The 71,311-nt window shown below is 52.4% G+C and overlaps 2 protein-coding genes and 1 pseudogene across 2 annotated transcripts; all 3 read right to left on the bottom strand.

Moving 5' to 3' along the window:
• Positions 1–39,943: 39,943 nt before the first annotated feature.
• On the bottom strand, positions 39,944–44,897 carry LOC136519473 (putative receptor protein kinase ZmPK1; annotated as a pseudogene).
• A 602-nt stretch (positions 44,898–45,499) lies between these two features.
• LOC136520268 (uncharacterized) lies at positions 45,500–46,118 on the bottom strand. The gene has a single exon (XM_066513719.1). The coding sequence runs from the start codon at positions 46,059–46,061 to the stop codon at positions 45,516–45,518; it is 546 nt and encodes a 181-aa protein (XP_066369816.1). The 5' UTR covers positions 46,062–46,118; the 3' UTR covers positions 45,500–45,515.
• Positions 46,119–66,513: 20,395 nt separating this feature from the next.
• On the bottom strand, positions 66,514–67,116 carry LOC136524257 (uncharacterized). Its single transcript, XM_066517694.1, has one exon. The coding sequence runs from the start codon at positions 67,114–67,116 to the stop codon at positions 66,514–66,516; it is 603 nt and encodes a 200-aa protein (XP_066373791.1).
• Between the last annotated feature and the right edge of the window lie 4,195 nt (positions 67,117–71,311).

The following is a 71,311-nucleotide window of genomic DNA, read 5'->3' as shown; positions in this document are numbered from 1 at the left end:
TCATTTGGAGTTCTTGGGCCGACAAGTAGGTATACCAAGCGTAGTATTGACACCCTTCATAGGTGCGCACATCCTATTTAGTGTCAGCTACTGCGGTCGGCTAGTAGAAGCCTTGTCGGAACGCGTTTCCGACCAGGGTCCTAGGTGTGGCATGGTGCCCATAGACCCTAACGTGGATATCACTCAACAACTACTTCCCTTATTCAATGGGGACGTAGCGCTATAGGATCCCGGTGTGGCTTCGCCTGTAGAGCTCGTCCTCAATAATGACAAAGGACTTAGTGCGACGCGCGTGCCGCCAAGCCTCTATTTTGTTCGTTGGTAGTGCCTCACGGAGGAGGTAGTTGAGGTAAGGCATCCTTAAGTCAACCAGAGGGTCAGGCTCTGTCGTTGGATCCTCATCAAGCTCCATGACTTCAGGGTCGGATGGAGCCGCCGGCTGGTTAGCCCCTAAGCCCAAGGCAGGCGGCCCATCACCGATCTATTCTGGCTCCTCATAGCGGACTGAGGGCTTGTACTAATCACTGGCAAAGATGCCCGTCGACACTGGCTCTCAGCCGGATGCTGTTTTTGCCACCATGTTGGCCGCCTCATTGAGACTCCTTGGGATGTGATTGAGCTCGAGACCATCGAACTTGTCCTCTAGCTGGCGGACTTCTCGGTAATACACAGCCATCTTGGTGTTGTGGCAGCTTGTTTGCTTGATGACTTGGTCGATGACTAGCTGGGAGTCGCCCCGGACATCAAGCTATCGGATACCCAACTCGATGGCAATGCATAGGCCATTGATGAGTGCCTCATACTTAGCCATATTATTGGAGGAGGGGAAATGGATGCGAACCATGTACCTCATGCGTACCCTAAGGGGTGAAACAAAGACCAACACTGTGTTGGCGTCTTTCTTCATCAGTGATCCATCGAAGTACATTGTCCAGTACTCTTGGTCGATGACTGCTAGTAGCATTTGGATCTCGGTCCACTGTGCAACAAAATCAGCCAGCACTTGGGACTTGATGGCCATCCGAGGGGCATATGAAATGCCTTGACTCATCAGCTTTAGTGCCCACTTCACGATTCTTCCTATGGCATCTCGATTTTGGATGACCTCACCGAGAGGGAAGGACGTCACGACCGTCACTGGATGTGACTCGAAGTAGTGATGTAACTTCCTCTTAGCGATAAGGATGGCGTACAAGAGTTTTTGAATTTGGGGGTAGTCTCGGAATCAGACAAGGCCTCGCTAATGAAGTACACGGGACGCTGCACTTTGAGGGCATGTCCCTCTTCTTCTCGCTCTTCCAAAGAGTAAGCATTTCTGGAGACCAGCTTCTAACAGCTATAACTCTCAAACCATTTAGCCTATTGCCATAAAAATTTGACACAAGCAATATAAGTAAGTTATCAACAACTTTGTTTTTGACAAGATTCACAACAAACATCATTTTACCCAGCAGGTTACTTAACAACAGAAACTGTCCAAACAGTCATTAAAATTGAATTATAGAGCAATTAATATTTCACTGCATACAAGCAATCAAATTTGGGCACAACTAATGGTACCAATAGTTCATAGGCATCATACACACTCTAGAAACATGATGATCAAGCCCAAATAAATTATTTAAATACCTTTATTAATTTATTTGGACACTAAGGTGAAATAAGGAAAATATATCAAAATGCACAATAAATTCTTAGAAAATTACAGTAGCCTAAATATGACTCCAAAAGTCTACTGTACAAATTTCAAGCCATTTGGATAAGTATATCCATCTCTACAAAAATAACAAGTTTCATAGGCTTATTTTAGCAAAAATAGTTTAGCCTAGTGAAAAATGTCAAACAATAGATTTCATATTTTTCTTACATTCATCCTAGCACCATAACACTGTGTAAAAATTTGCATGATAAATAGTTATGTATTTTTACCCTATTTATTTTCACTAGAAACTAGCAATTATTTAAGATTAAATAGGAAGACCATATTCCAAGTATGATTACTATAGGTTTAGTATTTTTCTTAGCTAGATCATGTCAACACAACATCAGCAAAATTAGAATCATAATTTTATCACTTTCCTAGCTCAAGTTATGCATTTTACAAGATTGAAAACAATTTAAAAACACATATCTAGCTCAATTTAATTCTCTAATAAAAACATTCCAAACAGTAGGTTTCATATTTTTATAAAATAGTACACTTCATGATGAATCCAATAAAATTTGGTTCACTCAATTTGGACACTCCTAGCTCTAGATATGAAATTTTGAAATATGTATTCAAATATGTGAAAACAAATAAGAAAATCAAAGACACACTCAGATTGACAGATGGGGCCCGTAGTCAATGGGACCCGCTTGTCAGCGAAACCAAAATAGAGGATGGAGGTTGACCGGTGATAGCTCATCGACGGCGAGGTCTCCGACGACAATGTTACCTCCATCGTGTTCCTCACATCAACCCACACCCAGGGGTACCCTAGGTTGGGTCAACGGCTCACTGGAGCAAGCTCACCGACAAGCATGGTGGATGGCGGTGGTCGCGCGGTGGCACGTTGGCCATCTCTAGACATGGCAAGCTCTGGCAAGGATGGTTCTACCTCTATGGTGACCTTAGCTCTAGAGCAAGATCTAGCCACGGTGAAGCAGTGGGGAAGCCCGACCGCGTGCATGGCGGCACGGCGGCGCCCTGTGCACGACGGCGGCGCTTGCTGTCCCGGCGAACTGGCAGCAAGAGGTGGGTCTCCATCTTTGTGGTAGGAGCTAAGAGTTCATGCTATGCAAAAACACCTTCGAGCGGGGGATGGCAAGACCTAGGGGCTGCTTGCCACAGCGAGCTCGAGCTTGTGGCCATGGCGGACACGGCAGAAGTGGCGGTGCATTCCCACGTGGCAGCGGCGGTAGCGGTTAAACCGACTTTGGCATTAGCATCTAGATCCTAAGGTGACAAGCAACCAAGGGTAAGGGAGGTTAGAGGAGCACTGGTTGTGGCTGGCCACAGCGAGCTTAAACTCGATGGCGCACCACGACCACGGCAATGGCGGCGACGGCGCAATGTGGCCTTACCCTTGCTCAAGTTGTGAAGCTAGCGGGTCAAGGAGATATAGGAGGTGGTGGCGAAGCTATGGGTGAGGTGGATTGGGCGATAGTGCTATGTGCATGGTGAGCGAGCATGGTGGAGGCAAGTGGTGATGGCGATGGCGGCGTTGCTGCTTGCTCTGCATGTACGAGCAAAAGAGAAGGCGAGTGAGGGCAAGAGAGCGAGAAATGAAGGGAGCAGCGACGTTGCCTCACTCTTCACTTCACTTTGGCCTGACCAGCTAGGCCAATGCTAGCATATGGTAGCCATGCTTCATGCGTGGCTTGTGGCTGATCGGCCAGTGACGCGGGCGGCGAAGGCCGGTTTAGGCTTGCAATTGGTGACTGACAGCGCAAGTTCAAGCCACTGGTATTCCAAATCCGTGGTGAGTTAGCAAAAACTCCATTACTAAGAATTGTAGAGCTACACAAGATCTACAACTTTGCTTTAGAAAGTTTCCTCTAATTTGCCATGGTTTTCAAAATGCAAAGCTTCAAAGTATGGTACATCGAAACTAAAAATTAGTTCATGACTTAGCAAAATTTTCTAAGTTGAAAACAACATTTTGTTGATTCTTGTGAGCCCTATTTGACTATGTTAGGCATTGAATTAGCTGTTGGCCCAAAAATAAAAGTTGTTACTCTAGTCAAGTACTACAACTTTGCTTAAGGGTGCACTATCATGCAAACACTCTATGCTATAGTTCAACTTTGGTCAAAGTAGGATGATGAAAATTAGAGTTTCTAGAATAACTATGAATTGGGGGCTATTTTGGTCCAAGTCATGAATACCAAACTTATTCCATGTACCATCCTAAATATGTCTAAGGTGTTTTTGTGACCTCACAACCATTTCATGCATTGGCCACACACAATGGCAAGTATATATGTATATATATACATCACATGTGATAAAGATAAAGTGAATGAGATGAAACTTCTTATGCTCATGCTCATGAATGCTTGGATGATGCTTGTGATCATGAAATGCAAGTGCCCAATGCATGCTTAACACTAGGGTGTTATAGATCGCTTGGGGTCGATGCTTCTTCGACGACCTCCTCCCTGATGGTCGCAAGCTGTTTGGAGGCGACAATTGTTGCGGCGTGTTCGCAACACTCGACCTCGCACTCCTAGGCGTGCTTAAAGGAGGGGCCGATGGTGATGACCCCGCATGGACCTAGCATCTTTAGCTTCAAATAGGTGTAGTTGGGGACAGCAATGAACTTCACGTAGCATGGACATCCTAGGATGGCGTGGTAGGTCCCGTGGAACCCGACCACCTCGAAGGTAAGGGTCTTCATCCTATAATTGGTCATATTCCCAAAGGTTATGGGTAGATCGATCTGCTCAAGTGGCACGACCTGTTTTCCAGGCATAATGCCATGGAAAGGCACCCCGGTCGGCTAGATGCACGATAGGTCAATGCCCATGGCATCAAGCATTTCAGCATACATGATGTTGAGGCGCTGCCTCCATCCATCAGCACCATAAGTGGGTATCTTCTCAGTTGCGAGACGCTTTCTGGGTGGTCGGTCCGATCAAAGGCTATGGTGGACTCCAACCATTCGAGGAAGGAAGGCTCGGCCGGCTCAGCCATATAGACCTCGAAGCGCGTAAGCTTCTGCCGGTGCTTAGAGTTGTTGGTTGCTGACCCTCCGAAGATCATGAGGCAGCCATCTAGCATCAAAAATCTGTTGTCCTTCCCCTCGACGTCGTCTATGGCTAGCTTGGGCTCCTTCCTATGCTCTCCCTTGTTGGAGCCTCTGGACAAGAATTGCTTCATGAGGATGCAGTCCTTGTATAGGTGCGTGACGGGGAAATCATGGTTCGGGCATGGCCCTTTGAGCAGCTTCTCAAAGTGGTCCGGGGTACCCTCGGTGGGCTTCTGACCCCCTTGCGGTCGGTAGTGGCCACAAGCAAGCTCTCACGCCACTGCTTGTTCTTCTTCTTGTTGGGGTGGTTGAAGGTGCCTTCGCCGGTGTCCTCGTCTCGCTTTGCCTTGCCCTTGGGGCAGTCGAAAATCACCCCAATCACCTCCTCACCTGAGGCATGGCTAATGGCGATGTCGAGGAGCTCCTTGGTGGTTCATGGGCCCTTATGTCCTAGCTTGTAAACCAGGGACTCGTAGGTGGTCCTAAATAGAAAAGCTCCTATGACGTCGGCATCGGCGATGTCGGGCAGCTCGTTGCACTACCGGGAGAAGCACCGAATGTACCCATGAAGAGTTTTCCTAGACTTCTATCAGCAATTTTTGAGATCCTATGGGTTCCCAGAATGCATGTATTTGCCCTAGAAGTTTCCCACGAAGATCTCTTTTAGGTCCGCCCAACTTTGGATTCAGTTGGGCGGAAGGTGTTCCAACCACGTTTATGCCGAATTAGCCAAGAATAATGGAAGGTCGTGGATAATAAAATTGTCACTATCTGCTCCACTGGTTTGGCAAGCAAGCCGATAATCCTCGAGCCATAGTCTGGGGTTTGTTTCCTTAGAGTATTTTGGGATGTTGGACAGTGGTCGGTATCACGGTGGGAAGACAGCATTGAGGATGTCAGCCAAAGGCCTGAGGTCCTGCCAAGTCAGGGCTCGAGCTTCAGTCCTTGTCGCTATCGTAGCGTCCGCCATGACGAGGGTGGTAGCCGTGGCTAGCCTCCTCCCTCTTATCACTACGGGCATGCCTACGGGCATCTAGGGTGTTATGCGCATCATGGTGGAGGCCAAGACGCTCATGCACCGAGGCCACAGCGCGTGGCCTGCCGCCTCGCTACGCCTAGTGGACTGACATGTCCTTGTTGGGTCACTCTGAGGGCATGCACTGGCTAGCGTCGAGCTCGCATCGTTGGGACAGTGAGCTCTCAGCCTGCTGTGCTGCCACGCGCTCGAGTAGCATGTGAATCTCGCGATGGGCACGACGATCCTTGGGTGTCACGGGCTTCAGAAGCCCTCGGAGTAAGGCCACTATGGTAGCGATGATCTGGCTTGCCTGGGTGAAGTGTGGGAGGGCTTCGTCCTCCTCGATGATCCTTCGGTTCATGTCATGGGCTATGGCATGCGCATGCCCACTGTCTCTGTGGCGCTTGATCTCTAGCTCGAGCTTCGCACGTTCCTACTCGAGCTAGAGTCATGCTTCTTCAAGCGCTTGGTGTCGTGCCCTCAGCTGCTCTACCCACTGGTGAGGTGGGCCCCTACATCCCCCCTTGACCTCGTCGTCGAGGTCATCTATTGGGGTAGCCCCTCCCTCGTAGATGCTTTCAATGTATCCCTCAGGGGTACCTACCATAAAACATTCTCACAAGGGGTGATGGCTCCCCCTACTAGAGTCAGAGTTGGAGGGTGACTCTGATTCTCCCACGAGAAGGTCATGGAAAGATTCCACGATGTATTCGGTCATCCCCATGAACTCATCATTCATAGAGGATGGGGTCATGCGCTGCACCACAAGGTGGCCAACGGTCTCTTAGCGTTGCGTAGACCGAACGAGAGCGTTGTTGGAGTGCTCTGGATGAGGTATTCTGGGGAGAGAGGCTCTCCTCCAGCAAGCTACGTCATGACATTGGTGAAGGAAAAGGTGAGGTGACGTAGGTCCTCCTAGGACGGTCAGGGTCCTAGGAAGGCACCGAGCTGGCACTCTAGCCTTCGGTAATCAAAGCTGAGGAGCTAGTCACTCCTAGGGGCGTAGGCCTCTGGTGCGTGCAGCTATAGCTCCTCAAGCGTCTCGGCGATCATGTCGAGGCCAGTGGAGTGGAGAGGCTGGACGGTGGTGAGAACCTACGCCAACTCTCCCTCCATCATAACGATGAAGTCTAGGTTCTCAAAGCGCACGTGCACGCCCAGGACCTAGCTGACGCCATGACTAGCCATCCGAGGCCTGAAGTGGACGTCAAGACACGTAAAATGCCACTACTTGGCATGCCAACTGTCGGTGTTTTTGGACCACCAATGAGTAAATTTGTATTTGCATGTCTGGCTTGGATGGTGTGCTTGGAGGACACAAGGGTTTATATTGGTTGAGGCGGAACATCTCTATGTCTAGTTTGCTACTACTTGTATTACCGGCACTTGGTTTGTAGTAGGGGTTACAAACAGGCGAGAGAGGGAGAGGATGCCAAGTCTCTGGTGGAAGGAGTGAACGGGTGCTGAGAGCTTGCTTGCTACTCAGCCATGTGCTCGTGTCATGCTCTTGTGTCCCGATCCCCCTTCTTATGGGGCACCCTGCTTTGCCTTTTATAGGCGAAGGGAAAGCACGGGTTATAGAGGAGGAAAAGGAGAAGAATGAGAGAGAAGAAGGCTTCTATGGTTGCCGTGTCCTTCTTCTCCTTCATGCAGGTCCCACCGATCATATAGATGTCAACAGGGACGGCTCCATGTCGTGGCCCTATTCATCACTAGTGCCATACGCAGGCGTCATCTACCGGTCATGGCGTTCCACTCCATCCCGATGGACGTCGTGGTGAACTGACGCGTCTGTTAGCGTCCGTACGAGGATTAGGCATAACAACACTAGCATGCCTGACACTATTCTTGATATGAATCCCTAGGTATGGCTTGTCATGGCCATGGGTTACATCGAGGCATAATAGCCTCTTCCCTGGCGTCAGAGTTTTGACCCAGGCCCATACGCTTGGACCTGGAGCGGTTGGTGGCGGTATGGGTCCCCGTTGGAGGAGACGGAACCCACATCCTCAAGGTCAGGCAAGACAGAGCCCGTGGCCTTGGGTGAGACGGAACCCGCGTCCTTAGGGTCAGGCGAGATGGAGCATGTACCCAATGGGTCAGGCGAGACAGAGCCTATGGCCTCAAGGTCAGCCGAGACAGAGCCCGCAGCCTTAGGGTCGGGCGAGAACTTTTCATACGTCTTGAGCCATCTAGGGAAGTCAGCATGGGCGCTAACTTCCTTGCTTTGGGTATCCCTAATATCAATACCCGACAAGGTGGTTTTTTAAAACATACACCTTTTAAATGTACTATTACATGTAGCTATGATGTCACTTTGTTAGAAATGATATATAACACAAGAAATCCCTGATTGCATTGTAGAAAAAATAAGAAGTTTATTACCCGGTAGCATCTTGTTAGAAATGAAAAGAAAATATAACATACTATTGCTACATGATTGGGCATTGTTGTGAAACAAGTGCCTTTTTGAATAGACACCTCTTCAAGATGCCTCTTTAAATAGACACCTCTTTGAAAGCTCTAGTTTGATTTTGGTGAATTGATGAAACTCTAAGTGCTAACCTAGTTTATTAAAGTGATTATGAGATAGGTGGCACATTTCAAGTGGTGAAGCAAATGAAGATCATGATGTGATGGTGGTGTGGACATGATGATCAAGTGCTTGGACTTAGAAAAGAAGAAAGAGAAAAATAAAAAGCTCAAGGTAGATGATATCCATAGGAGCTTTTAGGTTTGGTGATCGAGATACTTAGTGAGTGTTATCATATTTAGGATCAATAGTCATACTATTAAAAGGGGTGAAACTCATATCGAAATGCAGTTATCAACGTGCCACTAGATGCTCTAACTCATTGCATATGCATTTAGATCTAGTGGAGAGCTAACACCCTTGAAAATATTTGTGAAAATATGCTAGCACACGTGCACAAGGTGATACACTTGGTGGTTGGCACATTTGATCAAGGATGGTGAAGTTGTGGCAAAGTTTGTGAAGTCAAGGAGGTCACCGATGTGACCGGACATAGGACTAGACTCTAGACCTACGCGTCTGGTCAATAGTATAGTGAAGGGCGTGGTGTCGGTCTCTGACCGAACGCTGGCGCAAGAAGTGACCGGACTCGACTACGGTGCGTCCAGTCTCCTATGACGTATGCATATGCAAGCACTGAGAAGAGGAAGTGAGGACCGGACTCAGCATCGCGTCCGATCAAGCTCGATCAGACGCATTTGGTCACAAATTTACGTCTCTAGACCCTTACTGGAAGTGATCGGATGCCACATTGTTGGCGCATCTGGTCAAGGCAGTGGTGCGTCAGGTCGCTGACTTAGCTACATGGGTGAGCACGCGATTGGGCGTGGTGTGAGCGCGTCAGGTCATGTCCTCGGTGCGTCCGATCATCATTTGATCATTGGCACGGGCGAGGCGACCATTGGAGATCTTTGGCTCATATTTGATGATGGGGATACGTGGCACGAATCGGTGGACCAGACGCTAGGTGTCATGCATCCAGTCAGACCTGACCAATGTGTCTGGTCAGCGTGAGGCAGACTGCCTCTTGAGCCTAATAGCTCTATTCATGGGGGCTCTCTATTTAAGTCCCATGGCTGGCTCAAACTCACTCTCTTGGCCATTTGCATTGACATAGCAACCTTGTGAGCTTAACCAAAGCCCTCCCATTCATCTCCATCATTGATTCATCATCTTTGTGAGATTAGAAGAGAATCCAAGTGCATTGCTTGATGTGATTGCATCTAGAGGCACTTGGAGTTCGTGTTTCACTATGGGATTCGCTTTGCTACTCTTTGTGGTTGTCGCCACCTAGTCGGCTTGGTGCAGCGAGGATCGTCGAAAGGAGGTTAGGTGACTGTCTCTGGCTCCAATCATGCTGATTGTGAGGGGTTCTTGACCTTTCCTGGTGGAGAGCTAAAATGTACTCTAGTGGATTGCTCATGGCCTGTGTGATCCTCATCTTGTGTTGGTTGTGCAGCACTCGGTTGCGGGTTTGGAGTGTGAACCTCCAAGTGAGTGAATCACCACAACGAGGACTAGCTTATCGACAAGCAAGTGAACCTCGGTAAAAAATCTTGTGTCACTATGTCCAAAGTTTTCTTGGTATTCATTGATTGATTGTGATTGATTGCCTCCATCATATTGTGATTGGCTCTATCCTTGACACGGTAGTATAATCATCGCATCCCCTACCTTGCATTTATATTTCTAGTGTTGCTTCGCTCTTTAGTGTAATTAGTTTTAAGAGCTATCTTATGTCGGGTCTAGTGGTTAGTGAGGCTCTTCAGTTATCCTTTGAGAGTTCACTAACTTAGTGTAGTGACTTAGCAAATTGTGTGCTTAGTGATCATAGTCACTAGAAATTGTAGTAGGTGGCTTGCTCTTTTAGTAGGCTAGCACAACACTCGCTTCGCCGTTTAATTGTCTAACATATTTATTAAGTGTTGTTGTAGAATTTTTAATAGGCTATTCACCCCCCTCTAGCCATTAGGACCTTTCAAGTGGTATCAGAGCCATGGTCACTATGATTTGAGGCTTAACAACCTTTGGTGTCAAAATGGCTCAAATCAACAACACCAAGAAGCCACCCCAATTTGATGGCACAAATTATCTATATTGGAAGTCTAAGATGACCACACACATCAAGTCAATCAATAGAAAGCTGTGGAAGGTGGTAAAGACCAAAATTGAGATAGCCGATCCAGAGAATCCTGCCACGGCCGAAGAAGTGCTTCTGCAAAACAATGGCATTGCTCTTAGTGCCATTCATGATGCTATTGATGAGAGAACATTTTAGCAAATTAAGAACATTGAGATGGCTCATGAGGCTTGAAAGAAGTTGGAAGAATCATTTGAGGGCACCAAGACAATAAAGGGTGCAAAGGCATACATTCTCAAGAAGTTTGCTAGCTTCAAGATGAAGGAAGATGAGAGTGTGTCGGACATGTTCCATCAGATGGAGATGCTTGTTAATGATCTCAAAGCACTTGGTGAGAAAGTGGAGGACAAGGACTTCTCTCATAAGTTCTTAAGATGCTTACCCGCAAGATTTGGCATGTTGGTCACCTTGCTAGTGAGGACCAGTTTGGACACAATGACACCAAACCAAATCTTAGGAGATATCATGACCGATGATGCATATAGGGATGATGATGAGAAGGAAGAAAAAGAGAAGAAAGATGAGAAGAAGGATGATAAGAAGAAGTGTGTGGCATTGAAAGCCACATCATCCAAGGGCAAGGCCAAGCAAGACACATTAAGTGAAGTTGAAGGTTCATTCTCTTGGGATGATGATGATGATGAGAAGATAACTCTCTTTGTGAAGAGATTTGGCAAGTTTATGGTGAAAAAGGGCTATCATGCTAGATGAAAGAAGTCTTCATCCAAGAACAAGGAAGAGTCAAGAAGATGATTTAAGTGTGTAAGCAAGGATCATCTTGTTGTTCAATGCCCATACAATAGCGACAATGATGATGATGACAAGAAGAGTAAGAAGAAGGACAAGAAGGAAAAGAAAGAAAAGAAGGACAAGATGACCATCAAGAAGAGAAGACACCATATGAGCTCTTGAATGGTTTGTGCCAATATTGTGCCATCAAATTGGCACAAAAGGTGATATTTGCATTGAGAGTGTAGGCACCGAAGATCAACTTATCGACATATTCACCAAGCCATTGGATGAGAAAAGGTTTTGCAAGCTAAGGAATGAGTTGAACATATTGGATTTTCTCAAATATGTATTGATGCACCCCCACTTATATGACGTGCCTCTTCTTCAAGCAATCCAAGGTAAAAAGTTGATTGGCATGGCATACATCCTTTGCTAAGGACTTATTTAGTGTATCTAGTCATTCTTTATGTCTTATAGGCTCATTCATAAAAATCAAATGAATTTGATGCTTCTATGGTACCACTATTGTTTCTATGCTTGACTTGATCTAGTGGTAGCATATGACATGTTTGTGGGCTTGTGAACCTAGTGTTTGATATAGAAAATGAGCTATAAGTGTTTAACTCAACATGGTACAAGATAACCCTTGAAATAAGGTGTGAAGAAGCTTGTCCATGGATCAAACCGAGTTAAATATCTTAGGCAAGTGATCTAGATTGAACCAAATTTAGAAAAATGATCCTCACCCCATTGATTGACATTGACAATCATAATCTATCTAAAATTGAACCTTTGTGGTCATTGATAACAAAGGAGGAGAGAAACAAATATATAAGTGATAAGGGGAGAAATAATCACTAAGGGGAGAAAACTTTGACATAGGGGGAGTAATATGAAAGTAAGAGGATCAACTAAAATTTTAAGCACACAAGTAGGGGGAGCAAGCTCATAAACTTGATTGATGCATTTGAATATGCATTTCATATGTTTGCTTGCATGTCACAAGTTTTAAATTTAAAAGTCCATGCTTATGTGGTGTATGCTAGTTGTAGATTTGAATGATGAAATAAAAAATTATCATGCATAGGTTGAGTAACTAGACTTCTATTTATATTATGAAAACTAGACCCTTACTTCTTGTCGGTGTTTTGGACCGGGGGATCCTCAACCAACTAGTAAATTTGTACTGCGTGTTCCCAATCCCGGATGGTGATGCAAAGAGACACAAGGCTTATACTGGTTCAGGCAATTGGTGCCCTACGTCCAGTCTGAGAGATCGATCTTGTATTCCTTGCACCGAAGTGCTTGTAGTATGGGGTTACAAGCTAGGTGAGAGAGGGAGCTAGTCCTAGGTCTCGGCGGGGAGTGATGTGAGCTGCTTGAGACGTTGCTCTCAGGCGGCAAGGAAGTGTGCGTGTTACAGGGTGTTCTTCTTTTTGAATCCCCCCTAGAAATGGCCCAAGTCCTTTCCTTTTATAGTTGAAGGGAGGACAGGGTAGTACATGTGCTAACGATACGGCATCGTGCGAACAGAGGCGGCGAGTCTGAGCCCTGTAGCATGTTCCTGTGGTGGTGTGGTTGTCGGAGTGGTCCATCCTTGGAGCACTGGGGTGACGTGCTGGTCACATCCGATCCTGTGCGTTATGGGATCTCCAGGGCTGCCTCGGAGCGGGCGCAGGGTCAGCTTGCGGGTCGCTGTGGATTGACCGCGCGCGAGGCCGAGGCTCGATTGGTGCCGAGGCCGAACCGTGGTGGGGGGTCTCGGCAGACGTGAATCCCGAGATAGCCAAGACCCTAGTGTAGTGTGCTGAGGCCCGGAGGGGGCGGTCGATCTGGTACGCTGGTTCGAAGGCGATGATGACTTGGGCCAGATTTCCCATGTTGTGTTGTCTTCGGGTGGGAGTTACGGGGCACAGTGTAGTGTGGGCGTTGATCGTGGGCACAGCGCCAGAATACAGTGGCCGGTAATCCCCGCCATGCCCTGTCTCAGTCGGTATGGCGCTAATGCAACTTCTTGTCCCATCGGCCTCTCCACGGTGTCGAGCCATCGTCCGGCTAAGATTGCGGGAGTGGTTGATGCATTAATGGGACGTGACATGTTGTCGAGAAGACCGGTCCAGGCTGGAGCGACGGGTTGTTGTCAAGCTAGCCTCGAGCGATACGGAGGATAGCAGTCTCATCCGAGGCTGTACGCATGGGGCCTCGGGCGAGACGGAGATTGGGTTCCTTGTCGAGGCCTTCCGCGAGAGGCCTCGCGCGAGGCGGAGATTGCGTCAGGGCATCGAGACCTCCCGTGCGAGGCCTCAGGCGAGGCGGAGAGCCGGTGGGCTTGGACGGGGCCGGTGATGAACCCATGGCTCACCTTCTGGCCTCATTGTTGATGGGACTTAGGTGACTCTTTTGGTGTACCCTCGGGGTTCCCTGTTTTATGGTACCTGACAGTAGCCCCTGAGCCCTAGGGAGAGTGCGTGCACTCTTCCTGAGGGTTTGTCGAGACTTGGCTTGCAGCCGCTCTGTATGGATTGCATTTTGCTTTTTGAGGTTTCGGTGGGTGCGCGCGAGTGCACCCACCGGGTGTAGCCCCTGAGGCCCTGGAGGAGTGGAGTCACTCCTCTAGGGGCTTTTTTCGCGTTTTGAGTGAGGGGTTTTTATCGTATTTGCTGAGCCCACAAGTGCGAGTTCGGGTCGCGGGGTTTCGACAAGGTCGCAGGGAGAACCCTCGAGCCTCTGCACGAAGCAAGAGGGCGATCAGGGGTGTCCCTGACTTTTTATGCAACCCTCATGCTTCCTTTTCGCTCGGAAGGAGGGGTGGAATGCGCCAGGCTACCCTCGGTGGGCACGAGCGGTGGCACTTCCGGTGAGCTATTATCGGGTAAGTCTGAGTGGAGGCCCGTGCCCCGTTCGCTAGGGGATGGCTAGTGGTCCAGAGACGCACTCCAAGAGTACCGGAGGGTTTCTCTAGTGGGTGCCGAGGCCGTTCGCTGGGTCCTGGTGGCATGGTGCCTCCCTACGGTGGGATCCCATTCGGAGACCTCCCTGCCGGTCTCGGACACGACTTAGGACGCCCCAAGCGATCGTTTGCTCAGGCCTCGACCATACGCGGGCTCGCCCATAGTCATCCCTGACTCTGTTGCCCTGGGCGGCTGTCGAAACCCTAGGGGGGCCAGCCTTTGAACCCCTGGACCGTAACGGGCTCGACGCCCTTTATCATGTTTGTCATGAAACTTCTAGCATGGGCTTAGGTCGTTTGTCTTTGTCTTGGATGCAGGAGGAGCCCCCAAGCCTCTGCCCAGAGCAAGAGGGCGGTCAGGGGTCCCCTGGCTTTTTTGTTCGACCCTCACATATCCTTTTTGTTCGGATGGAGGGGTTGTTTGCCGAGCCCATTCGGGTGCGAGCCTGGGCCGCTGGGTCTTGGCAAAGTTGCAGGAAGAGCCCCCTAGCCTCTGCACGGAGCGAGAGGGCCGTCGGGAGTTCCCCTGGCTTTTTATACGCCCCTTGTGCATGAGGGTTTGTTTGCCGAGGCCCCCTTGGGTGCGAGCCTAGGTCGTGAGGTCTCGGCATATCTGCAGGAAGGGCTCCCTAGCCTCTGCACGGAGCGAGAGGGCCGTCAGGAGCTCCCCTGGCTTTTTGTACGACCCTCGCGCTTCCTTTTCGCTCAGAAGGAGGGGTTGTTTTGCTGAGCCCCCTCGAGTGCGATCTGGGGTCGCTAGGTCTCGGCAAGGTTGCAAGAAGAGCCCCCTAGCCTCTGCATGGAGCAAGAGGTCCATCAGGGGTTCTCCTAACTTTTTGTATGACCCTCACGCTTCCTTTTCGCTCGGAAGGAGGGGTGGAATGTGCCAGGCTACCCTCGGTGGGCACGAGTGTTGGCACTTCTGGTGAGCTGCTATCGGGTAAGTCCGAATGGAGGCCCGTGCCCCATTCGCTAGGGGGAGGCTAGCGGTCCAGAGACGCACTCCAAGAGTACCAGAGGGTTTCTCTAGTGGGTGCCGAGGCCGTTCGCTGGGCCCCGGTGGCTCGGCGCCTCCCTACGGTGGGATCCCATTCGGAGACCTCCCTGCCGGTCTCGGACACGACTTAGGGCGTCCCAAGCGTTTCGCTTGCTTGGGCCTCGGCCACGAGTGGGCTCGCCCGTGGTCGTCCCTGACTCTATTGCCCTAGGGCAGCTGTTGAAACCTCAGGGGCCCAGCCTTCGAACCCCTGGACCGTAATAGGCTCAGTGCTCGGTTCCTTCATCTGAAAGGAATAGGGCGGGGGGGGGGAAATCTTCCCCATCGGCTCGGCAATGGCTGGCGCGCCTTTTGAGGCAGTTTTCTAGGGAGATGGAACGACGCCTGCTGCCGCAGCAGTCGGGCGCGACATGGTGGATGGGACGTAACTGTTCCCGCAATTAATGAGAAAGAGGTGGGCACGTGGGCGGTAAAATCGGATCGGGGTTAACCGCGCCGGATCTAGGGGAAACTTTCCCGATTTCATCGCCCGTCTATTTTTCCTTCACCCTGCATAAATACGCAAAGAGCCTCGCCCCTCCTCACCTTACCTTGCCTAAGTTAGCTCAGCCCCCATCGAGCCATCACAAAAGCAGCGGGTGCCAGGAAGAAGAAGGGAGAAGAGCGAGCCAAGGAGAGAGCAAGAAAGAGAGAGAGAGAGACAAACTCACCGCCGCATTCGAACCCTCCACCGCACTCATGGCTGGCGACATCGTTGTCATCGAGGTGGACCCTTGGATCCATCTGACATCACCGTGGAGATTCTTCAGTCGCTCGTCGACGATGGACTTCTTCGTTCGGTGACGGACCCCAATAGGCCAGAGTGGATCGCTCCGTCGGGCGAGCTGGAGCTGAGGCCTCGCGACGGTTACGTCGTGAGCTTCGTCTCATTTCACGAGCACGGCCTCGATGTTCTGGCGGATCGGTTCATGCGGGCGCTCCTGCACTACTGTGGCGTGGAGCTCCATAACTTCAACCCCAAGTCCATCGCATAGGCGACCATCTTTGTCGTTGTCTATGAGGGGTACTTGGGGATTGCTCCCCATTGGGAGTTGTGGCTCCATCTCTTCCGGGCGAGGCACACCACTAAGCCGACGGGAACGTCGGTCACGAGGAAAGCGGTGAGGGCCGGCGGCTGCACTCTCCAAGTGCGTCAGGACTACCAGCACCTCTATATCCCAGCCCAGCTCGCATCATCTAATCGTCGATGGTACACGAGCTGGTTCTACCTCCGCAACGACGACAGCGGACTTCCCCCCTACACTGGGCGGATTGTGGGGAGCTGCCTAGAGAGGTGGAAGTACGGTGTCCCGAGGGAGGATCAACCCAAGCTGCAGCCGCTTCTGGAGGGGCTGGAGAGGCTGCGGGGCCATGGCCTTACTGCGGCCATGGTCGTGGCTGCCTTCCACCGCCGGAGGGTGCTGCCGCTGATGGCTCGGCGGCGGCACCTGTTTGAGATGAGGCCGAGCGAGCCAAACGAGGACATCCGAATGTCCTCCTCCACCCTTTCTGATGAGGAAATTCTTCGTCGGGTGGGGGAGACAGTGGAGGTGAAGCTGAGGGGCGGCAAACTGACCCCCATCGCGATGCACCCGTCGTGGGGGTTCCTCTGGCTGGTAAGTCATGCGCCGCTGCAGCCCCCGAGCCTCCTCCGTTTCTCTTTACTTCTCATTCCCTTATGCGTGTTCGCCGTTCTTGCAGGGGATGAGGGATGTGTGCGCCTCTCCGCCGCCCGTTCCCGAGGACGCGAGGTGGCGGGCGATCAACCGGGCACACGCCGAGGCACAGAAAAAGCGGAAAGACGCCAAGGCGGCAAAACGCACGAAGAAGATCGTCTCACGCGAGGAACTGGATAAGCGCCGCCGGCAGCAAAGGAAGGATGGCCTCCCATTAGACGAATCCTCGTCGCCGTCGCTATCGACGGAGGCCTCGGACGGGGATGACGAGGGCGAGATGAGGTGGGGTCCCCTAGACCATCTCCCTGACGTAGGGGAGACGGTGCCCGGGGCATCGGCCAGCAGCCCAGCGCTCCTAGGAGGATGAGGAGGAGCAGACCCAGGGTCGGCAATTGCCTGCTCTAGGGCCGAGGCCGACATGCCTGAGGCACGGGCATTGGGCAATCGCGCCGTCAGCCTGGTGGGCTCAGCGGCGGCGGTGGAGCAAGAGGCGGCGGAGGCGACGCAACTGCCCCCGCAGAGGACCGAGGGGGCGCCGGGGTCCGTTGAGGACCAACCGGCACCAATGGACACGAAGGCCATGCCTCTGCCACCGCCACCACCTTTGCGGACAAGGGTCGTTGTGGCAAAGTGGTTGCCGCCCCGCTCAAGGTAGGTGTATTTTTGGTGGGGTCGCGGTGCCTTCCGTTCGTTCTTTTGTCTTGTGTTGACCCTGCGAACATTTTGTCCTTAGCTGGAAGCGACCTGCGGATGTGCCTACCTTGGCGCCCCTTAAAGTGCCCAAGGTTAACCCCGGCTCCACCGCCCACTGGGTGGCGGAGGCGCAAGCTGCCCTGCAACATGGCGCGACGTCGACGAGGGTCGACCCGAAGGAGCCAGCCACTCAAGGAGGGGCTGCCGAGGTGGCCCTGACGTAGGAGGGGGAGGCAGCGCCTCTGCCCCGCAATGGCGAGGCCCGTGGGTTGGATGCGGCCGAGGTTCCCTTGGCCGCCGAGACCACTGGGTTTGCGGTCCTCGGGGTTTCACTGGCCGCGGCGACGGAGGCTACGGCGCCCAGGACCAACGAGGCCGCTGCGGCGGGCACCAGAGCCCTCGCGACCGCCGAGGCCACGATGGCGGAGGCCGGAGCCCCCGAGACCACCGAGGCCACGATGGCGGAGGCAGGAGCCCCCGGGACCACCAAGGCCACGGCGGTAGAGGCCGGAGCCCCCAGGATCACCGACGCTGACGTGATCATGGCGGGGTTGCCAGCCCAGGAAGTGGAGATGAAGGCGGCAGAGGCCTTGGCGGTACCCTTGGTTCAAGGCCCACCGCCGTTGCGGGAGGGCGCCCGGGAGTGGAAGTTCTTCCGATCTCCTCCGACGACACTTCCCGGGCCCAGGAGATGGCCGGCGCCGACGTGGCCAGTGTCGTGGAACAACCGGTCCCAACCCCGGGCGAGGGAAGCTTGGCCGTCGCACGGGTGCGACCTGAGCCCCGCGGGTGGAACCACCCGCGTGTCCTATGGCAAAGCCGGGATGATCTTGAGGCAGAGCCTCTGTTTGCCCTCGAGGACGCGGCCGAGGGCGGTCGCTGGGACACGTTCGAGCAGTACCGCCAGCTGGCGGAGCGGTCTCTATGGACGGCGCTGTCCGTGGTGGCCAACGATTTGCCCAGAGTCGCCCAGGTTCGTGCTTTCTTTTCCCATGCGGTGGTCTTTTTCCGATCTTTCTTTGTAGGGATTGACCCCTATTCTGTTTCCCCCAGGCGCTCGAGACCCAATCTCTTGGAAAGTCAGTCTTTCTCTGCCAGGAGAGGGATGTCTGGGACCAGCTTCAGCGGCAGAAGGGCCTTCTTGCAGGCGCCAACGAGCTCCTGTCGGCACGGAGCACAAAGGTGGAGGACCTCCGCCTTCATTGTGTTGATGCGAAGGTCGAGGCGGCCATGGCCCAGAAGCAGCTCGCCCCTCTAGCGGCATGGGTCAAGGAGTTGGAGGAGGAGCTCACCCGCACGGCCAGTGATCGGGATGCCTTCAGGTCTCGAGCCGTAGAAGCTACGGCCTCGGCCACGGCTCTTATTGGGCAGCTAGGGGCGGAACAGAATGCGCACCAGCTGACGAAAGGCACTTTGGATGAGGCCCTTGTAGCGGCTGAGGCCTCGCGAACCGAGGTTGTGGTTTGGAGGGGAAAGGCCATGGGTGAGTCCTAGTCCCTTCGTTTTATTCGCTTTTTCTTATGTTCATTCCCTAACTTCCTCGTGTGACGCAGAGCTGGGGAGTGAAGCTTCCAGGGTGGCCGAGGTTTCTCGGGTCGAGGCTCAGCGTCTGAAGGAGAAAGCCGAGGCCTTTTGAGGTCGAGGCCCAACACTGGGAGGTTAAGGCCTAGGGTGAGTTCCGTAGGCTTCCGTCCCTATTTAGCTTGTTTTTTTTCTCTCGCTCAACCCCATTCCATTTTCCATGGTGCAGAGTCAGAGGCGGAGGTTACCTGGGCAGCCGAGGCTTCCAGCGCGGTGCAGACAGTGCTCGATACCAAGATCAGGGAGCACGAGGCGCGGAAGAGTGTCGCCCGTGCCGCCTGCGAGGCCCTAGTGGTCGAGGGGGTTTAGTCAGGCAGCTCCCTTGGGAGCCGTCTGAATGCGCTGAGCGATCAAGTGCGAGAGCGGCTCAGAGGAGCGCTGCATACGGGCATCAAGCGCGCACTGGCCATCATCGCCTCGCACTATGTTGGTGTTGACCTTCAAGCCATCAGCGATGGCTACGTCTTGCCTGATGATGACGATGAGGCCGACGAGGTGGTGACGAAGCTGTTGGAGGCGGCGGAAGGCCCTGGCACCGTGCTGGCAACGTTGTTTGAAGAGGAGGTGGTCCCTCCCCCGCCGTCTGCCAATGCCGGAGGTCCTGAGCCTTGACCTGGGCCCAAGCGGCCATGTAAATAGAGTAGGAATTAAATTTGCATCGTAATGCTTGTGGCCGTCGAGGCCTCTCTTTTTAAAGTACTCGTGTTTCTTTAATCGCTTGTCTTGTATTTCCGAGCTTCTGCCCTCTTGTTGTCTCTGATCTGATTTCTTTTCAAAAAACCTCTTTGGAGCCTACGCCGTTCCCTGGGTGAAAGGTGGTGAGGGAGCGCTATAGCCCGAAGGCTTAGGCCGTCTCGCGACTCAACCGGCCTTCTGGCCCTGAGGCGGGCTTTTGGTCCTTGGGTTTTCCGCAACCGATTCGTCAGAGCGTGCTAGAGGGTTTGGCGTAGGAATTCTTTCGAAAAATGACTAAAAAATGGCGCGTGGGACTTTAGGGGGAATCCCCCATCTAGCCCCCGAGGGAGATTCGGTTCTGCAGAGGCAGAGCCGAGTCTCCCTTATAGTGTCGTCGTATTGCCGAGACCAACGATAGGCTCGGGGAATTTCTTGAGAAATTAGAACAACTAAAAAACGGGTTTCAATTGTATTCCGAGAAACAATATATACAATGCTTGGAATTTTAAGGATAAAAGTGATGTAGCTGTTCTATGTTCCAAGCGTTGGTGAAGATTTCGCCCTTTTTGTTGGCTAGCTTGTAGGTCCCGGGCTTCAGCACTTGGGCGATGATGTACGGTCCTTCCCATGGCGGGGTCAGCTTGTGGCGGCCCTTGTTGCTCTGTGCTAGCCTCAACACCAGGTCACCTACCTTCAAGTCTTGGCCTCAGACGCGCCAGGCCTGATAGCGCCATAGGGTCTGCTGGTATTTAGCTGAGTGCAGTAGCGCAACATCTCAGGCTTCCTCCAGTGGTCGAGGGCGTCCTCTTGGGTGGTGCAGTTGCTTCGTTCGTTATAGGCCTGTAGCCTTGGGAAACCATATTCCAAGTCAGTGGGGAGGATGGCCTCGGCCCCATAGACTAGGAAGAAAGGCGTGAACCCCGTGGCTCGGCTTGGGGTGTTCCTCAGGCTCCAGATGACCAAAGGGAGTTCAGCGAGCCATTTCTTGCCAAACTTCTTCAATCGGTTGTAAATTCTTGGCTTGAGGCCTTGTAGGATCATGCCATTGGCACGTTCTACTTGGCCGTTGGTCCTTGGGTGTCCTATGGCTGACCAGGCCACACGGATGTGGTGGTCGTCGCAAAACGTCAAGAATTTTTTATCGGTGAACTGTGTCCCGTTGTCGGTGATGATGGTGTTAGGGACCCTGAACCTGTGGATAATGTTAGTGAAGAACATCACTGCTTGCTCAGATTTGATTCAATTGATCGGACGAGCCTCGATCCATTTGGAGAACTTGTCGATTGATACCAGTAGATGGGTGTAGCCCCCGGGGGCCTTTTGCAGAGGCCTGACCATGTCGAGCCCCCACACGGTGAAGGCCACGTGATGAGGATGGTTTGTAGGGCCAGGGCCAGGAGATATGTCTGCCGAGCGTAGTACTGGCATCCTTCGTAGGAGCGCACTAGCTTGGTGGCGTCGGCGACCGCCGTCGGCCAGTAGAAACCTTGGCGGAAAGCGTTCCCCACGAGCGTCCGAGGCACCGCATGGTGCCCGTAGGCCCCTGCGTGCAAGTCCCAAAGCAGGGCTCGGCCTGCCTCGGCAGTGATGCATCGTTGGAGGACACCGGAGGGACTTTGCTTGTATAACTCGTCATTGCAGAGGACGTAAGTCTTGGCTCGGTGCGCAAGCCGTCGGGCTTTGGTCCTATCACTAGGAAGCTCCCCCCGATCGAGCCAATCAAGGAACGGAGTTCGCCAGTCTGTGTCCTGGTCGGTTTGGGGGGCTCGGTGTTGACTTCCATGACCTCAGGCTTGGTCGAGAGAGTCTCAGCAGCAGAGGGGGCGTCGAGCCCCGTCGTGGGTTCGATAGGTGGGCCTTCCTCTGCTACCAAGGTGTAGTCAATGGAAGGTTTGTGGAGTTCCCTGGCAAAGACGTTCAGGGGGACCGGAGCCCGTGCCGAGGCCATCTTTGCCAGTTCATCGGTGGCCTCATTGTACTTCCGCGCGATGTGGTTTAGTTCGAGACCGTCGAACTTGTCTTCTAGGCGACATACCAACTTGTAGTAAGCCTCCATTTTGGGGTCGAGGCAGTTTGACTCCTTCATGACTTGATCGACGACGAGCTGCGAGTCGCCCCGGACGTCGAGACACCGTACCCCAAGTTCGATGGCGACCTGCAAGCCATTGACGAGGGCCTCGTACTCGGCCACGTTGTTGGAGGCGGCAAAGTGGAGCCGCACCATGTAGCGCATGTGTACTCTGAGGGGCGAGATGAAGAGGAGACATGTGCCTGCCCCGGTCTTCATTAGAGACCCGTCAAAGTACATGGTCCAGCATTCTGTCTGGACTTGAGCAGGTGGTAATTGGGTGTCGGTCCACTCAGCCACAAAATTGGCCAAGACCTGAGACTTAATCTCTTTCCAAGGCACAAAAGTCAAGGCTTCCCCCATAAGCTCAACGGCCCACTTGGCTATCCTGCCTGAGGCTTCCCAGTTATGGACTATCTCTCCCAAAGGGAAAGATGATACCACAGTCACTGGGTGGGACTCAAAGTAGTGACGCAGCTTACGTCGGGCCAGGACTACGGCGTAGACTAGCTTCTGGATGTGGGGGTAGTGTGTTTTGGTCTTGGAGAACACTTCGCTGATGAAGTAAACAGGTCATTGGGTGGGTAGAGCACGCCCCTCTTCCTGCCTTTCTACTACTACGACAGCGCTGACCACTTGGGTCGTTGCGGCGACGTAGAGTAAGAGGGCCTCGTCCCTGGCCGGGGGTACCAGGACAGGAGGATTTGTGAGCAGTGCTTTGAGCCTGTCGAGGGCTTCTTCGGCCTCGGGGGTCCAAGAAAAGCGCTCGGATTTTCTCAAGAGGCGATACAGAGGCAAGCCCTTTTCGCCGAGGCGCGAGATGAAGCGGCTCAGGGCCGCAAGGCATCCCATGACCTTCTGCACTCCCTTGAGGTCTCTGATTGGTCCCATGCTGGTTACGGCCGAGACCTTCTCTGGGTTGGCTTCGATGCCGCGCTCTGAGACTATGAATCCCAAGAGCATGCCTCGGGGGACCCCAAACACACACTTCTCAGGATTGAGCTTGATGCCCTTCTCTCTAAGGCATTTGAAGGCTATCTTCAAGTCATTGACGAGATCTTCGGCCTTTCTGGACTTCACCACGATGTCGTCCACATAGGCCTCGATGGTTCGCCCAATGTGGTTGCCAAAGACCTGGGTCATGCACCGCTGGTACGTGGCCCCTGTGTTTCTGAGGCCGAAAGGCATAGTCACTTAGCAGTACATGCCGAATGGGGTGATGAAAGAAGTCGCAAGTTGGTTGGTCTCTTTCATCTTGGTTTGATGGTAACCAGAATACACATCAAGGAAAGACAGGGTCTCGCACCCCGTAGTGGAGTCAACGATCTGATCGATTCGTGGTAATGGGAAGGGGACTTTTGGACAGGCTTTATTCAAATCGGTGTAGTCTACACACATCCTCCATTTCCCATTTTTCTTCCTAACTAACACGGGGTTAGCCAACCACTCTAGGTGGGACACTTCCTTGATGAACCCAGCCGCCAAGAGTTTCTGCACCTCCTCGTCGATGGCCCTACGCTTTTCCTCGTCGAATTGGCGTAGGTGTTGCTTCACCGGTCTAGAGCCGGTCCGGATGTCCAAGGCGTGCTCGGCGACCTCCCTCGGTATGCCCGGCATGTCCGAGGGACTCCATGCGAACATGTCAGCATTCGCACAGAGGAAGTCGACGAGCACGGCCTCCTATTTGATGTCGAGGGTGGCGCTGATTCTCAGTGCCCAGTCATTGGGGCAGGCGGGGTACACCGGGACGAGCTTGATGGCCTCCACGGGCTCGAACGCCCCTGCACGACGCTTGGAGTCAGGCGCCTCGCCACTGAGTTGGTCAAGGTTGGTGATGAGGGTCTCGACCTCCGCGAGAGCCTCGGCATACTCAATGCACTCGACGTCGCAGTCGTATGCATGTTCGTACGTGGACTCAATCATGATGATACCGCTGGGGCCTGACATCTTGAGCTTGAGGTAGGTATAGTTGGGGACTGCCATGAACTTGGCGTAGCACGACCGCCCTAGGATGGCGTGGTAGGTTCCCCTGAACCCGACCACCTCGAAGGTAAGGACCTCCTTGCGGTAGTTGGAGGGGATGCCGAAGCAGATGGGAAGGTCAATGCGCCCGAGGGGTCACGTGCGTTTCCCTAGCATGATGCCATGGAAAGGTGCAGCATCGCCTCGGAGCCTCGACCGGTCGATCTCCAAGAGCTCCAGGGTGTTAGCGTAGAGGATATTGAGGCCGCTGCCTCCGTCCATCAACACCTTGGTGAGTCGGGTGTTGCCGATGATCGGGTCGACAACAAGTGGGTACTGCCCGGGATTCAGAACATGGTTGGGGTGGTCATCTTGATCAAAGGTGATCGCCTCCCAAGACCAGTCGAGGTACCGGGGAGTGGCCACCCTGACCGAGAAGACCTCTCGGCGTTCCCTCTTTCGCTGCCGCGCCGTAAGGCACGCCGAGGGTCCGCCGAAGATCATGAAGGCGTTGTGTACCTCGGGGAACCCGTCGTCCTTGTCGTCGTCCCGGTCGCCGGCGCCCTTCTGCTTGGCGTCGTCGTCGGGGAGCCCGAGCCTGGCGTAGTAACGTCGCAGCATGGAGCAATCCTCGAGGGCGTGCTTTACCGGGCCTTGGTGGTAAGGGCAGGGTTTCTTAAGCATGTCATCGAAAGGTCTAGGGCCCCTAGGGCCTCAGGGATTCTTGCGTTCTGCGGCCGCGACCAGATCGGCCTCGAGGACGGCCCGCTTCCCCTAGCGATCCTTCTTCTTTCTTTTGGGGAGGCGGGGAACCGAGGCCTTAGGGGCCTCATCCCCCCACTTCCCCTTGGCATCGTTCTCGGGGAAGATGGCCCCTACAGCCTGTTCACCTAAGGCGAAGTTGGTGGCGATGTCGAGGAGCGCGGCAGCTGAGCGCGGCACGTTCTAGCCTAATTCTCGGACCAAGTCTCGGCAGGTGGTGCTAGAGAGAAAAGCCTGGACGATCTCTGAGTCGCCGACGCTGGGCAACTTGGTACACTGTTTAGAGAAGCGCCGGATGAAGTCTTGGAGAGACTCGTCTGGTTTCTAGCGACAGCTCTTAAGGTCCCAGGAGTTTCCAGGGCGCACGTATGTGCCCTGGAAATTCCCGACGAAGATCTAAACCAAGTCGCGCCAGTCGTGGATCTAAGAGGGAGGAAGGTGCTTGAGCCAGGCTCATGCTGAGTCTGACAAGAGCAAGGGGAGGTTGTGGATGATGAGCAGGTCATCGTCCGTGCCGCCCAGCTGACAAGCCAGGCGGTAATCGGCAAGCCAGAGCTCGGGGTTGGTCTCGTCGCTATACTTTGTGAGGTTGGTTGGCTGGCGAAACCGGGCTAGAAACTGAGCATTGCGGATGGCTCTGCTGAAGACCCAAGGGCCAGGTGGTTTAGGAGAAGGACTGTGGTCTTCCTCACTGTCATAACGGCCGCCCCGATGCGGATGGTAGCCTCGGGTGGGCGCCTCACTGTCGTGGCGTCGTCGTCGGCCGACCACCTCGTGGTCACCCTACGCCTCGCGTTGGTTGTCGAGGCGGTCATGGACCGGGGGGACCCTATTGATTGCCGGCACCCGAGCGGGCTCGGGACGAACCAAGGCCTCCCTATCCTGCCGATGTGGTGCTGAGGGGAGGTCCGAGACGGCACCGCGCCGCCGAGAGGCGGAACTCTCAGCCTGCTGCACCGCGGCGGTCTCGAGGAGATCCCGGAGCTCGCCGCGAACCCATCGCCCTTCTGTGGTGGAGGGCTCGGGCATCGCGTGCACTAGCATCACCGCAGTCGCGACATTCTAGCTAGCGCGGTTGAAGATTGGGGGATGATCGTCCCCTTCGTCATCGTTGATGCGGTGGTGCACGTCGCGAGCCCGTCGCCGCGCTCCTCCGCCGTCACCGCGGCCCTGCTGCTCCTGCTCGAGAGTGTTTCGGAGTTGTTGCAGAAGGAGCCGATCTTGCTCAACCTTGGCCTGAAGCTCACGGAGCTGTTCCAAGTCCGGGCATCGAAATTATCCGAGGGCGAGGTTCTCGTTCCGTGCTGCCAGTGGGACAATGCGTGAAGGCGTGGCATCGCCTGTTCCCTGATGAAGCGGAGTGTGGTTGCCTACCCCCTCGTCCTCGTCGCCCGTGCTTGGCATCCCAAGTCCGACGTGGAAGCACTCACGAGAGGGATCATAAGTACCTTCATCGTCAGAATCGGAGTAGCCAAAGCAATAGTCACTTGCGGCCAAGAAGCGACGCATGGTTTCACGGTCGTGGAGGTCGGAGAAATCCGCTCCGGCCCATGCCTCGTCCTCCTCCGAGGAGTCGGCGTGGGTGTGGGTCGACGTGGTGGTGTCAAAGTCGAAAGTGAAGCGCTGGCGGCGCTCCGAGAGATCCACGTGAGCGGAAGCGTAGGCGTAAGCATAAGAGGCGGCGGCATTTCTCAACCCGAAGGGGTATGGAGATAGTGCCGTCGCCGGGCTCTGCTCCGCCGGAGTTGGTTCCTCAGGGAGTGGTGGAGCGGAGCTTGATGTCGGGGCGTCGCCGGGTGCCACCGACGTTTTTCCCTTGTCCAGGCTCAGGCTAGACAGGTCCCCAACCAGGGACCTTGCGCCAACAGCTGGTCGTGGGATAGCATCGGAGAGCGGCGAGTCATCCTGGGTTCGCGTGGCATCGAGGTGATCCTGCTCGCGTCGTGCCTGGCGAACGCGGCGAGAGCGGCCACCCAGGCGCCACCTGCGCCTGGGCTGCCGGTGCGTGACATCGTCGTCGATAGGCGGGGTTCGGGGTGTGAGGAGTACCATGTCGTACTCGTGCCCTAGAGACATGAACTCTATGTTCCCAAACTAGACCACCGTGCCGAGACGCAGTGGTCGTACGGGGTCTGCCATCCGGAACTTGTTGGGATGACAAAGCTGACACGCAGAGACTCCCCTACCTGGCGCGCCAACTATCGGTGTTTTGGACCAGGGGATCCTCAACCAACTAGTAAATTTGTACTATGTGTTCCCAATCCCGGATGGTGATGCAAAGAGACACAAGGCTTATACTGGTTCAGGCAATTGGTGCCCTACGTCCAGTCTGAGAGATCGATCTTGTATTTCTTGCACCGAAGTGCTTGTAGTAGGGGGTTACAAGCTAGGTGAGAGAGGGAGCTAGTCCCAGGTCTCGGCGGGGAGTGATGTGAGCTGCTTGAGACATTGCTCTCAGGCGGCAGGGAAGTGTGCGTGTTACAGGGTGTTCTTCTTTTTGAATCCTCCCCCCTAGAAATGGCCCAAGTCCTTTCCTTTTATAGTTGAAGGGAGGACAGGGTAGTACATGTGCTAACTATATGGCGTCGTGCGAACAGAGGCGGCGAGTCCGAGCCCTATAGCCTGTTCCTATGGCGGTGTGGTTGTCGGAGTGGTCCGTCCTTGGAGCGTTGGGGCGACGTGCTGGTCACATCCGATCCTGTGTGTTATGGGATCTCCAGGGCTGCCTTGGAGCGGGCGCGGCGGTCAGCTTGCGGGTCGCTGTGGAATGACCGCGAGCGAGGCCGAGGCTCGGTTGGTGCCGAGGCCGAACCACGGTGGGGGGTCTTGGCAGACGTGAATCTCGAGATAGCCGAGACCCTGGCATAGTGTGCCGAGGCTCGGAGGGGGCGGTCGATCTGGTACGCTGGTTCAAAGGCGATGATGACCTGGGCCAGATTTCCCATGCTGCATTGTCTTCGGGGCGGGAGTTACGGGGCACAGTGTAGTGCGGGCGCTGATCGTGGGCACAGCGCTAGAATACAGTGGCCGGTAATCCCCGCCATGCCCTGTCTCAGCCGGTATGGCGCTGATGCGACTTCTTGTCCCGTCGGCCTCTCCGCGGTGTCGATCCGTCGTCCGGCTAAGATTGCGGGAGTGGTTGATGCATTAATGGGATGTGACATGTTGTCGAGAAGACCGGTCCAGGCGGGAGCGACGGGTTGTTGTCAAGCCAGCCTCGAGCGATACGGAGGATAGCAGTCTCATCCGAGGCTGTACGCACGGGGCCTCGGGCGAGACGGAGATTGGGTTCCTTGCAGAGGCCTTCCGCGAGAGGCCTTGCGCGAGGCGGAGATTGCGTCAGGGCGTCGAGACCTCCCGTGCGAGGCCTCAGGCGAGGCGGAGAGCCAGTGGGCTTGGACGGGGCCGGTGATGAACACATGGCTCACCTTCTGGCCTTGTTGTTGATGGGATTTAGGTGACTCTTTTGGTGTACCCTCGGGGTACCCTGTTTTATGGTACCCGACCCTTCTATTGTTGATCTCACGGGGTATTCTAGTTTTTATGAATGTCTAGTTACTAATGGTGCTAAGGAGGGTATATTGGTGCACTCCGATTGGTATCACGCTTCAAATGTCCATCTCTTATACCTTAGCATCATTTGGTAGATATTGACTCCTATATTTCCTATCTAAGCATATGTGCAAGCTTCAATCCAAACTCTTAGCACATATGTAGGGGGGAGCAAATGCTATCAATGGGGTTCATGAAATTTGTCAATATCCTTTTACACATGGTAAATATGCTTGAGCAAGTAACATTGATTCAATTGATTTTTAATTCATATCTTTGTGAAAGGGTTGTCATCAGTTACCAAAAATAGGGAGATTGAAAGCTCTAGTTTTGTTTTGGTGAATCGATAAAACCCTAAGTGCTAATCTAGTTTATCAAAGTGATTATAAGATATGTGGCACATTCCAAATGGTGAAGCAAATAAAGATCATGATGTGATGGTGGTGTAGACATGATGATCAAGTGCTTGACTTGGAAAAGAAGAAAGAGAAAAATAAAAAGCTCAAAGCAGGTGATATTCATAAGAGCTTTTTGGTTTAGTGATCGAGATACTTAGCTAGTGTGATTATATTTAGGATTGATAGCCGTATTATTAAGAAGGCTAAAACTCATATCAGAAAGAGTAGAGGTAATGTTACGAGTACTGCTCAAAATTCGACTTGCAATTGAAAGCACGTTCCATGCTGGAAGGTCATCGTCAAATCATGGTGAGCGATCAGAACAATCTCCCTCCCTATGTTCCTTTACAGCATACTGCAGCATGAAATTACCATTCTTATCTAGGCCCTGTTTGGTTCTTAAGCTGAACTAGCCACACTCAACATCAGGCAACGCCACATGTGCGGCGAGCAAAAGCTACGCCATGCTTTTGGCCAGAAGAGGTGAGAAAATACACTACGCTGCTGCTTTGGCGGCACACCACCGCCACACATTGCCTCAGCTTCGGTCGCAAAGCAAACAGAGGCTAATCTTAGCTATGGCATGGTCTGGACGTAAACCAAACACACCCCTATTCTTTCAGTCTCTTCAATTCTATCCGCGCCTGAACTTTTCACAACAGAAGAGTACAGGTAATTACTCAATCCGTCTCTCTTTCAATATTATTCTTCGATCGCTCCAATTTATTTATTTTATCGGTTAATTGACCTGTCAGTGCAGATGTCCCTGTCTCCCTGAACAGTATCTATGGCCGAAGTTGTGCTTTATATAGTCAAGAGTTTCTCTCATACTTACATATAAGTATCATTTTTAGCTAGCTTACGTCTAGAAGATTATGTGCATGTTTATTACTAATTTACAAGTGTTTCATTCTTTCCCATGAATAATTTCCCATTTGCATCATCATTATTTTTATGTAGAAGTGTTTCACTCATTCCCATGAACAATTTCCCATTTGCATCTTCATTATTTTACTAGACCTCATGCTATTAACTCATCATATTTTTTGATGTGCAGTAGCTGTCAAGGACGGGAACGTACATTCAGAAATCAGGATTTTTTTTCTCTCCAAACGCCATGCGATCCATAAGCTCTAGAGTGTAGACCAGGGGCGGATTTGGGCCTGGGACAACTAGGGCCATGGCCCTAGGCGTGGCCCAAATTTTCCCTTATAGTATAGGTGTTTATTTCGGCCTGGCTCTAATCGTTAGACCAAAATCCATCCTACCTCCAGCCCAGAAAAAAAAAGAGGAGAGGCAGAGTTGGCAACTGGCGAGACTTCGTGCGGCGCCGCGGCGTACTTCCTCTCCACTCACGACCTAGCGCCGGTTCTCCTCCGACTCGCCGTCGCAGTCTCGCCGAGCAGGGCCGAGGCCCCAGCCCCCAGCGGCCAGGTGCCCAGCGGCGCAGCCCCCAGCCCCAGGCACATCCCCTCCGCCGCCACTCTCTCTCGCCAGTCGCCACTGCCTGAGCGCCGAACCACGCGAGCGCGGCAGCGGCCGCCCTCCGGCCAGCCTTGGCCTGGCGCGATGGCGCACTGGCCGTGGACGCCGGCCCGCAGCTCGCAGCCGCCTGTGCTGTGCTATCTTCTTTCTGACTTCTGAGCTCGGTAATTCCTAATCCCAAATTCCCAATTGTCAAATCAAATTTGCAGTCTAGAAATTCCATGAATGATAATTGATTATCTCAATTTTTGTAGTCTATAGAGTTGCACAATGAAAAGGTCCATGACATTAAAATCTTTTTTTTTCTCCTGCTCCTACGCCAATTATACAACCAGTGTCACAAATCCCACCTTCTGCACAAGCACAATCAGAAGTAGTAGAAGGAACACAGATTTTAGTAGAACCAGCAGCAGTAGAATGATCAATTGTATTTTATGGATTACATTGCTAATTTGTATGTATGTTCAAGTTCATATGATGCTCTTGATGAAAATATGACAGACGAGGCCGATCCAAACCATCATTAGTTAGGTAATTCTGTAACCACTTTCATGTTTCTAGCAACTATGTTATGAATTCAAGTATGGAATTAAGATATAATCTAAACTTACGTATTTATAAGCTACTATTGTTATCTATCGATATTTTGACCCGATGCAAGCGCTATATACGCTTTGATAGCGGCCCTAGGTGTCAAAATTGAGGAGCTCCGCCACTGGTGTAGACTATCAAGTACCACAAGACTAATGCGCAAATTCTTCTTACCATGGTTCATGAAAGCAATTATGGCTCATGTTGTTCACTTGCGTGATTGTAATCTTTCTTCCACAGATCTAGCATCACTCGCATAGCATTATTAAATTATGTCTTCAAGTTCCTTCCAAACATTTCATCACCTTTTTGTTCTGTGCTAAAGCAGATGTATTTTTTTACAACCAGACTTCAATTTAATATGTTTTTATATCCAGAATTCAACTTAAAATTTGTTTAGCAAGTCCCGCGGCGGGGGGAATTTAACTAGTTTTGTTTCATTCTCAATACCGTGTGACTTAGAGCTGCTGCAATAATTGATTTTTTAACCAGCAATGATTAAAATGGTTTAACACTAAATGCACGTACATACTGACCGGATGAAAATATAAATAGACCACATATTAGGATTGAATTTTGAATGTGCAACTACATACACAGAATGTCTCATACGATTACTTGCCAACTAGAAAAAAAATACAATGCCCAACACTTATACAAAAATAATAACAACTTGTTTACTCCTCAAACATGACCTTGTAGAACCAGAAAAGAAAAAACAATAAGACCAGATACAAAGTATTTTAGACGTATCGGAGAAATACTATGATTTTATAAAATATTTTGGTTTTTAAAAGCTACTAGGTGTTTAGATGCAACGAATCTTGTAGTCTCTAAAACCATGTTTTTGTCAAAACTATAGTCTTTTTGGAGTTTTAGAAACTCAACTCATGGCCTTTTTTTTTAAACCACGGTTTTGTGTCTCTTTAGCTTATAAAACCACAGTTTTATGATACTACGGTTTTCAAAAACCACATCACCCAAACAGGTAAAGAAAACAAAGCATTCCTTCACAACTATTATCTGAAATGAATTAAGAATTGCAAATAAGAATAAACCTGTGAAAGCATATATGTATCATCTTGTTTGGATCCCTGTGTCGGTTAGTTCTACGTTTTAGACTTTTAGTTGGAATTTCGAGGCTAATTTTGCTGTTCTTTGGCGAATAGTTTTGCAAGTGCAGACGCTCCATGCTTGATGATGACATTGAGTATCTGAAGCAGCTTCAGCTCCAGGTGCAGGTGACCGAATCCACACTGCTGCTCATGGTGTCACCGAGCCCATGCCCATGCGGCCGAGCATGGGGAAGGCAGGTTCTCAGTTCTCACGGCTGGGCAACGGAGACCCCGAGCGGCACGCCTCTGGCGGCGGGCTCTGAGCAGGCAAGCGGCGGCGGTTACAGGGGCGGCACGCTTCCACCAGCGGGCTTTGGGAAGGCAAGCGCCGACGATGGCCAGGTGGGCGACGACGACTCTGGGTAGGCGGGCGTCGATGGGCTGCGAGCAGGGAGGCAGCGGTGAGTCAAATGTCTAGGAATTGGTGGTTTTTTCATGGGCTGTGCTTGCGAAAAGGCCCATCTCGACTTCTGTTTCAAGAGATCCACCATCATAATTGTGGTGGGTCAATTGCTTATAAAATTAACATTAAAATCTTGTAAAATCAATTTTAACAGTGATTTAGGCCTTCTCTTGTTTGATTTTCTCTGCCTTCTAATTTATTATTCAATCCCCAGACTAGAGTTAAAGAGAGAGGATAAGATGATACATTGCAGCTGCTGCCAACAAAAAGAATTGCGCTCCTGCCAACAAAAAGAATGATGTTCTGTTGTAAAAAAAAAGAATGACTTCCTTAGCCTTGCATGTCTCACTATTGATAGACTCATGCTTGTTCTTGGTGTTCCGTCGGTGGTGATGCATCGTTGGAGGACGAGCGTCCGTCGGGGAAGATGGCCCGGACGGCCTCTTCGCCCGAGGCGAAGTTGACGGCGATGTCGAGGAGCACGGTCACCGAGGTCGGCACATTCCGGTCTAACTCTCGGACCAGGTCTCGGCAGGTGGTGCCGGAGAGGAAAGCCTGGACAATTTCTGAGTCGCCGACGCTTGGCAACTCGGTGCATTTCTTGGAGAAGCGTCGGATGAAATCTCGGAGAGACTTGTCCGGTCCCTGGCGACAACTCTTGAGGTCCCAGGAGTTCCCAGGGCGCACGTATGTGCCCTGAAAATTCCCGATGAAGACCCTTACCAAGTCGTGCCAGTTGTGGATTTGGAAGGGAGGGAGGTGTTCGAGCCAGGCTCGTGCCGAGTCTGACAGGAACAACGGGAGGTTGCGGATGATGAGCACGTCATCGTCCGCACCGCCTAGCTGACGAGCCAGGCGGTAATCGGCCAGCCAAAGTTCGGGGTTGGTCTCGCCACTGTACTTCGTGAGGTTGGCCGGCTGCCGAAACCAGACCGAGAAATGAGCAGCGCGGATAGCTCTGCTAAAGACTCGAGGGCCAGGCGGCTCAGGAGAAGGACTGCGGTCCTCCCCACTATCGTAGCGGGCACCTCGATGCGGATGGTAGCCTCGGGCGGGCCCCTCGCTGTCGTGGCACCGTCGCCTGCTGACCACATCGTGGTCGCCTTGGGCCTCGTGTCGGTCGCCGAGGCGGTCATGCACCGAGGGGACCCTGTTGGCCGTTGGTGCTCGAGCGGGCTCGGGGCGAACTGAGGCCTCCCTATCCTGCTGAGGCGGTGCCATGGGAAGTTCCGAGGCGCCTCCACGCCGTCGAGAGGCAGAACTTTCGGCCTGCTGCACCGCGGCAGTCTCAAGGAGGTCTTGGAGCTCGCCATGGGCTCGTCGCCCCTCCGTGGTGGAGGGCTCGGGCAATTGTTCGGAGCAGCATTGCTGCTGCCGCGATGTTCTAGCTAGCGCGATGGAAGATAGGGGGTTGATCATCCCCTTCGTCGTTGTTGATGCGGCGGTGGACGTCGCGGGCCCTCCGTCGGGCTGCTCTGTTGTCACCGCGACCCCGCTGCTCTTGCTCGAGAGTATCTCGGAGCTGCTGCAAAAGGAGTCGGTCTTGTTCGACCTTGGCCTGAAGCTCACGGAGCTGCTCCAGGTCCGGGCATTGAAGTTGCTCGGGGGCAAGGTTCTCGTTCCGCGCTGCTCGAGGCTCAATGCGTGGTCGTGTGGCGCCGCCCGCCCCCTTGGGGGGCGGGGTGCGAGAACTTGCCCCTTCGTCCTCATCGCCCGCGCTTGGCATCTCGAGCTCGACATGGAAGCACTCACGAGTGGGGTCGTAAGCACCTTCGTCATTAGAGTCAGAGTAGCCGAAGCAGTAGTCGCTCGCGGCCAGGAAGCGGCACATGGCTTCAGGGTCGTAGAGCCTGGAGAAGTCCGCTCTAGCCCATGCCTCGTCCTCCTCCAAGGAGTTAGCATGGGTGTGGGTCGAGGTCGTGGCGTCGAGGTCGAGGGCGAAGCGTTGGTGGAGTCCTGAGGGTTCCGTGTGAGCGGAAGCATAGGCGGAAGCATAGGTGGCGGTGGCATTCCTTAACCCGAAGGGGTATGGGGATGGTGCCATCGCTAGGCTTTGCTCTGCCAGAGTCGACTCCTCAGGAGGTGGCGGGGCAGAGCTTGATGACGGGGCATCGTTGTGCGCCACCGGCGCCTTTCCCCTATCTAGGCTCAGGCTAGACAGGTCCCCAACCAGGGACCTTGTGCCATCAGCTGGGCAGGGGATACCGGCGGAGCGCAGCGCGTCGCCTTGAGCTTGTGCAGGGTCGGGGTGGTCCCACCCATGCCGTACCTGGCGAGCGCGATGAGAGCAGCGGCCTGGGCGTCGCCTACGCCTAGGCTGCTGGGGCATGACGTCGTCGACGGTCGGTGGGACTCTGGGTGAGAGGAGTACCATATCGTACTCATATCCTAGAGACATGAACTCTAGGCTCCCGAACCAGATTATCGTGCCGAGACGCAGTGGTCGTATGGGGTCTGCCATCCGGAACTTGTCGGGATGACGAAGATGACACGCAGTAGCGCCCCTACCTGGCGCGCCAACTGTCGGTGTTTTGGACTGGCGGGCCCTCAACCAACTAGTGAAAATATACTGCGTGCTCCTAATTCTGGATGGGGATGCAAAGAGACACAAGGTTTATACTGGTTCAGGCAAGAGGTGCCCTACGTCTAGTCTGAGAGATCGATCTTGTATTCCTTGCACTGAAGTGCTTGTAGTAGGGGGTTACAAGCAGGGCGAGAGAGGGAGCTAGTCCCAAGTCTCTGCGTGGAGTGGTGTGAATTGCTTGAGATGTTGATCTCAGGCAGCGGGGAAACATGCATGTTACAGAGTGTCGCTTATGCGCGAGTGAGTGAGTCTGTCCGTGTTCATGCCCGTTCGTGTCTATGCCCCTTTAGAAATGGCACCGGTCTCTCCCTTTTATAGTTGAAAGGGGGACATGGGTGATACATGGGGTTGCTACGTAGCGTCATGTGAACAGAGGTGGCATGTCCGAGCCCTGTAGCCTGTCACTGTGGCAGCATGGTTGACGGAGTGGTCCTGTCCTTAACGCACTAGTGCAACACGCCGATCACACCCGATCCTGTGCGACGTGGGAGCTCCAATGATAGCTTGACGCAGGGCATGGCAGGCGACGTGCCGGTTGCTGTGTGTTGATAGTGTGAAGAGCTGAGGCTCAGTTGGTGCCGAGGCTGAGCCACCGTGGGGGTCTCGGCAGGCGCGAATCCCGAGGCTACCGAGATCCTAAAGTGGATTGTCGAGGCCCGGAGGGAGCAGTTGATCCTACACACTGATTCCGAAGCTACAACGACCCGGACTTGACTCCCCACGCCGCGTTGTTCCTGGAGCAGGGGTTAGGTAGCACAGTGCAGTGTGGGCGTTGGTCGTGGGCACAGTACCGAGCACAGTGGCCGGTAACCCCTGCCCCGTCCTGTCCCGGACGGCATGGTGCTGATGCGACTTCCTGTCTCGTCGGCCACTCCGTCGTGTCGAGCCGTCGTCCGGCTGACACCGCGGGAGTGGTTGGTCGCGTTTGGTTGGACGTGATGTTCTGTCAGGGAGATCGATCGAGGCAGAGGCGGTGGGGCTATTTGCCGAGCCAGCCTCGAGCAAGACGGAGAATCGGTTACTTGTCCGAGGCCTTACGTGCGAGGCCTCGAGCGAGACGGAGAATTGGTAGCCTGTCCGAGGCCTTTCGTGCGAGGCCTCGAGCAAGGCGAAGAATCGTTAGGCCGTCTGAGGCCTTTCGTGCGAGGCCTCGAGCGAGGCGGAGAGTCGGTGGCCTTGGACAAGGCCGGGGGTTAGCCAGTAGTTGTCTCTTGGCTTTGATTTTGATAGGGTATAAGCGATTTTTTTCGGTTTTCGCTTAGGGGACCCCTTTTTATGATACCCGACACATACTGAGTAAGCAACTCGTCATCCGAATACCAATCCTCAACCACAACCCTGTTGCTATGGCTAGGGTCACCTGCATTGCCCTGATCTGCCTTTTCGCCTGTAGTAAGCGGCCTCCGCTTCATCTGTGGCCTCTGCGGCCTGAGTGAAGAACGCGTCGTCATCCTCCTCTGGCTGCAAAGCCCGCCTCTGCTAGAGCGATGAGCTCGCTTAGTCTGGTAGTATCGTCCTCAGCCTCCTCCGCCTGCAAGCCCGCCTCTGCTAGAGCGATGAGCTCGCTCAGTCTAGCAGTGTCGTCTTCAGCCTCATCCGCCTGCAAGCCCGCCTCTGCTAGAGCGATGAGCTCGCTGAGTCTAGTAGTGTCGTCCTCATCCTCGTCCCCCTCATCAGACCACACAATCGGTGATTCAACGGTGCGACCAGTTCGCTTTCTGTGTTCATCTAGCTTCTTTTCCTCATACATTGCACGGGCCACCTCTGCAGCATGGTTCTCGCTGCATCTAATCCCTTTATGTATAAAATGCAATCCGTTAGCAACGTGATTATATTACATTTAAAATCAGACAACGAAAAAAAGGCTTTCAAGCACTCACTGGCACATAATGAAACAACATGCTCGTTCAAGACCTGCATCTGTACTCTTGTCTCCTCCCTTGCCTCCTTCCTTGCCCTCTCCTCCTCTAATGCCACCTATCTCTCCAATCCCCATTTGACAAGCCCAACATCGATCGGGTTACAAATATCACGTTGTCTAGCAAACTCACGCATCTTGTCTTTGTGATGTTTAACGAAAAGGTTGACGTAGTCAGGTCCATATCCCCTCTTCCGTGCAATTACTTGCCTCCCCTTCAGTTCATCTAAGAACTTAGCTTGACCATCATAACATTTCCACCTGCATTTCCTTGTGCTCTGTTCAAATGATATATTATATCATATATGCCTTAGCAAAATAAACAAAATACGATTTCATGGTTATCACAAAAATAACCAATCCCATCATAGTCAATCATATGGCCGCAATAATGGCCTATTCCAAGCTCCGAAGAGACTAGACCGTAGTTGAATTTAACACCACATTCTCACTTGACTGGTGGTGCTTTGTAAATTAACCTTTCTTTCTTCTTTTGTTTTGCTTTTGGAGGTTCTTCGGGCCATTTGTTCTTAGGACCATACAACCACTCCTTGAAACGACACTTCGCCATTGAATACACCTAAATAACGTGACATTAGTACATGACACATATAGCTCAATATTTCAACAAATACACTTTGCACTTACTTCATGCTTGTTTGGACACACAAACTTCAACGTATTGTCAGGGTTTATCACGGCTCGGTCTCCGCAATGGCACAGAGGAGGTTCCTCGAGTCGTCTAACTGCGGCTAAGTGCTTCTCCTTAGCCGTCATTAGAGGGGGGTTAGGAGGAGGTGGAACCCACCGCTCGAAGTGCTCTCGTGGATGTCGCCTTCTCCACCAATCGTCGAAAAGAAGGTACCTGGAGTCAAACTTGTCTGCACCGTCGATCCACTGAAAGAAAAAACCTCTCATGGTCCTACACAATAAAAATTCAACAAAATATTAGTAATCTAGTAATACAAATGAAGAAGAAAAAGATAGTGGAAACAATTACTTACATTAAATGACTGCACGTGTAGAAGCAACGAACCGTTGTGTCCGGATGTCTCGATTGAAACACGTCGGCCATAGGACATGGAGTTCAGGAGGGACGGGGGCATCTTTGCTAGACTCGTTGGAGTACATTTCTCTAGGACGACCCTATTTTCGTCATAACTGCTCCCGAAACATGTCTTCCATCTAATAAAACGGTTCAAATTAAACATCAATCAAAACAAGGCAAATTAATGTAAAATATAATCATTTGCAATGTAACTAAAATTTTATAAACAACAATTATAGCAACAAAAATATACATGACAAACATACTTCTAACTAAATAATTAACCTTAACATTGATAAAATCAAATTAATATCTTCACCATAGTTCTCAAACATAATTTTCCTACTAACCTTAACTCCCATTCATAATATCCTATGCACCGTTCAAACTAAATTAAAATATGCGTCATTACCTTGAACTAGGACGAGGAGGGAGGGAGACGGTCGGGGAATGGAAGGGAAGGGAGGGAGGCCGCAATGGAGGGCTGGGCTGCCGCCGTTCGTGGCGCGGCGGCTGGCGTGCTTGGTGACGGGCGGGCGCAGGAGCGACGCCTAGGAGGCCTTGCTGCTCGGGCAGCGGAACTGGCCGCGGGTTATATCCGGCTCTGCCGCGCCACGGATCAAGGCGCAGCACTGCCGCGCCAAGATCGGTGGCGCGGTAGAGCCCTGCCACGTCAGCGGTCAGCGCTTCTGGTCGCCGCCACGTCAGCCCTCTGCCGTGCCACTATGCATGACGCGGCACAGGCATTTGGCCGCGCCAGAGCAATAGGCGTGGCAAAAAGTGTTAGTTAAAAAAACCGACAGTGTTAGATTTAAAATTAGTTTCGAAAAAGTGTTAAAATAAAAAAAATTCTAACCAGGCGCCCATGAACGGGGCCCCTGCCCTTCCCCTCGTGACTAGCCCTCCGGACACCGGCTCCACCTCCGTGGTTCCGCTTTTGCACGGCAAGGGCAAGCATACCGGCGCCAGATCTCCCGGGGCAAGGCAAACGAGGGCCCCTCCTTCTTGCACCCATCCGACCCGAAGGTACGAACCATGGGGATTGGGGGGATTGGGGAGTGAGTGAGCTGGTAGCTTCTTTCCCCTTGCTCTGCTTGACCTGAGTCCATGCGTTCCTTCGAACGAACCGAAACGCGCACTGAGCCGATGGTAAATCTTCATTTATTGGTTGCCGACCACTGTTACCATGCCTCGTCAATTTCATGCCATTTTCTGTCGCGCCGCGGCGGCCGTTTAATCTATGATGGATTAAGTGGTCCCCATTCCCCACGAAGCAGTGCCTGCTTACTTTGGGGGCTTTGGTTACACAGCTACCGCAGCAATTAGAGCAAACGGCCATAGTCTAGTCTTAGAATTGATAGTCGCAAGGCTCTTCTTTTGTTTTGTTTAGGCTGTCCTTTTGATGAAAAGAGGTCAGAAGTGGGTTCATGATTTTCTATCAACTCATGTAAAAATTGTGAATTAATATAATCCTTCCTTTATAAAAAAAAAACAAAACAGTGCCAAGCGTGTTTAATCTGCCGTGCTCATTGGATTTCAACTAATAACTCACGTTATTCTGAATTTTTCTTGTCGTCAGATTCATTCCTTCCCCTCCCCATGGGTGCTCATGGGATCAGGTAGTCAGATTCTGATTTCACCAATAAATCAGCGCACCCTTCACAACGAAATTAAGGGTTCGTATGCATTTGGGACTTCGCCTAACCTATTAACTTCAGTCGTGTTGTTTCAGGAATGATAGGACCTGTTTGGAAGAAGGGGAGTGTTACAGGAATTTTTGGGATTTAGTTTACAATCCTAAGCATTTACTTCCTAAACCCCTCCTTCCAGTATCGAGATCTCAATTTTCAGTCATATCTTTCTAAACTAAATCCCAAAAAGTATGTCTTCTTGAACACTGTTCACTGACAGTCTGGCTAAAAGTATGAACTTCCACATGTCGTTGCATTTTATTACAACAGACTATAGAATACCTTTTGAATAAATACTACAATTTTCAGACTACATAATAGTAGCATGGCATATCCTATTCAAATATGAAATTATGAACGGAGAAAATAAACATAGGCCCCGTTCGCTTGTCTTAAAAATGGCTGGTTCGGTTTCTTTTTCCAGCCAGAACAGTGTTTTACTCTCACAACAATTCAGCCGGAACAGTATTTTTCAGCCAGTTTCAGACCAGCGAACGGGCCATAGGAGAAAAAGAAGTGATATCATTGGCCTATGGCATAGCTATCTTATATGGGACCAAAAGGAGGCATACACACCACAAATTCATCAAGGAGCAAACTCAATCGATAGAATAGCGCTTCATAGTGCTACTAGCTTCATGGAACTGAAAGAAGCTGCTGCACCACATTTTCCATGGTGGGCCTCATGTTTCGGTCTTCCTGTACGCATGAAACAGCCAACTTGATCATTGCTCTGGCCTGCATGCCATTGAAGTGGCCATTCAGTCTAGGGTCAATGAAGCCAGGGATCCATGCCTGTGTGCTGGCCTGCATCTTTGTGTTCTCTTCAAGCATCCTAACAAGCCTTGTAATAGCCATTTCAACTGTCTCGTCTGCATTTGCTGACCATTCTGAAACACGAGCTCCCTCGAGCAGTTCTAGAAGCACCACTCCAAAGCTGTAGACGTCAACTTTTGCTGTTATTGGGAGGTTAGAAACCCACTCAGGAGCTATGTAGCCTCTAGTACCGCATATCCATGATATACTTTTATTGGACCCACCTCTGATCAGGAGTTTCGCTAGGCCAAAGTCAGTGATCTCCGGCTCCAAGTTCTCGTCCAACAGTATGTTCCCAGGCTTCACGTCGCAGTGGATGACCCACTCCAAGCACTCATGGTGAAGATACACCAGTCCTTTTGCCACTCCTAGAGCAATGCTAAACCTCTGCTTCCACTCAAGTAAGATCGGTGACCCCACTGTACCAAACAAGGCTTTGTCCAATGAACCATTCTTCACGAATTCCAAGACTAGTATCCTGTGAGGACCGTCGGAACAAAACCCCCAAATTCTCACTAGATTCATATGGTAAATCCTGCCAATCACACCCAGTTCTTGCTGAAATTCAGCTTCACCTTGGTTTATGTCTGCCAGCTTTTTCACTGCTACTTCCGTCTTGTCTTCCAACACCCCTTTGTATAAAACACCAGATGCACCCCTTCCAAGCTCGTGTGTAAATTTTCTAGTAGTTCTCTGCAGTTCCTTGTAAGTGTACCTGCGAAAGTGGTTGGTAATCATTTCATACCCAACCTCAGCTGGCCATACTCCTCTTAGTTGTCTGCCCTCTCTTCTCAAAATAAACCACCAGCTTAACACAAGAAATATCACCTCCACCAGAAAAATTGCTGATAAGAGCCCAGCCACATACCAGTATTTTGGTCCACTGTGGCTTCCCTCAGTCATATCCAACAGATTAGCTGTCACATTTGTGCTTAGTGCACCACTACACCCAGAACTGTATTTAGGACCAAAAGATTGTGAGTGTGGAATAGAGGATTCTAGCACTTCCACATCCTCAGGGAGCTTGATGTAGGTAGAGCCAGCTAAACCTGGTTTGGTGACTCCAACAATATCAAACTTTATATAGCATTTTTTTTCTCGATCACGCAAAATGTTTGCGCGTCTTTGTATTAAGGTAGAGAAAAAGTTTAATACAACACGCCTTAGCGGCTTCCTAGGTGGTCATAAGTGTAGTACATGGATGCTCGGACCTTCCTAAGGTACTGAAAGCTATGTTGTTACATTAGAAACCCCGACTAGCGACACCGGCTATGAGGCCTATGCCCTGGCTGCCGAGCGGCGGCGGCGCCGCTTGCGCGCGCCCACGTCGCCATCCAGTGGGAACAACTCACGTAGCGCCTGCATATTATCGGGGTCACCGCTGAAGATTTCGTCATATGCCTTCAGGACCGACGTAGACGGCGATGGCATTCCGCTGGTTAGTCCTAGGCGCTTGAGCACAAGGTGCTCACCTCGCTTGGACGTCGGTATATGCGATATGCTCTGCGCCGCTATCCGCCTACTCCTCTTGGGAAGTGCGGGCGGTGTATGTCCGACGTTGGCCGTATCGCTTCCAGGCAGCTTCAGGAGTGGCGGCTGCCTTGCCTTTGTGACTAGCTCGGTAAAGCGCTTGAGACGTCTGTCGGCAGAGGTCGTCTGAGGAGACGGAGTGCGGTTGACGATGTCCGTGGCAACCCCGACCATCAAGTCTCCTTGGGTGGCTACCCCGACCAGCGCTGGGTCAGGGCGTGCCTCGGCATCCACGATGTCGGGCTGTCCCCTCCGTGGTGGCGTGACCTGTGGTGGGCCTTGCACAGACGACAACGGAGGCGAGTCTGTCGTCCACTGGGCAGTCTTCATCGGAGAACGGGAGTCCACCGGCGATGCATCCACCTGAGAGGCCGCCGCAACAGCAGGTGAGCATCCAGGCGTTGGGGCTCATGCTGAGGAGCTCACGATGAGCGAGGCGGCGAGCTCCTCCAACATTGGGTCGACCCATGCAGGAGGCCCTGTACACGCGCTGACGCGAACAGCTCCAACGCCAGCGGATCTGGCTCGGGGAAGCAGTGTGCAGCAGCAGAGGCAATGGCGTTGTTGTCGACTCGTCGTAGTCGGCATGCGCTCCCAAGCTGTCGTTCCTCGCTGACTTACTCCGGCGTCGCCACCGCCGTCGTCGGGTTCCGCTGCCACCCCCCCCCCCCCCCCCACGCGGCACCCAGCACAGCCCTGTCCGAGCTCGGTGAACCACCATAGGACGCGTGCTGGGAGGCCGGCGGGTTGCCGCCATGAGCGGCGTGCCGCGGTCGGTCGCCACCCTTCGCCGTCGATGCTGAAGCATGCCTGGGTCGCTTGCAGTCCCTGACGAGGTGGCGGTAACCGTGGCAGCGCAGGCAACGCCGTGGCAACCGGCAGGTCGCTACTCGCTGCGAGTAGGAAAGGCAGTTGAAGCATCTGTCGTGAAGCTCCGGGGGACCTTCCGGGTCTGTAGATGCTGCTTTGTGCCACAATGAGGCTCTAGCCGGTCGTAGGTCGTACCTCCTGCCGGGGGAAGGATCTCCCGCCACCCATCGACGTCGGGGACGGAGACCCATTCGCGGCGACCAAGGCGCTGGTGGGCAGGAATACGGCCATCCACTCGCCGAGCAAGCATGCCGCACACCAGCTATGGGCATGGCTGGCTGCGCTTCCTTCGCCTTTGCCCGGAACCCTACCGGTCCCGCCTTCGCTTTGCCACAGCCCAAAATCATGAATGAACGAGTCTGGACGCGCGGCGGGGACACAGCGGCCGGCTTCGTCGGGCGACGAGCGGCAACCAGGTAGGTGGCAGGGTGGTCGTCGTCGGCATCCGCCCACCGGCGGCACTTCATGCGCCCTCCCGCAGTGCCGCCAGGGTAGGACGGAGCTGCGTCCGGTGAGAGGGTGGGTGAGCTGGGGGTGCCCGGAGGCACCACGACATCCTGACTTGGGTCCCCGACGCCCATGGACCCAGAAGGCCCAGTCTTGGCCTCAAATGGCGTGGAGTGGTCGTCGGCGGTGGAGGCAGCGCTCCCTGCGCCGGTCAGTAGCGTCGAGGGCCCGTGGGAGGCCGAGTCGGCTGCGGTGGCCGGTCCCGGCAGCGGAGGAGGCGGGGGCGCACCAAATCTAGGCCTCTCGTGAGGCCGCGGGGCGCTCGTGGGGGCAGCGTCTTCCACCGGTGGCGTAGAGGGCGGAGAGGCGCCGGCAGTCGCCCGGCCGCGCCGCGGAGATGCACGGCCGCCGGTCGGCGGCGGGGATGGGGGCGCCCGGGGCGCCTTGTCGTGCGCCCTAGCACCTGGACCCGCGCGAGGATGCGGCTCAGAGGGAAGTGGGGAGGGAGGGGAGGGGCGGCCGGTGCTGTCGCCGGCGCCGCCAGCGGCGGCGAGGATGGGAGCGCCCAGGGCGCCTCGTCGCACACCCCAGAACCCGGACCTCCATGAGGATGCGGCTCAGAGGGGGGTGGGGAGGTGGGGGAGGGAGGGGAGGCGGCGGCGGCAGCGCAAAGGGGCCCGCCAGGGGCAGCTAGGGTTTTGGGGTCGAGGTCATGGCGTTGCTCATGTGATGAGGATTCACTTTATATAGCATTCACCCGTTCCTTCAAAGTATTTGAACCCCTTGCAACTACAGGTGCTCATGCATATGTTCTTGCAAGTATGGAAAGCAACAGAGTGGTGCACATCTTGATCATGCCCCAAGAAATCAGTGCTGGGTAGTTTCACAAATCTCATCTTCTGCCTCCCATTTCAACTTACTGTGAGCTTGGGCTTGCAGCCTTTTCTCCCATCACTTGGGTCAATGGCCTCATAGCCAGGTGCGCATGTTCAGGTAGGCGCAGGCGTATACACACATATTCCATTCTGGCCACACAAACCACGTACATAGCAGAGCCGAGAGTATGCCATCCATGAGACGATCCATGTCCCATTGTTATCCATACTGTACAGCCTGAGATTGCCATCATAGTCTAGTGTCAGTCTCCTCACGATCCCAGGACCTGAATCAGATGATGTAAAGCTCAGATTGTCACTTCCAAGGAAATGCCCAGAGCTATCAAGAACGCCAATTATGGTGCTAATAAATGAGTTTCTTTGTTTTCCCCAGATATTGATATCTGGATCTGGCCAGTAGATGATTGAGATGTCCTTCTCATCGTCAAATAGCGTAAGTAGATGCTGATCATCAAAATGGAAGCTGTAATGGCCAGGAACGAGTAGAGTCTGAGTAGCTACCAGCTTTGTAGCCACAGTGATGTTCTGGATGGGTAGCAAGGTATCAGTAGGAGAATCAAAACTTTGCCACAGAATTGCATCACCTTTTCCCTTGATGACGAGAGATTTCCCGTATCCAGCAGCTGAGCTCCGTCGGCATGATCAGAAGAGCTCACGTTGTTGGTCCATGCGATCTAGCCATTGTAATCTTTTACAACCATGGTCCCATGGATGTCAAACTCGACTCTGGATCCCCAGGTGTACACAGGGTGGAGATGATTCGCGCTCCAGACGACGGTCTTCTCAGCTGAGTGGAGACCCATATGGAGAAGACAGTGGCATTAGATGAGCTGTTGTAGAAGCCACAGGTGAACGTGCCATCTGGTGATAAGAGCACGTAGGAGCTGTGCTCTACAAAGAGCGAGGAACCTGGCAAGAGAAAATCATGGGCTGAAACGTGCACAAGCAGATGGATCAAGGCGAGGAGGAACAGAGAGGTGCTATGCATATCCATTGTTCTCGGTAGTATCGGAACAATGGAACTGGCATGTCAAATGGTCATGACTCATGAGGGCACACTGGTATAGCATCCTACTGTTGATGCACTGTACAAAGGGGAATGGTCTTTTCTTGCCTGTTCGTTTGGTTGATAAGTCATGGCTGAAAGTACTGTTGGCTGATTTGTTGTGAGAGAAACATACTGTTCGTTGGCTAAAAAAAGTATGGCTTATAAGCCAAGTGAACAGGGTGTTTGCAGGCGACTGAGTTCATCTGCGTAGAAACTTCACATGTAGAAGTGCTGCTGGAGCTTTCTGAGGTGACTCCAGATTATTATTTGAGCCAGACAGCCAACAAACCTTCATGAAACACGTAGGAAGGGAAAGTAACTGTTAGACTTTGAATTAGTGAGCTCTGCAAAATGGGCCTCATGTTTGCTGCACATGATGAATTGACGCCTTACAAATTTTTGTAAATATGACAGGGAAAGAAGTTGAAATTTTTTCCTTGACTGAACAGGAGCTTTAACGGAGAACCCTTTCTCTACAAAACAGAAACACACAAAAAGTACATAAACTGCAAGATCACAAACAACTTACTGGTTCATGATGCCACTGATCGATCTGCTGTTTTATCAGGATCTCCCTTGAGCTTTGGGCGTTCCGGCAGTAGCGAGATCTCCCTTGTGCTTGAGCTTTGGTCGTTCAGCAGTGAGACCCAGTTTCGGGAAGAGGCGGAACACGATGTTCTTCTTGGCATCCTGCACCTCCTTGTCCGCTGCGTCCTTCACGCGGGCGACGTCGGCTGCGTGCTCCTCCTTGAGCCGAGCGACAGCAGCAGCGTGCTCGTCCTGGAGCTTAGCCACCTCGGCCGCGCGCTCCTTCTTGAGGTGCTCTGTGAGCTGTGCGACTGCAGCTGCGTGCTCCTCCTGGAGCTTAGCGACTACGGACGCGCGCTCTGCCTTCACCTCCTCGCCATGCGCGGTGCATGCCTTGTGATGCTCATCCGCGAGTCGGCGGACCTCGGCCGCGTGATGAGCATTTGCGACGCTCAACGCCTCCTTGAGCTGAGCGACGTGGTCCGCGTGCTTGTCTCTCACGGCGCGCACCTGCTCCTTGAGGTGGGCGACCTCCCCTCTGGTCGCCTGCCGCTCCTTTCCCTTTTCATCAAGCTCTGTCATGGCCTTCTTCGCCAACTCTGACGCCTCCGCAACGCACCAGTCCCCGCGTGTGCGTGTCGGAAAAGGATTTGCGCTTCCTCGTTAGTTCCTGCTGCTGCGGCGCCGGCGGCCCTGTATCTGTACGTACGTAGTGTGGAGGTGAAATTACTGGAGTATCTTTTGTTTTTTAATATAACTAAAAATTACTTAAAATATATAGGTACCAGTCCCGCATGTTTTGGTACCGATCCCACGTGTTTTGGTACTTCCTCCATCCCAAAATAAGTGATGTTTTTTACTTTTACACTTCTTGTTTGACCATTCGTTCTATTTAGTTTTTTTATAAATAATAAAATAAATAAGTCAGTATTAAAGTATCTCTAATGATAGAATAAGTTATAACAAAATAAATAGTATTTATATAAAAAATTTGAATAAGACGAACGGTCAAATAAGAAGTCTAGAAGTCAAAAACATCATTTATTTTGGGATAGAGGGAGTACTTCCCCGTACTTTTTGGTTTTTTTTTCTTGATACTTCATATTTTTTCATCGTCCGATCTGAACTAATGGATGGTGCACGTACTTTCCAACCACCCTAAAACTTGTAAAAGTAAAAATGAATCCAACGGGAAGGTTGAGTAGTTGCACATAAACATTAATGTGGTATACACAGCCTATTTCCATGTATTTCAAAATGAATAAGTATCTAAATTCAAGTTGTCCGAGTTTTTTCTTCAAAATAGATAGCCTCAATCAACCGTATAAGAAAATAAAGTTGCATATGGAGTGCACTAAGTAATCATCAATAAAAACACAGCAATGAATAATCAGACAAAAGTAGATTCCCAACTTCATTAATAATCAAATGGAAAACAGGTGACGTTGTTACTGGTACCAGCGCTCCCCCTCCCCCTGTTCTGGCAAGTTTTGCTTACCGAATCTTCGGAATGACAAATTTTGGTAGCCAAGGAAGCAGTCCCTAAATTATTCCATTTATTAGTCATATACCCTACTAAAGCATCTTCTTTTTCTATGCTAAGTCTACCAATAAAAACCTTCTTCACTAAGATAACCCTCCTCTACTCACCCCACAAAGTGTACCAAGAAAATAACCCTCTACAAATTGAACCATCTAAATTGCTTCTCAATGTTCTCTCTCCTTCTCACTCACATCTAATGGTTGAGATCGCGTATGGTACTCCTGCAGCTCCCACGCCCGCGCCCCAGCAACGCGAAGGCTCGGCCCGGGTTCGATTCCATCCCGCGCCCCATTTTGTTCCGTTCGAGAGAAAAAAAGAAACGACGGGTGAGATCGGGGCGGGTGGGGAAACGGCGGCTGCACACGGAGGAGTAGGGTACGGTAGGGGCGATGACACCCCGACGCTCGGCGCGATCGAGGATGCGGCAGTTGCCGACTCCTCTCCCCCACGCCCCACGCGCAGACTCCTCTCCCCGATGCCCCACGCGCTGACGACCACCTCTTCCAGATCGGCATCGCGACACCGCACGAGCGGAGGCTGCCGGTTGCGGATGCTGGGTCACCGACCGCAGGGGCTAGGAAGCTGTGCGTGGCCACGGCGTGGAGTCGCCAGCCGCGGACTCCACTTCCGATCTGTAAGATATCAGTGCTTCTCTCTCTCTCCCTCCTCCCTGGCTAATCCGATTTGGTGGAGCCGTAGGGTTTGGCTGCCCCGATCTGCGTTGTTTTGTTTCGGTGCTCCAGTGGTGGATTCGTTTGGTAACTAGAAAAGCCGTGCCTCCCTTGGAGCCCCCATACTTTCAACAACTATGGTATTTTTATTTTTCTTATTTGTTTGAAGTCGAATTAAAAGCCACAACTTAGCCGAATTACATTGCAGACACTATGTCTGACTGACATAATAAATCGCATAGGACTAAACCTTTGTGCATTGGAAATAGGCATTTGGGACTGACATACCAATTTTCAGAGATTGTTTTCTAAAAGAACTACCTGACGGACGTCTTGGACAGGAAGAAGTCACGGAATCTCTTTTTGTCAAGGAGACCGGCAATGACAATTCCGTCTTCGCACTGGACCGCCTGACTGACACCATGGAAAAGCTGCAGCTCTTCTACAACGACAATGTGCTCCTCAAGGCTCCTCAAGGTTGTTAAGATATGTTTTTCAAAACCTAAAGTTAGTTGCTAGCTTTGGATTACAGCTATTCTAACAACCTTAAACGCAGTGATTAACATTTCCTTTTACCTAAATATTCACCGCATCTTTGTCCATTCTTGAGTGTTTTTCCTCTTAATTAATTGGTACTTGCTGTCTGATACAGTCTTAATTGAGCATACACAGGCCTCCTAAAATGATTCGCTTTTGGGCTGTGGTTGGCTGCACAAGAAGTCACTAGGAAATGGAATGGACATGCAGTCAGTATTCCTTTATCTTCTCTATGTGCAAGATGGTAACAGTGAAAGAGCTATACTTGGAATGATGTTTCTGAAATACGAACAAGTGATCTAGATGCTTGGGTACTTTTGCCATTTTGATCTGTGAAATCAAATGAAAATTCACGAAACTGATCCATAGACCGTAATCGTGCCATTTTGAAATTCTCTTTGTTTTAAATGAGCTCATTTAAGGTTGAAATAAAGTTCAAGATGCACTTGTATATATTCAGGTCATGATTCAATGCTTTAGAAAATTTAATCTTTCTGTATGAGACTATAATTATATCGTAACCCTTTTTAAAGGCAATTCATGTTGACTTTTTGAATTTTTATTGGCTGCTATCCTACTACAAGTTGTTTGTGATGCTTCATTTTTTGTATGCATATTTTAATGCAAGAAAAACAGTAGTTATTCTTTCATTGCATATGAAATATTAGACATGTGCGTGTCGCACGTGCATGTCTACTTTAAATTTTATAGAATTAACTTTGAATTTAATGTGGCCCCGTAGTGTTAGCACGGGCAATATACTTATCGGTGTTTCGAATAAACACCAATGAGTAAATTTGTGTTAATGCGCGTCTGGTCCGGATGGTGTGCTAAAAAGACACAAGGTTTATACTAGTTTTGGTAGAATGTTCCTACGTCCAGTTTGTGGCTGCTGCTCGTGTTATTTGCAATGAACAGTTCGTATTAGGGGTTACAAACAGACGAGAGAGGGAAAGATCCCAAGTCTCTGATGGAAAGATCGAATAGGTGCTAAGAGCTTGGTCGCTGCTCAGCTATGTGTGATGTGATGCGTGGTGTGTTCAATCGATCTGTCTCTTTAGTAGGGTGCCCTACCTTTCCTTTTATAGACCAAGGGGACGCAACGATTACAGATGTGAGAGAGAAGAAAAACCAGAGGCCAAGGAGGTCATTCAAAGATGTCGGGTCTTCATTTTCCTCTGAGCGAATCCCGCTGACACGACAAACGGTGCCAGAGATAACTTCATGCTGGGTGCATGTCCGCTGATCCTGATAGGGCTGCACTGGGCGTCTATCCGTTGATGATGCCATGTTCTGGCTTTGTTAGCAAGTGGTCACGTCCCATCCCGCCCCGGTGGGCGGTGCGATGGACCAGGGTACTGATCAGCGATCCTACGGGGAGCGGTCGGCGCAGTGACCGTGTGTCCATTACTGTAGATGATGTGAGTTTCCTCTTGGACCATAGTGGTTGTCGTATGCTTCCATTAGGATCCGCGCCTGAGGGCAAATGGCGGCGCCCACAACACTGTAAAACAAATATCGGCGCCTACAACATTGTTCGGGATCTGGCATGCCTGGAAGGGCTTAAAGCGCTCGTCTTGTCATATCCTGACGGTACTTTCCTGTAGGCGTGTAGGATATGGTCCTCGGTATTACGGTTGACTTGAGTGCCTTGCCTTATCTGCACGTGTAGTTATGAAGGAGCAGCACGCAGACGTCGGGTGAGGCGGAGCCAGCCCTTAGACGTTGGGTGAGGTGGAGCTAGCCCCTAGAGTCAGGCGAGGCAGAGCTAGCCCCCGGACGTCGGGTGAGGCGGAGCCGACCGTTAGACATCGGGCGAGGCGGAGTCTGCCCTCAGACGTCAGGCGAGGCGGAGCCAGCCCTCGGACGTCGGGCGAGGCAGAGCCAACCCTCGGGGTTTGGGCGAGGCGGAGCCAGCCCTCGGGGGTTGGACAAGGCGGAGTCTGCCCTTAGATGTCGGGCGAGGCAGAGCCAGTCCTCGGGGGTCGAGCGAGACAGAGTCTGCCCTTAGACGTTAGGCGTGGCGGATCCAGTCCTCTAGATTCAGCTTGAGGCGGGGCCCATGGTCTCGGTGGACGGACGAGGAGTGACCCGACAAGCCGTGTAATCGTGCTCTTGATCGCGCGGATGAATCTATGCTGACGATCATTAGCTCCTCCTCTTTGGGTACTATAATATTGGTCCCTGACAGTAGCCCCCGAGCCCCTGGGCGATTCGAGTAGAATTGCCTAGGTTTTTTTGACTTGCCAGCAGGTGCACGTGAGCGCACCCGATAGGTGTAGCCCCCGAGTCTGTAGAGGAGTAGGATACTCCTTCGGAGGGTTTTCCGAAAGAGAGGATTTTGAGTGCCCTGGCCCTCTATTGTTGCCCATGGCGTGCCCTGAAGATGGCGATTTCTTCTTCGCCGAGGTCGGACCCTTCATGGGTATGGTCGTGAGATTTGGTGGTTGTTTAGCTGGATAGCTCAATTGGGATCCTAGTATCCCGTTCATGGGGACCTAGCTAGGGTCAGCCCGGCTGAGACTCGATCGTGGGCCAAGACTCCCGTGAAGCTTGTGCGCCTAAGTTTTGGCTGCTCATGGGCCCATGCTTTGTCGTAAGGGTGCCTTGGGACGGCCGTCGAAACCGTTGATGGACCAGCCCTCAAACTCCTAGGCCCAGGTGGCCAGAGGAACGCTTTTTGACCCGTATCTCTTTTGCTGGTAAAGAAATCTGGTCTACCCAAGGAGGCAAAACGTCCGGTGCGCCTTCGGAGGGAAAGGATAGAGATTACGAGCGCATATCCCATGACGTGACATGGTGGTGGATCGTGGCAGGCGCGCAGATCCAGGCGGATAGTTGCCTTCCTCGCATCTGTCGCCCCTATAAAACCAAAGGGTTTGCCCCCAGGGTTTCATACTTTACCTCTTTGCCTTTGCATCTACAACCTCCACCACCAATCGCCTAAGCCTCCCGCATCCGTGTCTCAGCCATCGTTGAATTCGCATCCACCCACTCCAATCCTCCATTGGAGCCATGGTGCCACTCCGATATCACCCTCCAGTGCCTAGAGGGCCTCATTCGTCGTGGTCTTCTTTGCGCGTGGATGAGGATGCGCCATCGCCGCCCGATGGCTATATAGTGTCCTTCGCTCAGTTCCACAAGCGGGGATTCGCCACCCCCGGCCACAAGTTTCTTCAGGGATTGCTGCACTACTGCAAGGTTGAGCTGCAGCACCTTAATCCCAACAGAATCTAGCACATTGTGGCATTCATCGCCCTATGTGAGGGATTCCTAGGGATTAGTCCCCACTTCTACCTATGGTAGTACTTCTTCGCCGTCACCCTCCTAAAGAAGCGGGAGAAGAAGCAAGAGCTAAACGTGCCGATGGGATGCACTGGCATTCAACTCCGCAACAATCGGGTCAACGAGTATCAGCCAATGCGTCTGTCGACCTCCAACAAAGGGTGGCATTCGCATTGGTTCTACATCAAGAACGACATAGTCTTCCCCTTGCCAGAGTTCACCGGGCGCCTCATCGAAGAGGTCCTGGACTCATGGAGGAAGTGGGGATTCCCAGAGAAAGATAAGAAGAGAATCTAGGACCATCTTGCTACCATTCGAATCCTAAAGGAGAGGGGCATGAAGGGGTCGGGGATCATCGGTGCCTACCACATGTGGAGGGTGATGCCGCTGATGAGGCGCGCACTTCCCCTACACATGATGGCGCTCGGGGCATCACTCGACAGGATGACGCTCGCCGAGGGAGCACTCTCCCCCTCCAAAGTGGCGCAATGCATCAAGGAGGTGATGGAGCCTCTGTGGGATGATGCCAATGCTATCCTTGATTTTGTGTATCTGGTGCTGGGGCACCCCCAATGCGGTCGGAACCAGGGTACATCGTCTTTGTAAGTTTTCTTTCCTCGTGGCTCCTTTTTAATTGAACTCTCGACCTCTTGATGCTGATATTGAGATAGGGGGACCCAGCGAAGAAACTCATTCTTATGGATCACCCAGTTCCACTGCCGAAGGACCCGTCCGTGATGGCGGCCAACCGTGTCGTGGTCGAGCGGCAGTGGAAGGCAAAGGAGGACGAGAGGAGGAAGAAGCAGTAGAAGCTGCGGGCATGGGAGTGAGGGGTGGACACGTATAGTGACGACGACGACGATGAGGAAGACAACAAGGTAGTTGCCGACACCTAGTGGGATGACCTGGAGAGCGAGGATACACTGACATGTATCCACTCGTCCTTGTAGGGACTCTTCTCATTCCATGCAGGGGGAGGCGAGTGCATGAGGCTAGAGGAGGCGGGCTAGATCGTCGGCCCATCCTCAGAACCAGCAGGGGCAGGCAGATCCGCCGCCGCGCTCGAGGTTCCAACAGAGAGGGTGGCCCCACTGCCGCACCTAAAGATCTAGCAGGGGCAGGCGGATCTACCACCATGCCCGAGGTGCCAGTGGAGGGGGTGGCTTTGTTGTCACGCCCTAAGAGCCAACCAAGGCGGGCAGATCTGCCACTGCGCTCGAGGTGTCGATGGAGGGGGGTGGCTCCGTCGTCGTGCCCTGGGATGCAAGGGAGGCAAACCCCTCTACCCAGGAGCAGGGACGGGCACAGAATGGCCCCGCCCCGATGAGGTGTAGCAAGGACCTAGGGGTTTGTCCCCCAAACGCATCCTCCGCCCAACAGCACCGATGTAAGTCATTAACTCCTTTGTTTTCTCTATTTTTCTCTGTTTTTAGCATGACTCATGCCTTTTGTTTCTTATAGCATCCCGAGACAGGGCAAGTCTTTGGCACTGGCTCCCAAGAAGAGCGTCACCATTCAGGCAAGGCGGCGGCTGTCGGTTGATGTCGCACCCGCTTCGGGCAGGAGTGGTGCCAGCGTCACTGCCTCATCGGCCGATCAAGTGCCACCCGCAGTGGCACCCATGCCCTCGCCAGGACAAGCAGGCGTGGGGGCTTGAAGGACGCCCTCGGAGGTCACTAAAGAACTGGTGATGGAGGCAGTGCCGCTGCCGATGATGGGTCGGTTGGAGCTTCCGATCACGCTCATGGCGCCGACCCCGGTAGGCGCGATGTAGCCAGATGAGGCCTCACCAAGGCAGGTGGAGGTGGTGGTGGCCATGACAGATGGGCCATGGCCGGACACCACCATGGCGGCACCCGAGGCAGCGGTGCGACCTGCACCTTTGGCGGCCCAAATGATGGCTCTCGACATGGGCCGGACGGAGGGGGACATGGCCGAGTGGTCCCCGAGCATCGTGGCAGTGGTGGAGAGGACCAGCGGGGGGTCGCCCTTGGCCCTGGTGTTGGGAGGCAGCCACTCGCCTACGTGTGGCGAGGCTCTGCTCTAGTGGATCGATCCGCAAGACCCGACATCGACACTCTTCTTGCTCGATGATGCTACTGAGAGCATAGAGAGGGAGAGTCTCAACGAGGGGATCTTGGTCATGCTAGAAGCTCTGAACCAGGCCAGGGGCACCCTGCGCGACGTTGTCATTCCCACCGGCCGGGTATTCACTTAATCTTGCTTTTCGCCCTCTTCTTTATTCATGTGTTTTTGTGTTCCGACCATCTTGTTTTTTCAGTCCCATATCGCTCGCAGCCGGGAGAAATCCCGGTTCCTTCATGAGTAGAAGGAGAGCTAGGACCGCCTTATCGATGAGGCCCGTCTGCAAGGGGATGTGTCCACCCAGCTTGTTGCCGCCCAACAGAGGATGGCCGAGCTAACTCCCGTAGCCGATGAGGCAGTCGGTCTCCGGCTATGGGAGGACGAGGCCCGTTGGGACATGGAGGAGGCCGAGAAGGCATTTGAGGAACTATCAGCGAGGGCGCGATAGGATGAGGAGGAGGCCTCCAGAGTCCAGAGGGAGCGGGTTGAGCTACTCCAGAGGGACGCCGAGGCTCGCCAGCGGATCCTCAACCTCCTGGCTGAGGTAGAGAAGGAAAGGGAGCTCAAGCTAGGAGTAGAGGAGAGGTTCATGGCCCTGTAGCAGAGGGTGAACCTAGATACCGAGGTTATTGCCCGGCTATGCAAGGAGCGAGACGAGCTGTGCTAGACCATGGAGAGGCTCCGCTCGAAGCACGACGTGGCCCACGGGGAGCACGGCCAGGCCGCCTGAGAGCGCGATGAGGCACAGCAGAGGATCGGCTCCCTCTAGGCTGAGCTTGGAACTGCAGCAACCCGATGGCTGGAGGCCGAGAGCATCTCTACTGGGCTGGCCACAGAGCTCACCGAGGCATGGAGGAGCCTTTAGGCGGAGTGCGACGAGCATGATCTCCTGTGTGCTGCCCTCGGAGTGGTCTGCGATGACCTAGAGATGGCATGATCGGAGGGGACTAGCTCGCTTGCATCACGTGCCATAGATATCATGGCACGGGTGTGCCAACTCAAGAGGGAAGCTCTTCGCTCTGGGATCACCCAAGCCTTCACCATCGCTCGCTTTGATTTCACGGACAATATTGACTTGGAGGCAATGAGCCTTGGCTTCGTGCCTGGCTACGAAGCCTCCGAGCTAGATGAGATGGAGATGGTGGTGGCTCCTCTCGCATGGAACTTGGTAGACAAAGTTGAAGACATAGTTCTCCCCCGGAGGGGGTAGTTAGTCATATAGGTCGGTTGAACACTTTTTGTAATCTGTGAACAAGCTCCGACCTTTATGTATCATAAAAATAATTTCATAACTTTGTTTTATTTGATTGAACCTGTTTTCTTCTCTTTTTATATGCAAAAGAAGGGCTCACGTATTCTGACCCTTCCGTTCGTTATGACCATAGGGCTCAAGGTGTAAGAGGAAAAACTTCGATCACGCTGGTGAGCAATGACACCATAACCGCCGAGGCGTAGGTTTTTTGTAGTTCAACCAGACATGCTTAGTTATTTGTTTTCGCAAACTTTGTCGCTAGGCTTAACGTGAGGAAGAGGTCTGACATGATGACTATTTTAGAAAAGGTGTACTTATACCTTTATCAGCCCTCGAGTGAGATCCGACCCCTTGCCGTTGCTTGGGTCGGATGTCACTGAAAATCGAGGGGAGGATAGTGAAACTTAGGAGAATGCATCTCTTGTATTTGCACAAACCCTCCCCCTAGGATCTTAGCTATCATTCTGCGATAGTGCGTTAGGTCTCCTTGCAAGTCCATCCTCAAGCCCCCGCGCATGGTGGGGATTCGTTCAATGGTCGGCTCATTTTTGTGACTATCGCTCCGTCCACAGTTTCCACAACTGGAGGGGTTGAGTTAACGTTACTTGCCTTGGTGCCTCGAGTGACGTGCTTGGTGAGCTCACTAACGGGCATGTTCGAATGGAATCTGGTTCTGTTGCTTGTGATGGGGTCGGCAAAGCCCTCATATGGCATTCTGTTGCTCCTTAACCCGCCTTCCAATAGATTCCCCTTCAATGGGAATTCTATGGGCTCGGCTAGAGGCTAGGATCGAACGAGAAGGTTAAGATGACCTTGTTCGCTTCTAAGCGGGATGGGCACAGGCCGTTGATGTAACAACCCCAAAAAAATCCATACACCAAAAATACCAACTGCAAAATTTTTCTTAAAAACTCCCATGTGTTGATGAGTGTCATGTATAGAAACCCAACCTAAGAGATGCATTAGGTCTAACCCCAACCCAAGTCAACACGTAAGCATGGCATGCCACATGTTAATCATGTTTATTTAAATACTGACAAATGAAGCATAGCATACATTGTTAACTCACATGGTGATTTGGATTTTCATTTGTTTTATGTAATGCCTAACAACTCCCTTAAAGAAATAAACCATAAAGTAAATATTACTCAAACCAAAGAATAAATGTTTAAAGAGAAAACCATTTCCATTTCTGTATAACAAAACTACACTTATTTTTGTTATACAAAATAACTAAAATAAATTCCTAATATATATATAAAAGAATGTTGTGGGTCTCATATCTAAAACTCCCATGAATAGGGTACACCAATTTTGAATTCAAATTCCAAAACCAAATTTGAATTCAAACAAAGGAGAAGAAAAGAAAAATAAAAAGAAGAGGAAAGGGTGGAGCCGGCCTCGCAGCCCAAGTGACCGGTCGGCCCAGCCTGCTTCTTTCCCCAGCCAGCCCAACTCGCTCACCCGGCTTCGTAGGCCCACGCGCAGCCGCAAGCAGGCCTGGCCCGACCACACCAGCCCAACGTGCCAGCACGCCAGCACGCCAGCTCGCGCAGGCCTAGCATGTCGGCCCAGCCGTGCACCACGCGCGCGCGACGCTGAGCTGCACTCACTGCCCGCCGGGCCCCACCTGTTGGCCTTCCTGTTCATCTTCTTCGCGCCCACGCCTCAACCGTCCACGCGACTGGAGGCCGACAGCGTTGGCAGGAGCGGGCCAGGGGGTCATGCCCGGGGCATGGCCTTGTTTCCCCTCGCGCCGTGCTCACGCAACCTCACGCCACCGTCGGATGTGTCGCGCGCCTTCCCACCGCATGATGCCGATCGCCATTAGAGGCATGGAGCTCGGCTATAAAAGACCCAGGAGCCTTAGCCTCTCCCTCAGCCACCGCCGCCGCTTGGTGGCCCAATAGCCCGCACCGCACCAAGAGAAGAGGGCCGAGAAGGAGATCAGGAGAGGAGGAACAGAGCCACCCGCGTGCTACCGAAGTCGTCGCAGCCGAAGATGACGCCGTCGTCTTCATCACGGTCGTGGGTTGGCACTGCACTGCCTCCATCTTCACGGCCACGACCCTCCACTGCACTGCCATCCTTTCGCCTTCGACACCAACGGTGAGCCCCTCGCTGCTAAGACCCCTCCTAGCCCCTAGACACCGTAGCAGAGCACGCGCACGTCACGCTCCCAACACCGCCGTCATGGCGTGGCCACCACTTGTGCACCCGGCTGCCTCACCGGACTAGGACGCAGCTGTAGCACCACCAGGGCACCCGGAGGGTAGCCGTGTAGACCGAGACCCCATTAGCCGGCCACAGCGCCCTGGCCACGAGCACCGGACCTCGGCCGGAGCTTCGCCGTGCACCATCACCGCGCGCGGACTCTGCCACGTCTTTTGGTCGTCGTCGTCACTTGTCCCGGTCGCCCGCTAGCAGTCTGAATGGGAACAGGGCACCAAGACCCTTGGAGCAGCCCCTAGCTGCCCCGCCGACGAGCACCGCCACGACCAAGCCATCGACCGCCGTGGCCCACACCCTAGAAAGCCCAGGCCACCACCTAGACCCCACCATCGTGTTCGCCATGGCCTGGGGAAGCTTTTCCCCACCTTAATTGAACGCCAGCGCCACCATAGGATCATGCCGATGAGCACACCACCGGTGGGAGCATGCCAGGGATGGAAGCAGAGGGCTCCCCCACCGGCCGCATGCGCCTGCACCCGGTACACGCAGACCATAGAGAGAAGAGAAGGAGGGTGGACGCGGTTCACCGGAAGGAGACACGGTTCACCGTAGACCGGCGCATGCGTCCACTGTGGACCGTGCCTATGAACCAAACCTAGTGGGGGCCCTTGGCTACGACGTGGCAGTGCCACAGCTTGCCACATGTCCAGGCCGACCCAGCCCAAATCTAGCCCAGTCTAGGCCCACCAAAGCCCGGTCGAGGCCCAACCTGGTTGACCGTTGACCGGTCAACGTTGACAGTTGACCTAGCCCCACATGTCAGTGTCACAGGGACTCTGGACCCACTCGTCAGCAAATGACGTCATGCTAACGTCATGACAACGTCACGCGGGACCCACCTGTTAGAAACAACACAGCCGAGGTGACATCATGCTGACGTCATGATGACGTCAGCTACTGACGTCAGCAGCCCTGGCCCCACACGTTAGTGACCCTGACCCGTTGACCGTTGACTTGACATTGACTCTGACCGGACCCACAGGTCAGTGACCCAAGAGACCCTGGCCCCACTTATCAGAACAGATGACGTTGCTGACGTCATGCTGATGTCAAGCTGACGTCAGTAGGACCCCACTTGTCAGCTTAGAGCCGAGCCAATGACGTCATACTGACGTCAACATGCCACATGGACCAGTCACAGCATGACACGTGTCAGCCCAGGATTAATTTGGCCTTTTCCATTTTCAGAGAGGAATTAAACTTCAGAAATTCATAACTAATTCATACGACCTCAGAAAAATACAAAACTAGGACCAAAATTCATCTAAAATCGAGCTTTACGCAATGAACCCATGTTTGCGTGCATTTGGCTCTTTTGAATTTTCATTGCTTCTTTGTGCTATTCTATAGACGTCGCTAACATGACTATAATGCGATCATTGTAGACTCGGAGGAGAACCAGATGGACGAGGATCGTGAGTATCGTGAGGAGAATGGAGATGACTACACTGAAGGTGCCACATCCCACCCAAATCTCATAGCACCTATTATGCATGGCTAATATAGAACTGCTATTGCTTTACTTTACTGCTATAATCATACTATGATAGGACTTGCATGGTAGTATGGTTACTTGATGGCCTTTACCTTGATGCAACCTTACCCCTGCATACCCTGCTTTTAGGCTAGACACATGCTTACTGCTATATTTCATTGCTTATATTTCTACTACGCTTATACTAAATGCGTGGAGGAAACTGATGTTATCTGGACTATGGGGAGAGTGCTGTGTGTGTGACTTGGGTGTGTGGAGGGTGAGGGTTGTGTCAACCAAGTTGGAGTATATGATGAGCCTGGGGCAAGTCTTGCCATGGGGTGCTACCTGGGCACCCCTGGAATGGATACCTATGGCGGGTAAATGGTATATGAGGTGGTCCTAGGTGTGAACCTGTGATGGGAGGAGTCCGAGATGGAGATGCTGTGGTGGCACGGCAAATGGAAACCCTGATGAAGACATTCTGGCTTGGTCATCCCTAAGGACTTACTAGTACTCAGATTCACCGGGAAGCCTTATGTACCATTCGCCCTATATGGTGCGGGACGGCCGGACTACTTGGCAGGATATTGCCACTACTGCTAGGTTGATAGCGGACAGTGTAAGGAGGTACAGGGCACGGAGGATTTCCCCCACACCCTTCTGAGACTTCATGGAGACCTTGTGGACCCGGCTCATGACTCACAGTTTTAGCCGCCGCAGACTAGACTTGGGGTGTACCAGGGCTGAATGGTAGAGTGGCATTATCCTAGGCTAGCAAGTGGCCGGAATCAGCCCAGTTGATGACGATCAGCGAGGAAGGCGGATCTTGTGGTTATGTAAAACCTCTGCAGAGTGTATGGTTGATCGATCGATACATGTGCCGACTTGTCGGCTATGGACCTTTCCTAGGTTTCGCTTAAACTAGATAGAGAGATGAGTCCTTCTCTTCTTCCCCCGTGAGAGAGTGTCGGTCGTAGCCAGGGGCTACAAACCTTAAGGCAGTGCCGAGAGGGAGTCGGCCTATCGACTGAGCGATGGTATGGTGGTGATGTGGTGATGACATGGAGATGGTGGTATATTGATCCTAGGATCGAAACCTGGCTCTAGACGGGAATGGGGTGGAATGTGTGGGAATGGTGTTAAAACTTGACTATACTATTATATACTTGATATGCTAATATATATATAGGAGACCCCAGCCTTATAGGTTCCTTTTGATTATATCCAACTTGCATCCAATTTCCACAAAGCAATGTTCATAGGGTGGGAGTGGCCAGTACAAATCGTACTGATAAATTTTGGCACACAGGTTCTGCTGAGGAGTATAGCTCCGAGGAGTTTGACGGTTGAGGGGTTCATGCCTACGCTCGAGTTTGGCGATCTTATCTTCAAGATGTTCTGAATGAATGCTACTTTTGATTCTGCCAATGCGGCGATGTAATAATTTATGTAATTCTGCACTCTATGTACTATGATATTATTGTTGTATGGATGTGGTATTCGACTAGAATTTAGGTAATATGATTTACAACGGTCATAATACACTTCGACTCTGTGGATTTCCCTTCACTGAAATCAGGTCGTTTCAGCTGAGGCTCATCTGCATTTTCCCCCTAGCTCTTGGTTCGACATGAGGCGGCCTCGGGCCCTCCGTGAGCCGGCCTTCGACCCCTAGTCTTTCAATCTAGGATCGGGCGGCTCGAGCCTCTGAGCCCTGTGGGGTTCGGTAGGGGTCAGCCATGATTCATGCACCACCCCATCCTCAGTTTCCACAACCAGAGGGGCTGAGCTAATGACACTTGCCTCAACAGCTCGAGTGTCACGCTCGGTGAGCTCGCTAACAGGCATGTTCGAGTGGAATCCGGGTCCGTCATCCACTGACGGGGTTGGTAGAGCCCTCATGTGGCATTCCACTACTTCTTAACCCGTGTCCCGGTAGATGCCTGAGCCGTTCGATAGGCTCGGGTGGCCCATTGGTCTCTCCTCAACAGAGATTTTGTGGGTGTGGCTTGAGGTTAGAATCGAACGAGAATGGTCGAGATGTCCCTATTCGCTTCTGAGCGGGGTCGAGCAAGGCCGCTAGGGCTCATCTCGGTTTTTCTCCCCTGGCTCTGTTTGACATGAGGCAGCCTCAAGCCCTTCGTGGCCGGCCTTCGAACCTCGGTTAGTTGCCGCTCATATCGAATGATATGACTACTGCTTCATGACGCGACGCGAAGCGTTGTGATACAGCAATCGCATATGCGATGTTTGGATGTATGAGGTAAGTGTATGAATGATTATATAAAGAAATAGCGGGGGTCGGTAATGTTACCTCGATGGCACGAGTGACGGGTTCTAGGAGTTCTTACCGGATATGTCCATGTGGGGGTCTAGGTCCAATGTTCATGATGGAACTGGTGTAACCTGCATGAGCCTCCCATTCTTCCGTATCTATCATTCGGTAGTGGCCTGAGCCATTCGATCGATTTGGATGACCTGATAGCCTCTCCTTGATGGAGATTCCATAAGTAGGCCCCTCCAAATCCTTCTCGAGAAGGTGGAGGTTAAGGTTTAGAGTGCGGAGACAAAGACTCTGATGGCGCTGGTGGACAAAAATGCCATAGCCGCTGGACCATAGGGTCATAGCGGTCTGGCTTGGCTTACTCAAAGTTTGCACTTGCATACCGTGCCTCTAGTTTTTTAAATGTAAGGAGGGGCCAGGCAGAGAGAATGTCTAGCGAATATACACCCTCACCAGCCCCCAAGCAATTCCTGACCCTCTGCTGTTGCTGAGGTCGGAGGCTTGGTAATGAAATTAATAAATAAAGTAAGTGAGGATGCTTATCTTTTGGTAGCGGTCTTGAGCCATCTGATCGACCTGGGCACCGGGTTTACCTCGATGGTAAGAGTGATGGGTTCGGAAAGCCTCCCCAGATATGAGCGTGATCTCACTTGCTCCTTATCTGTTTCTCGTTAGTGGCCAAGCCACCCGATCAACTCGCGTTACCTATTGAGACAAGATTTCCCTGTGGAAATAGAGGATGAGAACATCCTGTGCAAGAATTTAGTTAGGTGGATAAGCCAAGCATCAAATTTGTGCAAAATGGATGAGCTCTTCATTATAGCAAACAACCTTTTAGCTCTTCTTCCTCTTTTTGTAAAAGAGGTTTAGTGCATTCCGACCCTTCCCATAGTTAAGGTCATAAAAGCTCGTAGTGTGGGTGAGCTAGCTCTGATCACGCTGGTGAGCAAAGGCGTCGTAGCCGCTAGGGCATAGGTGTCTCGCAGTCTGCCCAGTTTTACTCAAAGCTTGTTCCCGAAAACCTAGCTCCTAGGACTTAACATGAGAAAAGAGGGCAGACATAGAGAATGTTTGTAGGATAAATATACTCATATCAGCCCCCGAGTGAGGCCCAACCCCCTGTTGTTTGCTGGGGTCGGATGTCATGAAGGATCGGGGAGTTTTGATAACAAAACTGATAAGTAAAAAGAGTGAATTTATTAGGGGTAAAAGCGACGTAGCTGCTCGATATTCTTGGCATTGGTGAAGATCTCACCATCGATGGTTTTTATCTAGTAGGTGCCTGGCCAGAGTACCTCCATGACAACGTACGGTCCGTCACACGGTGGGAAGATCTTGTGGTTGTCCTTGTTGCTCTAGATGAGGCGGAGGACTAGGTCCCTGACGTTGAAGGCTCGGCCCCACACTCATCGGCTGTGGTACCGTTGCAATGCCTGTTGGTACTTGGCTGAGCGGAGGAGGGCGATGTCTCATGCTTTGTCTAGCTGGTCCATGGCGTCCTCGTGGGATGCCTCGGCTCCCTATTCATTGTATGCCCTGATCCTTGGCGCTCCATAGTCGAGGTTAGTTGGGAGGACGACCTTAGAACCATAGACAATGAAGAAGGGCGTGTAGCCGGTGGCTTGACTGGGGTTATCCTTAGGCTCCAGAGTACTAAAGGAAGTTTGGTGACCTAGCGTGCATTGAATTTGTTCAACCGGTTGAAGATCCTAGGCTTGAGACCCTATAAGACCATGCTGTTTGCGCATTCTACATGCCCGTTCGTCCAGGGTGCACTACGGAGGCCCAGTCGACGTGGATGTGATGTTCATAACAAAATCAGAGGAATTTCTTGCTAGTGAACTACGTGTCATTGTCTGCAATGATGGAGTTTGGGACTCCAAAGCGATGGACGATGTCGAGGAAGAATAGTATGACCTGCTCGAATTTGATCATGGAAATCAGTCGAGCTTCTATCCACTTTGTAACTTGTCTATGGTGGCAAGCAAGTGGGTGTAGCCCTCGAGCGCCTTTTTGAGTGGTCCAACCAGATAGAGTCCCCAGACTGCGAACGGCCAGGTGATGGGGATCGTCTAGAGTGCTTGGGTTGGTAGGTGAGTCTGTCGAGCATAATACTAGCACCCTTTGTAGGTGCGTGTGGGGGATATACCCCCAGGTACCACAAGATGGTACATGGGCCACACCATCCAAGGTGGCCCGGCCCGTAAGATCGAGGCGTGCACAGCAAGATTACAAGTTGTACTAGATATTGTAATAGTACCGAATAGGATACTTTACTTGTAACCCTTCTCCTCCAGACTATATAAGGAGAGGCAGGGGTCCCCCTTAGGGAGGACAACAGATCTCACCCTAGATCAATACAAATAACAGAGCACAGGACGTAGGGTTTTATGCCACACTGGCGGCCTGAACCTGTATAAATCTTGTGTCTTGTGCCTCTGTAACCATCTGATTCCTGATTACACGCACCATCTACCGACAATCTACCACCACGGGCACCCCCCTCGGTGGACTGCCGACCATATTTCGTCGATAGTGGCGCGCCAGGTAGGGGTCCCCTTTTAGGGGTTGTGCGTGCTTGATCTTTCGGCGAATCAGATGGCAATTTTCTTTATCTATACATTGTCCACGGTGACTCGGCTCCTCGCGGCAGGCTTCCCTCGGCAGTGTTGCATGAAGATCTTGATCGACGTATCGGTGGGCCTTGTCCCTAGGCAACGACGCCACTCGTAGCGACCACACATCAAGACTCATGATACCCCAAGCCTCCGTCGGACAAGACTTCGTGGTCAGCGCACCGTGCGGCAAGGCAGATCAAGCAAGGAGCAAACACGTGCATGCTTTGCATGTACCTCCAATCTCTGATAACAAGACGATCCAGATTCATGAACGATGTAGCTGAAGGTCATGCAACGCTAATCAACCAGCAAGCAATCAAGGACAAATACATCTACAAGACATGCAAGTTAGTTGAGTCAGGCTTGCATGCATATGCATCACTTGTACGGAGTATTTTCTAGCAGCAGCCGACCAGCGAGCGGCTCCATCGAGCTTCGACCACCAGACCACGTCGACCATGTCCCCGAGCGGCTCTGCCGAGCTCCGACCACCAGACCACGTCCCGAGCGGCTCTGCCGAGCTCTGACCACCAGACCACGTCGCAATGATGATCACCACGAAGGACGACGCTATGACAACCGCGACCACCGTCACAACAGGTCGAAAAGTACAAGGATCGGACAACTTTATCGCCATCGACCGGATTTCTATCCAAAGATAAGTACACTTCTAATATTTATATTTAATATAATTTTTCATTATGACGTTTCTCCACAAACGTCCTCGTCATGATTATTCTTCAAATAACATTTGTCCATGTATACGATCTTAAATATAACATACAGCTATACTTAATGCAAATCCTCGACCAGTCATGTTGACGCTCGATGTCTTCAGAAAAGGCCCTATCTCCGGCTCCTCCCTACACGTGCACGAGCGTCTGCCCTCTGCGTTATGGGTGGTCGGCAGTGGCTCCTTAGCGACGCTTTGTTCATCCTACATGTGCACGGGCTCCGCGCCCCGCGTTATGGTTAACGGGCTAGCTAGGGCTAGACAATCAGCTACATACTAACTGGTCGGGCAATTTATATTAAGTATAAACACAAACTTCACATTAACACTGATGTTTACAAAGCACCAACTGCTTTATCACATCATGCTCATGACTGCTGAACGTTATTTCTTCATCGCGGATTTTTTCTCCATAATTTATTATTTTGTACATCATGTACTACCATTCTACATATTTATATTGCAGGACTTTCGAGCTATGTTCAGGGACTTCATCGCTCGCTTCTCGACCTACGCTCGGGGACTGCCTCGATCACTCTCCGACCACAGCTCGGGGACTTCGTCGCTCGCTTCTCAACCTACGCTCGGGGACTGCCTCAATCACTCTCCGACCATAGCTCGGGGACTTCGTCGCTCGCTCCTCGACTTGTGCTCGGGGACTGCCTTGATCACTCTCTGACCACAGCTCGGGGACTTCGTCGCTCGCTTCTTGACCTACGCTCAGGGACTGCCTCGATCACTCTCCAACCATAGCTCGGGGACTTCGTCGCTCGCTCCTCGACCTGTGCTCGGGGACTGCCTCGATCACTCTGCGACCACAGCTCGTGGACTTCGTCGCTCGCTCCTCGACCTGTGCTCGGGGACTGCCTCGATCACTCTCCGACCACGGCTCGGGGACTTCATCGCTCGCTCCTCGACCTGTGCTCAGGGACTGCCTCGACCACTCTTCGACCATGGCTCGAGGACTTTGCGTCTCGACTACATGTGACTGGCAACTCGCATACAGTTGGGATATTTTTTTTCTCACTTAGACCTTGATACAAGGCTCATACCTCGCCTTCCAGCAAGCTCAGGGACTACATCAGTATGATGCACCTGCCGATGCATCTCGTATCTCCTATACGACGATTGGATTCTCAACTTAACTGGGAATTCTTTTAGACCCTGGCACCACGTGCCTATGTCACCTACTACTAGGCTTGGGGACTAAGTGGGCACACTTCACCTTGCGGTGAATGTGTTTGTTTTTCGACTACTATGCCTCTGATGATCAAGGACGCTACGCTTCAAGACGCACTTATATTTCTTTTCAGAAATACAAGTGGGCACACTTCTCAGGACGGAAATCTTTTTCTTTCTTTTTAAGAGCACCATACATTCTTCGGACAACCTACTTCTCCGGCGACAACGGTGGTCGGAGATGTCAAGAACTCAAGCCTCACTGTTCGGAGAAGATTAAAATGGCGTGTCGCATCAGAATACATGGCGCTCAGGGACTAGCTGTGGGGTATATACCCCCGGGTACCACAAGATAGTACATGGGCCGCACCATCCGAGGTGGCCCGGCCCATAAGATCGAGGCGTGCACAGCAAGATTATAAGTTGTACTAGATATTGTAATAGTACCAAATAGGATACTTTACTTGTAACCCTTCTCCTCCAGACTATATAAGGAGAGGCAGGGGTCCCCCTCAGGGAGGACAACAGATCTCACCCCAGATCAATACAAATAACAGAGCACAGGACGTAGGGTTTTACGCCACACTGGCGACCTGAACCTGTATAAATCTTGTGTCTTGTGCCTCTGTAACCATCTGGTTCCTAATTACACGCACCGTCTACCGACAATCTACCACCACGGGCACCCCCCTCGGTGGACTGCCGACCATATTTCATCGACAATGCGTACAATTTTCTCATCATCGGCTACTACGGTAGGCTAGTAGAAGCCCTATCGGAACACATTTCTGACCAGGGTTCTGGGCACAGCATGGTGACCACAGACCCCACCGTGGATATCGCCCAGCAAACGCTTCCCCTATTCAAAGGGGATGCAACGCTGTAGGATCCCAGTGTGGCTTCGCTTGTAGAGTTCGCCCTCCACAAGAACAAAGGACTTGGCGCGATGTGCGAGCCGTTGAGCCTCCGTTCTATCCGTCGGTAGTGTGTCCTAGAGGAGGTAGTCGAGGTAGAGCGTCCTCTAGTCAACTAGAGGATCGGGCTCTGTCATTGGGTCCTCTTCGAGCTCCATGACCACAGAGCCGGATGTAGCCGATGGTTGGTCAACCCTAGGCTAGGATTGGAGACCGTCACCGCCTTATTCTGACTCCTCGTAGCAAACCGAGGGCTTGTGCTGGTCGCTGGCGAAGACACCCATTGGCACTGGCTCTCGGCCAGATGTTGCTTTCACAAGCATGTTAGCCGCCTCATTGAGACGCCTCGGGATGTGGTTGAGCTCGAGGCCATTGAACTTGTCCTCCAATCGGTGGACTTCTCGGTAGTGTGCGGTCATCTTGACGTCATGGCTGTTTGACTCTTTCATGACCTGGTTGATGACCAGCTGGGAATCTCCTTGAATGTCGAGGTGTCGGACACCCAACTCGATGGCAATGCGTAGGCCATTGATGAGCGCCTCATATTCGGCCACATTGTTGGAGGAGGGAAAATGGAGATGGACCATGTACCTCATGCGTACCCCAAGGGGCGACACAAAGACTAGCCCCACGCTGGCACTCTTCTTCATCAACGATCCGTCGAAGTATATTGTCCAGTACTCTTGATCGACGATCGTCGGTGGCATTTGGACCACGGTACATTCCGCGATGAAATCAGCCAACACCTGGGACTTGATGGTTGTCCAAGAGGCATACTTAATGCCCTGACCCATCAGCTTGAGCGCCCATTTCATGGTTCTTCCCATGGCGTCTTGGCTTTGGATGACCTAGCCGAGGGGGAAGGATGTCACAACTGTCACTGGATGTGACTCAAAGTAGTGGCATAGCTTCCTCCTAGTGATGAGTACAGCGTACAGAAGCTTTTGGATTTGGGGGTAGCGGATCTTCGAGTCGGATAGGACCTCGCTGATAAAGTACACAGGGTGCTGTACTTTGAGGGCGTGCCCCTCTTCTTTCCGCTCCACTACCAGGGTGGCACTGACCACTTGCGTGGTGGCCACGATGTAGAGCAGAAGGGGTTCTCCCTCGGTGGGAGGAACTAGGATCGGGGCCATTGTCAGGAGCTGCTTAACCATGTCAAGTGCTTCCTAGGCCTCATATGTCCATTCGAAGTGATTAGCCTTCTTCAAAAGTCAATAAAGGGGGAGACTTCATTCGCTGAGGCATGAGATGAAGCGGCTAAGCACGGCGAGGCTCCCCATAACCCGTTGTACCCCCTTTATGTTCTGAATCAAGCCCATCCTTGTGATGGTTGAGATCTTCTCTGGGTTGGCTTCGATATCCACGCTCGGAGACGATGAAACCAAGCAGCATGCCCCTCGGGACCCCGAAAACACACTTCTTGGGATTGAGTTTGATGCCGTTCGCTCAGAGTTTTGCAAAGGTCTTCTCAAGATCGGCTATGAGGTGGTCAACCCATTTGGATTTGACCACGATCTCATCAACATAGGCCTCAACGGTCCACTCGATGAGGTCCCCAAAGCATTTGAGCATACAGCGTTGGTATGTAGCCCCAGCGTTCTTTAGACCGAACAACATTGTGACATAGCAGAATGATCCGAAGAGGGTGATGAAAGATGTCATGAGCTGGTCGGACTCTTTCATCGCAATTTGATGGTACCCGGAGTATGCATCAAGGAAGCAGAGGGTTTCGCACCCCGAGGTAGAGTCAACTATCTTTCTATGTGCGGCAAAGGAAACATATCCTTTAGGCATGCTTTGTTGAGATCCGTATAGTCAACACACATCCTCCATTTCCCACTCTTCTTATGTACAAGAATGGGATTGGCTAACCACTCTGGATGGTACACATCCTTGATGAATCCGGCCACCAAAAGCTTTGCGATCTCCTCGCCGATGGTCCTACGTTTCCCCTCGTTGAAGCGATGTAGGTGTTGTTTCACTGACTTGGAGCCTAGGCTAATCTTCAAGGCATGCTCAGTGACTTCCCTCGGAATGCCTGGCATGGCCGAGGGTTTCCACGCGAAGATGTCTTTGTTGGCGCGGAGGAAGCCGATAAGCGCGCTTTCCTATTCAGAGGAAAGCGTGGTACTAATGCGCACCGTTTTGCCCTCAGTGCTCCTAGGGTCTACGAGGACCTCTTAGAGCCCTCCACTGGCTCGTAGGATCCGGTCGACCGCTTGGGGTCAGGTGCTTCTTCGGCGACCTCCTTCCTGAGGGCTGCGAGCTCTGCAGAGGCGACGATTGCTGCGGCGTGATCACAACACTCAACCTTGCACTCGTAGAAGCGCTGAAAGGAGGTGCCAACGGTGATGATCCCGCCTAGGCCAAGCATTTTTAGTTTGAGGTAGGTGTAGTTGGGGACGGCCATGAACTTCGCGTAGCATGGTCGCCCTAGGATGGGTGGTAGGTTCCGTGGAACCCAACCACTACAAAAGTGAGGGTATCTGTCCAATAGTTGGATGGACCCCCAAAGGTGATGAGCAGATCAAGCTATCCAAGTGGCAAGGCCTACTTTCCAGGCATGACACCGTGGAAAGGCGCTTCGGTCGGCCAGACGTGCGCTCGGTCGATGCCCATGGCGTCGAGCGTCTTGGCGTATAGGATGTTGAGGCCGCTGCCCCCATCCATCAGTACCTTGGTGAGGCACTTCATACCAACGATTGGGTTGACCACGAGAGGATATTTCCCCGGTTGTGGGATGCTCTCTAGGTGGTCGGTCCGGTCGAAGGTTATGGCAGATTCTGACCACCGGAGGAAGGTGGCTGTGGCCGGTTCGGTCGCATAGACCTCGCGGCGTGCGATCTTCTGGTGGTGCTTGGAGTCATAGGCCTCTGATCCTCCAAAGATCAAGAGGTAGCCATCTGGTATTGGAAAGTTATCGTTCTTCCTCTCGGCGTCGTCCGTGGTGGGGTCAGGGCCCTTTCTGTGCTCCCCTTTGTTGGAGCTTTCAGACAAGAACCATCGCATGAGGCTGTAGTCCTTGTATAGATGCTTGATCAGGAAAGCATGGTTTGGACATGGCCCCTCGAGTAGTTTTTTGAAATGGTTCATAGTGCCCTCTATAGGCTTCCGACCGCCCCTCCGGTCAGCGGCGACCACGAGTGAGCCCTCGCGTCGTTGCTTCTTGTTCTTCTTTTTAGCGGGATGATTGGAGGTGCCTAGCCGGCGTCCTCATCTTGCCTCACCTTGCCATCGAAGCGGTCGAAGATGGCTCTGACCGCTTCTCTGCCTAAGGCATGGCTGGTGGTGATGTCCAGGAGTTCCTTGGTGGTTCGCGAGGCCTTATGTCCCAACTTGTGAACCAGAGACTCATAGGTTGTCCTGGATATGAAAGCTCCTATAACGTCGGCGTCGGCGATGTTAGGGAGCTCATTGCATTGCCGGAAGAAGCATCGGATGTACCCACAGAGGGTTTCTCCGGCCTTCTACCGATAGTTCTTGAGGTTCCATGGGATCCCAGGGTGCTTGTATGTGCCCTGGAAATTTCCCATGAAGATCTCCTTCAGGTCCGCCCAACTTTGGATTCTATTGAACGGAAGGTGTTCCAACCAGGTTCTTGCCGAATCGGCCAAGAACAATGGAAGGTTGCGGATAATGAATTCATCATTATCCACACCACCGTCTTGGTAGGCAAGCCCGATAGTCTTTGAGCCATAGTCCAGGGTTTGTTACCCTAGAGTACTCAGGATATTGGTTGGTGGTCGATACCTTGGTGGGAAGGCAAAGTTGAGGATGTGTTAGCCAAAGGCCTGAGGCCCCAGCAGGCCGAGGCTCAGGCTTTGGTCCTCGCCGCTGTCGTAGCATCCGCCACAACGAGGGTGATAGACGTGTTTGGCTGCCTCTCTCGGGTCATCGTAGGCGCGTCTATGGGCATCGAGGGTGTTGCGCACGTCACGGTTGCGGCCGAGATACTGATGCACCGGGACCATGGTGTGTTGCCTACTTCCTTGTGGTTCCTGGTGGACCGACGCATCCCTGCCAAGATGCTTCGAGGGCGTGCGCTGGCTAGCGTCGAGCTCACGTCACCAAGACAACGAGCTTTTGGCCTGTCGCGCCACCGCACGCTCGAGCAGTGTGTGAATCTCGTGGTAGGCCCAACGATCCTTTGGCGCTGCGGCCTCTGGAAGGCCAAGGAGCAAGGCCGTCGTGGCGGTGATGTCCTGGCTCACCTAGGTGAAGCGAGGGAGGGCTTCATCATCGACGATGATCCTCCGATTCGTGTCGCAGGCCATGGCGCGGATGCGCCCACCGTCTCCGTGGCGTTCGATCTCCTAATCGAGCTCCGTGCATTCCTGCTCGAGCTAGAGTCACGCTTCCTCGATCTCTCAATGTTGGGCTTTTAGTTGCTCCACCGGCTTGCGTGGTGGGGCCGCTGTCTCCCTCTCGGCCTTGTCGTTGAGGTCGTTTGTTGGGGTCGCCTCCCCCTCATGGATGCTTTTGACGTGCCCTCAGGGGTACCTGTTATGAAGCATTCACAAGAGGGTGATGGCTTCCCCTGCTGGAGTTAGTGCTAGAGGGTGACTCTGGCTCCTCTGCCAGGAGGTCGTCGAAATATTCTACGACATGTCCGATCATCCCCATGAATTCGTCGTTCGTGTGAGGTGGGACCATGCGTTGTGTCACAAGGTGGCTAACGATCGCCACGGTGTTGCGGAGACCGAACAGAAGCACTGTCGGGGCGATCCGTATGAGGTGTTCCAGAGAGAGGGGTTCCCCTTTGGTGAGCCATGCCATGATGTTGGCGTTAGAGAAGGAGAGGCGGCGTGGGTCATCCCTGGACGGTTGGGGTCCTAGGGAGACGTCGAGCTGGCGCTCAAGCCTCCCGTAGTCGAGGCCGATAGAGGGGAGGGGTTGGATGGCGGCGTGAGCCAATGCCAACTCTCCTCCCACCATGATGATGAAGTCTAGGTCCCCGAAGCACACGTGTGCGCCCAGGACCCAGCTGATACCATGGCTAGCCATTCATGGCCAAATGTT

This window comes from Miscanthus floridulus, chromosome 18 (assembly GCF_019320115.1).
Source record: "Miscanthus floridulus cultivar M001 chromosome 18, ASM1932011v1, whole genome shotgun sequence".
NCBI lineage: Eukaryota > Viridiplantae > Streptophyta > Magnoliopsida > Poales > Poaceae > Miscanthus > Miscanthus floridulus.
Note: the sequence above shows the minus strand (reverse complement) of the source record. Positions and strands in the feature narration are given on the sequence as shown.

Coding starts and splice junctions, on each gene's coding strand:
- LOC136520268 (XM_066513719.1), bottom strand. CDS start 46,061: ATGACAGAGCTTGATGAAAAGGGAAAGGAGCGGCAGGCGACCAGAGGG.
- LOC136524257 (XM_066517694.1), bottom strand. CDS start 67,116: ATGGGAAGAACCATGAAATGGGCGCTCAAGCTGATGGGTCAGGGCATT.